The sequence below is a fragment of the Arvicola amphibius genome, chromosome 3 (genome assembly GCF_903992535.2).
Source record: "Arvicola amphibius chromosome 3, mArvAmp1.2, whole genome shotgun sequence".
Lineage (NCBI taxonomy): Eukaryota > Metazoa > Chordata > Mammalia > Rodentia > Cricetidae > Arvicola > Arvicola amphibius.
Genome location: NC_052049.1, coordinates 121,954,776 through 122,026,864, shown reverse-complemented (window position 1 = coordinate 122,026,864; position 72,089 = coordinate 121,954,776). Strand labels below are relative to the sequence as shown.

The following is a 72,089-nucleotide window of genomic DNA, read 5'->3' as shown; positions in this document are numbered from 1 at the left end:
CACAAATCACAAGACAATAAAGTGCAATGGCCAAAGAACACATGGAAATGATCATTGTCAATTGATATACACAACAGAGTAATGAGCTAACCTTTCACCTAGCCAGATTAATAGACGTTTAAAAGTCTGAACAGTTCAAGTACTGATAGGCCAACAAAGACCTTGATTTTGGGAAGGAATAGGACAATATGTAGTAAAGCTAAAAAATGCTCTATGCTCTGGCAAAGATTCCACTCCCATGTACATAATATATACATAAAGAACATATGTGTAGAGCCGGGTGGTGGTGGCGCACGCCTTTAATCCCAGCACTCGGGAGGCAGAGGCAGGCGGATCTCTGAGTTCGAGGCCAGCCTGGTCTACAAGAGCTAGTTCCAGGACAGGCTCTAGAAACTACAGGGAAACCCTGTCTCGAAAAACAAAACAAAAAAAAAGAACATATGTGTAGAACGGGGTGTACCCTGACAGTCACTGAAGTACTGTCTGTCATCAAAACAAAAAGCACAAGAGCTCATGTTTGGAATATTATTACCCCATGCTACCATTCCTATAAGTTAAAAATAATTACAGCCCAGCCTGGTGACACATGCCTGTAATCCTGGCACTTGAGAGGAAGAGGCAAGAGTATTGCAATGAGTTAAAAGCCAGCCAGGGCTACATAACAATACTCCATTTTTAAAAAAAATTCAAATAACTACTTGATGTTAATACTCCTATGAAGCAAATGTTAAAAAGAATGGGCCAAATATAAAATCATGATAATGGCTACCACAAGGAAAGAAACAGAAACATAAAGGACTTCAAAATTGTAAGGCTCTTTTTTTCTTAATTTTCCCCAAAAAATATAAATTAAATGCTCTAAAATATTTTATTTCTTGTTTATGAAGTAAATAATACTAAAAGCAAAACAAACAAACATAAATAAATTAAATAAATAAACAAACATTGAATTGGCAAATACATTAAGGAATGAAGAAGGTAGCCCCTCTGGCTGGGATAATAGTTGCTCAGACAAAAGTTATTCAGTCATATTCAAATGACTAATGGAATCTTGCTAAGAGTCAGATAGAGGACTGGACAGAATGACTGTTTAATACACTCCTCCTAAAAATAGCACTTGCTGAGTCAAAAGGACACTGTTTCCCTGGACACCTTTGTTTAGAGCACAGTGTCAGAGCTCAGTGTTTGAGGGAAATGGAGTAAGCCCATTGGAACGCAGCCCTATTTAGAGCTGTGCATGCTTAAACACCACCCCAAGGGGAACCCCCTTATGATTTCACCATGAGGAGAGGGTGTTCGAGTAGAATACTGTAGCAGGCAGAAGTATTCTAACTGTGAACCTTTGTGGCTTAAGGTCCCTCACTGTTGCTTCCCACCTCAAATCCTGTGAGCGACACTTACCTCCTGATAATGGAAAACTATTATTTTGCTAACCAGGTCCCATGTAAGAAAACTGTGAATTTTCTTAGGACCAGGTCTCAGAAGAAGGCAAGATGTTCCAAACACCACATCTGCCATTTCAGCTAAGGGCTGGGGGCCTGGAGTTTACAAATTCTTGAGCTCATTTCAACGAAGTGCTTACAAGCTTGGGAAAGTTGTCACACGGCTTCTCAGCATGCCATGCAACGTTTAATGATCCGTTTATATAACCTCTGCCTGTGACTGTAAAAGAAGCCCAGGCCCTGGATTTGCAGGATGTTTTATGAGGCTTTGTTCTGCTTCATTCTAATTTAGATGAGGAGTTACATTAAGCATAATCTCAATTCTTAACACATCATGAGCGCTCCATGAGCCTCTCTCTCATTTATATCTCCTCATTGTCCCTTATTCCTCCAAAGTCACCATATAGGACATATTTCCTAACATTACATATATCTTTAGAAATTCAGTGTTGTTACAACTTTAGTGTAATTTTGATCCATTCCTTACGTTTATCGCTTCAACACCACTCACAGCTTGTATCTATCCTCTCAGGATTACCTCCGTCAAACTTCCATTGCACTCTTCCTCTGCCATGTGATGTGGGAGGTCCTTCTGCATATGTGTTGCTTTTATTGGTTAATGAATAAAGAAGCTGCTTTGGCCTGTGATAGGGCAGAGTAGAGCTAGGCAGCGGGGGTGGGGACTAAACTGAATGCTGGGAAAAAGAAGGCAGAGTCAAGGAGAAGCTATGTAGCCTCCATCAGAGACAGAAGCACCTGAACTTTACCCAATAAGCCACAGCCACATGGCAATACACAGATTGATAGAAATGAGTTAGTTTAGGATATAAGAGCTAGCTAGCAATATGCTTAAGATATTGGCCAAACAGTATTGCAAATAATACAGTTTCTGCGTGATTATTTCAGAGCTGAGCAGCCGGGAACAAACTAACAGCCTCCTCCAACAATTCATGTGTTAATTACCATTCTCTTATGCAATTGTTATTGCTGTTATTTATGGAAAATTATTTTTCCATATTCTTTTCAAGTTTGTTCTTACTAACTGAGGGAGGAGCAGTGTGTGTTCTTGGAAGCTGACCTTGAGTCTAGACATCTTGCCAAATGCAGACAGATTTTTGGAGGGCCACCAACTCACAAATAATGGCATGGAGATTTATTAATTATGAAAACTCAGCCTATAGCTTAGGTTTGTTCCTAACTAGCTCTTATAGTTTAATTAACCCATTTCTATTAATCTAGTTATGCCATGTGGCTTTTTGCCTTTCATTCATTTTGTATGTCTGACTCCCTCCATGTCTTGTTGGTACCTCTCTGCCTCTCAATTATCTCCTTCTACTTCCTCTCTGTGCCTGGAAGCCCCACCTATACCTCCTGCCTAGCTATTGGCTGTTCAGCTCGTTATTAAAACAATCACAGCAGTATCCCTTCACACACTGTATATAGATAATCTCACAACAACCAAACATTTTAATTTGTTCTAATAGGTAAGCACGCTGAGAAGTCTGGGTGCTATGTCATGTCTTTATATCTTTATTTTATGTCATTTATGCCTGTTTGTTTTAGCACTGGCCAAGACCTACCTACATCATGCTGGATGTAATACTCAACAAGGGTATTTACCACCCTGAAGACTGGTAGGAATCCTGACATTTACCCTTGAAGGAACCACTTGTTACATTTTGAAAAATGTATGATGTGTGTGTGTGTGCATACATACATATACACATGCATGCACGCACATGCACACATGCATGCGCACACGCATGTGTACATGCCATAGCATGTGTGGAGATCGGAGGACAACTTACAGGAATCAATTTTCTCCTTCTAAAACATGGATCCTTGGTATTGAATTCAAGTTGTTAATCTTGGTAACAAGTATTTTTAGCCGCTGAACCATCTCATAAGCCCCATGAGGGACTTCTTGAATAGACTGTGACAGAGCCACACAATGGTGTGATGCACAGCTATACAAGGAAATGATGAAAACCTCCATTTTATTTTGCTGTGGAATACTCCTGGGACATAGTGTTGAATTTTAAAATAGGCTAAATCATAAAATAATTATTTCTTTTTGTTTGTTTTGTGAGAAAGGGACCCTCTGTGTAGCCCTGGCTCCCTGGCTGGCTTGGGACCAGTCTGGCCTCAAACTCAGTCATCTACCTGCTTCTGCCTCCCCAGTGCTGAGATTAAAGGATGCACTACTATGCCTGAAGACTGAATATCTAACAACTCAGAAGATCCCAAACCGCCACAGCTGTTTTTTTTTAAAATATAAATTACTAAATTACTAAATTCCCTTTTTTTAAATGTAATAAGAGGTGGGGGAAATCTCAGCACACATGTGCTAACCTAGAGTGGGACCAGGTGCCTTGGTTTGTTTCATTTGACTGTTAAGATTCCACAATTGTCCAATTAAAGCAAGCTGTATTTTGGGGTGCACCTGGAACTGGCCGGCCAGCTGTCTCACGCTAAGTTGGGACTTGAGAGAGCAGCCCTTGCCGGTCTCTTGAGGTCCCTTTTACAAGAGAGATAAGGTGTTCACAGTGGCAAGAAGGTGACTGTCATATGTTGTTAGAAAAATACAACGAAAGGGAGCAAGGGTAAGGACATATATCACATGAATGGGGTCGCAAGTTTAGTGTAGGTTAAAAAAAAAAACGTGCTTTCCAGTTTACATCAGGTCTAAGAAACAGAAACTTATTTACAAGTAGAAATCTTAACTTTCAAAGACTTAACACAGGACAAACAGGAACTTAACCTGCAAGGTATATTGTCCCTGTTTGGGTCTCACACGAAGAGAGAGGGAGAAATACCCAGTCTGTGGGGTGTGACCAAGATGACAAGGTCAGTTAGCGACTGAGAGGAAGGGCTGCCAGATTTGCCTCCTGCTTTCTCCCCAGCAGATGACACCGCACAAACACCAAGTTGTGCATATGGGGTGTGAGGTACTTGCAGCCAAGCCTGGGAGAATATGGCACCTCTAAAAAAATACAATTTTAAGATAAATGCTCTCCCTCCAGTTATTAAAATTCCAGGGCCCACTGTCCTGTGTGGTAATGCAGGATTAGAATGGAAAGTCTTCAATAAAAACGAGTGATTAAATCTGACCCTAGGAAGGATGGGCTTCTGATGGCCCTGGTTAAACCAGTTGCCTCTCAGAACTCAACTTTACTGTGTAGAGAACACTCCCAGGAGTCTCCCCTGAGGGCTCTGAGATTTGAGGTCTCACTGGATGCACCACCCACAGAGTGCCTGCACCAAAGGGAGCCAGGTCTCCCCGACATTCTGCAGAGCAGGAATAGGCAGGGGACAAGAATCAGACCCCATTGTCTGAGTGAAAAGGCAGCAAAAATGTCAGACCATCTTCTGTGCCTAATGTCAGTTTCGGGAGAGAGGCAGAAGGAGGCGGCAAGCGTCTTCCTTCTTCCTAAGATCGCAAAGTCACAGTTTCACGACCGGATATGGAAGCGAACGTTGATTGTGATCTTAACAAATCCTTCCGTCTTGAGTTGGTGGTAGTGCCCTGTTTGGGAAATCTTGAGCGGTTAGAGAAATGCGGCCCTAGTGATCCACATGTCCTTTCAGCGGTTACACTAATTATCACAATGGTGGTGCGGATACGATTCCGCTGGACAAAGTCCCCGGAGGCTTCCCGTTATTTTCCAAAATTTTCATCTCAATGCTGCCACCAAGTGTTCAGTGCCCTCTCTTCTCAAACCTCAGCTTCGAAGTTGAAAGAAAAGCTATTTAACCCTTGAGTGGCAGAGGTCAAACTTCTCTGCCTTGGGAAAATATCTATGGTGTATTTTTGAGTGGGGAGAAAAAGATACAAAGAGGTATGTACCCTCACATCCATACACACGGATTATGTGTGTGTATATATGCAAACTTTTTCATAGTGTGCATGTTAAAAAAATGACATAGGGCTGGAAATATGGCTCAGGAATAAAGCTTGCCAAGCATGGCTTGAACTCCGGCATCTCAATTCCCAGGACCATATACTGAAGAAGATAGATAGATAGATAGATAGATAGATAGATAGATAGATAGATAGATAGATAGATAGATAGACTGATAGATTCTCCAAATAATTGGTGATTGCTATCTCTGGTTGATGGGATTTAGGGATAGTTTGTTATTTCCTTGCTTCACCCACTGGCTTTCAAGAGCATATATTGGTCACAGATGGTTAGTGTATTCATTTCCTAATTAAAAAAAAAAACTACCCTAAACCTGGTGTCCTAAAACACACCCCAACTGGATTAACCCACAGTTTGGGCAATCACAAGTGGAAACCCGTTTTCACTGAGCTTCTGTGGCCTCTTCATCTTCTGAGCCAGCAAGAGGCAGCTGAGCCTTTCCCACTGGGGTTGTGCCTGTTCAAAATGATAATTTCAGAGAACCATGCCTGCTGACATTAGGTCGATTCCATAAGTCAACTAAGAGTATTTAGAAGGGGGGTTGCTAGTCAGAGTACCCGGTTCTCCTCCTACACGGAGGAGATTCCAATTTCCTCATTGTCCTCTAAGGGCAAGATTAAGGGTAGATCCCATATAGCTCTGCATCGTGTGCTGTTTACCATCAGGCTGGGTCCACATGGAGCTGGCCCCATAGCCCATTTTGTTCAGCTCCTCTTCCAGTTTACAGTAGCTTTCCATTGTGGGACATCTCAAAGGAAGTCATGCTGGGCAGCAGAAGATGGAAGGTGAAGGGCTGTGTGGGACAGAGAAGATGAAGGGAGTGCAGGTTCGCATAGAAGGAGGCTATAGCAGCCGGAAAAACCCCAGAGGCCTGGGGTACCGTCCAATGGAAGAGCACCTTGCCAGTACATGTGTGTCCCTCAGAATGAAGGCAAAAAAGCTACCGGGCAAACATGTAACCAACTCCTCAGGCAAGACACAATCTGCTTCCTCACCCAGAGCTTTGTGTATGCTACCAGAGTTCTCTACCCCTGGGCTCCATCCCCAGTAGACTCTTCAAGCAATAGAAAAAATTGGGTAGGTGGGAAACCTTTCCATCAGTTTCAAAATCCTTGCTGTGGGCTGGACAATAGCTAGGAGGCAGAAATTGGTCATGCTGAGAGAGACAACATAAAACTAACATGAAACAGGAAGGCAATAAAACATAATGTCGCTGGTATTAGAAAGATGTATTTTTTCACTGCAGAAAAAAAGAGGCTAATATTTCCATTGGGCCAAAAAATGAAATTACACTCTTGGCAGGAAAAGTTATTGCTATGGCAATAAAGCACAAATAATTATTAATCTGCACCAGAGAAGAGATTCTTGGCATCGTGCTTTTAGAGAGAAGTGATCATATTTTTCAGATTTGATAGTTTGCTCTTAAGTGTAAGTCAGTCTGATGATGTGGTAGAATAACCTTATAGCTAACAAGTTTCTAAGGTTTTCTTTTTTTCTCCTTTTTAGTATGGAAGGCACCAGACAGCTGCCCTACATAAACTGAGAACATATCCCCTTTGGAATAGGTTAGCTTAAAGTCATTAAAAATAATCTCCACTCCAGATCTTGCTGTGGACACACTTACACCCCTTGGAAATATCGCTTGTGAAAATATGGGTTATCTCTACAATACTCAAAGTATAAGGTTGTATCCCTGGGGCAGACTAGAGAGCTTGGCACGGATGGGGGTGTGGGTTGCTCTGTTTGAGAACTGAGTATTTTATATTGCTTGGCTGGACCCTCAAGTCATTCCTTGCTGTCAGACCCTAGCTGACACCTTAAGAGAGAAGGTCGAAATTATGTGCACATTAAAAGGTTAAGCTGGAAACAGCGGTGCAGAACTAAAATCCCAGAATTCCAAAGGATGAAATAGGAAGGTCACAAGATCAAGGTCAGCCTGGGCTACATAACAAGACCCTATCTGGGACCAGGGGGTGCGTGCACTAAACATTAGGGTCTCAAAGTGCCCAGGCAAGTCAGCAGGGTTAGATCATTCATTCTCTAACAAAGGACCAGTGGAAATCTGAGCAAATGTGCAATTGCATGGGTCTTAGCCCGGAAAGCAACGGTGTCTTCTGGGAGATGCTAGAAGACTTTTCTATGTAAAAGGACATCCTGCAGAGTGACATGCCTTGCCAATCACACAGAACAGAAGTTAGACAAAACAAACAAGCCTCTTGGATTTTTTGAGGGCTCATAAAGACCACAAGTTCTGAACTAATTCGATAGTAACGTTAGTAAAATAAACATAGTAGAAACATGCCCCTGATTTATGCCATGGCTTATTTTTAATACCACATCCCTCTGAGCTTCCTTTATTTTTGGATATTCTCCTGTGCTCTTGACACTGAAACAACTGGTTATCTCAAGATGACAAGGGAGGTGACAAGCCTGTGGAACTTGAAATAACCAAGGTGTTAGGAAGCGACGTGCTGCCAGATCAGGGCTGAGCCGCCACACGCAGAGCACAATAGCCCAGATAGCCCCAAAGGAGCCCTGGCCAGGAACACTCAGCTCCTGATGGACATTTACTTAGTCCTCATTTTCTTTCAGGCCAGGAAATGGACTAGGACAATTTCTCTCTTACCCAGACTCACTAGCAGGAGGCAGAGCCAGGACTCTACATGCTGGTGCTCATGGTGTCTAGCCTGGGCTCTGTGCTCATAGTGTCTAGCCTGGGCTCTGCGCTCACAGGACCAGCCAGTGAACTCCATCCCTCTTCCTTTAAACCTTTCAGTGAAAAAGTCTCAGGATTTAATACAGTAGGTCCATAGTGCTTATGACTGGAACCTTCAAAACTGCCGAGGTTTGGGAGAAATAGCCCAAATCCAAAGCTCAGAGCACTTTGTATGTGTGGTGTGCATGTATGTAATCGTATGTGCAAGTGTGGGGGCAAATGCCCATGCACGTGTAGGCATAAGCCAAAGGGTGATGCCTGGTGTCTTCCTCCATTGCTGTCCACTTTATTTACTTAGGCAGGGTCTCTCACTGAGTCTGGATCTCACACATTACTGGTCTAGCTAACCAGCTTGTCTTGGGGAGTCCCTGTCCCCACTTCTCTGCTTCCCTGAGTTACAAGTGGGCCACCATTCTCACCCAGGTTTCACTTGGGTTTTGAGGATCCAAACTTACACCTCATGGCTAGCATTTTACCCACTCTGAGCCATCTCCCAAGTCTCAAACGCAGAGCTTCTTTTCCAGGTTCCTGGGGATTAAGATTATTCTTTAGTAGGCTGGGCACTACCAAGTCTAGCACTCTCAAATGGTTGTATGTGGACACTGCTTAACTAAGATGCAATGAGACTTAGTATTCAAGTTCAAATTCCTTTCTAAAAACCCTCTGAGTATCTAAACATGAATGTTTTTCTGGCAGCACTGAGTATGGAACCCAGGGACTTACACATGCTAGGTAAGTGTTCTACCACTAAGCTATGCATCCAGCCCCAAGACTTCGGGGTATTTTGTTTGCTTATTTGGAGAAACAAACTGTGTTCCAGTCTGGCCTTGAGCTCAGATCCTCTTGCCTCAGACTCCCAAGTGCTGGGAGCATGTCTTAGTTAGGGTGTCTATTGCTGTGAAAAGACACCATGACCACAGCAACTCTTATAAAGGAAAACATTTACCTGGGGCTGGCTTCCAGTTTCAGAGGTTTAGTCCATTATCATCCTGGTTCCCACTGTGGACATAGCAGCACGCAAGCAGACAAGGTGCTGGAGTGGACTGTGAGGTCTACATCTGCCGGCACCAGCAGGAGGCTAAAACACACTAGCAAGACTGGAGTTTATAGGACCTCAGAGCCCACCTCCACAGTGACACACTTCCTCCACCAAGGTCACACCTACTCCCTCAAGGCCACACCTCCTGTAATACCACTCCCTATAGACCAAATATTCAAACACATGAGTCTATGGGAGCCATACCTATTCAAATCACCATAGATTATAAGTGTGCGGCATCAAGCTTGGATAATGATTTTGTTTTGTTTTTGTTTTTTGTTTTTATGTTACAAAAGAAAACCAAAGAAAGAAGGAAAGAAAGAAAGAAAGAAAGAAAGAAAGAAAGAAAAAAAAAAAGAAAGAAAGAGAAAGGAAGGAAGGAAGGAAGGAAGGAAGAAAGAAAGAAAGAAAGAAAGAAAGAAAGAAAGAAAGAAAGAAAGAAAGAAAGGGGAAAAAAGAAAGCATCCTAGTCTGATCATTTTTACTTTCTGCCCACATTGCTGGTTTTACTATTTCAACAATGGTAGAAAACACAGTGTTATAATTTTGCCATGTCAATACATCATGATAGATTAAAAAAATACAGGTCCAGGACTAAGGAAAAGAGGGCCTAAACTTGATAGGGTTGTTTTAGTTCTGTAAGTCTTTTGACCAAAAGATACATAGAAACACCTTTTACTGCCCCTAATCCAAGCACATAGTGGAACTTACATCCTATACCCTATTAAATTTGGACTGCACATTTGATTTGCTTTAGCCAGTGAAAGATAAAATGAAACTTGTCAGTCCTGGGTGGTAGGGAAGAACCAGGATGGGTTTTCATGGTCCCTTTTCTTATCCCATGGCAACTGCATTGGCCTGTGTTCCAGATGAACAACTTGAAGCAGACTCACCATGGGATGACAGCATGGCCTAAAATTAAATCTGTAGTATTTTAAACAATAAGGTATTTAGTATTGTTTGTTATGGCGGCAGAACCTAATCCAGATGACTGATACAGCCTCACCTCTTCATGTGTTAGTGGGGGTGCAATTTAATATCCTTAAGATATTGTAAAGCTTAAATAAGACATGTTTGAAAAGACACAGTCCACTGCCAGCACATCTGTCTTCAACAATAAAGAAAACTGCAGGAGGGTTGGGGTGCTGCTCAGTAGAGGGCCAGGGTGAAATTCCCAACACCCCATAAACCAGGTATGGTGGCCCACAGCGCCCATAGTGATAATCCTAGCCCCTGGAAAGTGGAGACAGGAGAATCAAGGTGATTTTCAGGAACGCAGCAAGTCCACGGTCAGCCTGAGATGCAGGACACTCTATTACATTTTTTAATTTGAAGAAAAACAATCTCTCAGATCATCCAACTTTTTTTATTTTTAAGATAAGGTCTGTGTTGTCAACTCAACAGAATCTAGGATTGTCTGGGAGCCTCTGGGCATGTCTGTGGGGATTAGCTTAACTGCGTTAATTGAGATGGGAAAGTCCACCCACTGTGGTGGGACCTTGGACTGTAGAGCTGGAGACGGGGCTGAGGAGCAGCAGGCATTCGTCCCCCTCTGCTTCTTGACCGGATGTGATGGGACAGCTGCTTCAAGCTCTGACCACCTTGACTGCTCCACCATGACAGGCTGTCCCCGGGAGCCATGAGTGAGAACAGGCCCTTTCTCCTGGAAGCTGCTTTCGTCAGAGTATTTTCACAGCAACATGAAAAGAAGACAAGATCTTACTATCCATCCAGCCCAGGCTGTCCCCAAACTCACACTCCTTGTGTCTTGGCCTCTCTAGCACACGCATGCACCACCACACTCAGCTTCCCTCGGATCTGTAATGAAAGAACAAACCTCCCACCCCTCAAGCAGCAGGGAAAATGGTTTTCCTCCACTTAGATCCACAGGTTCTCACATCCAAATACAGTCATTTTCACCAACGTATGTCAACACCAGGGGTCATAATTTCCCTTCTATTTGATTTATCATCTCTCAAAAGCATATGTTCATTCCAATCATAAGAAATAGAACCTACTAATCCGGGCTTTGCTTTTTCCCAACAGTAGCAAGTGTGTCCTGAGTAGCTACCAGAATACTTTATTCTGCCCCATTTAACTGAGGCTGAGACTGAGCCTTCTCGGGAGAGATTAATGTGTGTTTAATCATCAGACATTGTCCTGAATAATGAATCACCCTTTGGTTTCCTAAGCCATAGCACCATTACCATGTAGCCAAATGAAAACTGGTCTCTCACCAGTCGAGGACCCGCCAGAACAGAGGAAAGACACGCCCAATAGATACACTGTTTATTGTTGTCTGTTTATTAGCTTGCTGAAGATGGAATGGCGGGCTGTGTCCTGCCACCCGGCTAGCTTTACCCAAAATAATTACACGGAAACTGTATTCTTTTAAACACTGCCTGGCCCATTAGTTTCAGCCTCTTACTCACATCTTGATTAACCCATATGGAATAATCTGTGTAACACCACAAAGTGGTGTCTTACCAGGAAAGATTCAGCATGTCTGACCTGGTGGCTGGCTTCATGGCGACTGTCTCCCTGAGGAGAGGCACAGCAGTCTGGCTCAGAGAGCAGAGACATGGCTATTTATTAACTTCCCTTCCCAGCATTCTGTTCTATCTACTCCGCCCACCTAAGGGCTGGCCAATCAAATGGGCCAGGCAGTTTCTTCATTAACCAATGAAATCAACTCAAACAGAAGACCCTCCCACATCAGTTTGCTGTTAGGTTGAATATTAAAAGAGTTTGTTCTAAGTGTCCTCACCACACTGGGTGTAGCCCAAGGCATGTCTCAGCCCATCTTGGCTGTCCTAACAAAAAATATCTAGAAGACGGTGGTTTAAAAACAACAGAAGTTGATTGTTCACAGTTGTGGAGACTGAGCGTCTATAGATTGGGTACCCAACGAGAACCAGCTTCCTGGTGTTTAAATGGCCAGTTTCTCACTATTTCCCAACAGGCATGAGGAGGAAGGTAACTCCCTAAGCCTCTTTTATAAAGGTACCAATCCCACTCAGGACTCTGCCATGGGGACCTACAGGCCTCCCAAGACTTGTTAACACCTCCAAACACTATCACATCAGGGATCGGCTTTCAAACATTCCATCTCTGCCTGCAAAGTCTTGTAATTAAGAGGCTAACACATTCACCTGAATTGCTAATTAGGCAATTTACAACGCAAGGCAGAAGGTAGACCTCCAATTCCGCGTTTTCACACTGTGTCCATTTTTTTAATGTATAATAAATGCATCATGCGGGGCTGGAGAGATGGTTCAGTTGTTAAGAGCACTGGCTGCTCTTCCAAAGGTCATGAGTTCAATCCCCAGCTACCACATGGTGGCTCACAACCATCTGTAATGAGATCTACCGCCTTCTTCTGGCATGTGGGCATACATGGAGGCAGAATGTTGTATACATAATACATAAATAAATCTTTAAAAAGTAAATGCATCACGCTTTTGAAAGCACTGGGGAGCCATACTAAAATAGTGCTTCTATTTAACTGCTCCAGGTTCATGCCTCATTGCTGAAAAACAGTTTAAATGTGTGTGGATATCACAATACATATGTATGCAAAGTAGCCATGGAAAAACACACACCCAGCAAGCAAAATTAACACCGAAGATCAGAGAAGGTGGGACTCCACAAGGAAACTCGCCACACCAGCTCTGCACATCTGCAAGTTGTGTCCTGTATGAACTCTGGCCTTTTCACCTGGCAAATCCTGAGCGGCGTCAGGTGACAAACTGGCAAGCGCTTGGAACATCCACACGTGTGTTGACAGTCACTTGGAGGCAATAAGCGTTCAAACAGCCTTTTCTATTAGCTCCATTCTCACTACCCTTTTCATCTAAATTTCCATCCCCGTAATTATCTGTGCTTTGAATTGATTGTTGGAAGACAGCACTGTTTAAAACAAGGAATAAATTACATGGTGAAGATTTTCACATTTGGAGATAGAGCCTTATGCTATTAAAGCACTCAGGTCAAGACGCCGGAGCGCAGGTGATGGTCAGCCGCTCTGATGAGCTTCATCCTCTAAAGCGCCATTTATGTGTGCTGTCAGACTTTGGAATGCTCCCTCCATGTGACTTCTGGAGGGCTGTGTGCTCAGCATTACCTAATTTCCTCAAACCTCTTGCTTTTTAATCAGCTAAGTGGCTCTCTGCTGAATTTCTCTCATTTATTGATATATCGTGAGGGCTGATGCTATGCCCAGAAACTAAGTAATTCGACGTGGATGAAATGGCACATCACCATAATTATGATGGAAAAGAGAATCGTGCCCAGGCATACAGAAGGACTTGCCGAGACAAATGTTTACATTAAAGCTTCCTTAAATGGCAGGCGCAGTGTGCAGAGCAAATGTCACTCCCAAGATGGGCTTTTCCACAGAGACCTTCCCAGCAGCTCTCCTGTGGCTGGCTCAGCATCTCCTCAGAACAAGATCCCCCTCAGTGCTCACTGCCTGGGGCCTTGATGCTGGCCATGGGTTACAAAACTGGATTCCATCTGCTCCTTACCATCAATGGTGAGTTCACTCACTTCCATGTGAGTAAAATGTGCATTCACAACATTAACTGGGGGCATTCCCTGCTGAGGGCAGTCCTGACAATACACTCTTTAAAACGAGCACCAGACAGTTAAGGCAGACACTTAAGGTGGCATACATCTTTAATCCCAGCACATGGGCATGCAGAAGCTACTGGATCTCTGGGAGTTAAAAGTCAGTCATGACTACACAGTGAGACCCTGTCTAAAACAAAACCAAAACCCACCAGGCTAGTGAGATGGCTCAGCGGGTGAAGTATAAGCATGAGGACCTGTGCTCAGATCTGAAACTCCCACATAAAGGCTGGGTGTGGCCACAATCGTCTGCAATCTCCAGTCTGGGAGGCAGAGAAAGGCAGATTTGTGGGCTTGAGTGGCCAGAAAATCTATCTGAAATAAGGAGTTCCAGGTTCAGAGAGAGAACCTGTTTCCAAAAACAAGGTGAAGAGCAATAGATGGCTGACGTCAAGGGGGGACACACAGGCAAACAGCTCTTCTCTCTCTCTTTCTTCCTCTCTCTCTCTCTCTCTCTCTCTCTCTCTCTCTCTCTCTCTTTCTCTCTCTCTCTCTCTCCTCCCCTCTCTCCCTCTCTCTCCTCTTGCCTCCCTCCCCAAATACTTTATCTTAAAAATCCTTTAACAACACTGAAGCAATATAAAATGAGATTGCGGTTACTAGTCCTGGGGCTACTACAATTGTTAAAGTGCCACTGGCTGGAAACCCCCCTGATTAAATAGATATTAATTGGATGTCAGATGCCCTGGTATCAGGGGAGAAATGGTACCTGCCCATCCAAATACAGAATAACAATGGCATCAGCAAAGTCCCTTCTCTGTATAGCGTCACCACAATCTAGCTGCGTATTTCATCCACACAGGGGAGCCAACGAGCAACTCCATACTGTCCAGTAGGTGTTGGGGTTGGAACGAGTCCATAGCTGATGTTGATCTTTTAGGGAGCTCCAGATTCTAGAGTCTAGAACCTAGCTGCCATTGATGGGGATAAAAAGAACAACAGCCATTGAAAACACATTTTAAAGAGACTGTGGAGAATGAGAGACTTTCATTAGAACAATTAACACTGTGGTTATTCAAAAGTATAAAACTGAAGTCAGAAGATCTCCTGAGTAAATTGGGAGCATAGGGAACTTGGGAGAGGGTTGAAGTGGAGGGGAGAGGTAGGGAGGGGAGCAGATAAAAATGTAGAACTCAAAGAAAACCAAGAAAAAAGCCCTGAAGTCAGGTAGTGGTGGCAAATATATATGAGTGTGTGTGTGTGTGTGTGTGTGTGTGTGTAAATAAAATTAAGAAGTCAGGCAGAGTTTGAGACCAGTCTTGTCCAGGATGGCCAGGCTACAAAGAGAAACCTTGTCTCAAAAACAAAAAACAAACAAACAAACAAAAACCCTACAAACTATTGATTGCTACAAAGAACTCGTGGCCACTCAGTCCCAGTGCAGCCCCCAAGCAAGTATGTTTGCCTTGCCTCACAGGACATCTGGTTCTGAAAAGAAAATTGTGTCTGTACCAAGCTATTTAATATCTACAAGGGACAGTCAGCATGATCCTGCGCAGCTGTAATCCCTGCACTCAGGAGGCTGAAGCAGGAGGATTGGGAGTTCAAGGTCAGCCTGGACCACACAGTAAGACAGTCTCACAAGAACAAGACCTGAGAAGATTGCTCAATTGGTACAGCACTTGCTACATGGATGTGACTATCTGAGTTCAAATCCCCAGAACCCACGGAAAGCCAAGCATTGTGATGAGATGTATTCCCGGTGTTCCTGCGGTGAAATGGGAAGAAGGAGACTAAAAACCCTCAAACAGCTTGTGTGTCAGAAAGTCTGGTGTAGGCATCAGGGCAGCCAAGAGATGCCTCAGACAAGGTAGATGGCAAGAACTAACACCTGAGACTGACCTCTGACCTCCATCTGAGAGCTGTGGCATGTGCATGCTCACACCCACACATACGTGAGTACATACATACACACACCATACTCACACACACAGATGCACACAAAGCTAAAACTAAGATACATACACACAGATCAAGTTCTGAATAGGTTAATCATAAACAAAAATACACAGTGTGACTTTATTTCCATGAGTTTAAAGTCTTTTAATAATATGAACACTTGCCCCAAATTTCTTTATTATACTTATACAAAAAGATTTACATAGTTTTCAGAAGGTGGCATTCTAGGGCTGACATGATGCTGAGGCTACATGTTGGCACCACATTGAGGAATTGTCAGAAACCTGGGCACGTTGTGGCCCTGTGGGAGGGAGAAGGACACTCGTCTCCTGACAGTCGGGGTTCCAGGACTCCAGCACGCGCTCTTCCTGGAGGATGATTAGCATGGTATTTTTGTTGTAATGATTTTACATTTTTTCAATCAGGGACAGTAACCAGGTTCTCATCTTGCCGTGTGAACTGTAACACAGGTTAATTTTCTAAACTGTGGCTCAGTGAGGCGAGATCAATGGGAATAGTTCCGGGCATCTGAGACATTTCTAAAATGTCTGGGTTTTAGACCTGGGCCGGATTTACTTGGAGAACTCTCAGAGTGTGGTATGGGACTGAACATGAGGGATGCCCAGTGTACGAGGCTATGGGGGCAGTTTGCTCTGGAACTTGGAACACAGCAGCAACTGTGGCTGGAGGGGACCAAGAGATGATGGAGGAGAGGGATTTGTTGTAAAAGATGAAAACCCAGCTGGGAGAAGATTCCCGGATTCTTGCACTCATTAGCTGCTTTCAAAGTAGACCATGTTGGGAGTTCTCAAATGCTGCCCCACCCATCTTCCCTTCCACGTGCCATAAGGGATCAGGCATCACAGGTGTCTAAATTCCTTATGCAGTCGCCCCCGAAGAACAAAAGCCTGAAGCTTCCAACAGAGGAATCTTATCACGCAACAGTCCCATACTGTCTCAACGCCTAACTACCTGAACAGCCCTAGGCAAGGTCCCTCATCCTTTCCCTTCCTACATGTGTCCCTGAGACCCCAGCAAGGGGCCTGCACATGTCTCTCTGACTCTGACAAGGACTGGTACTCACTACACAGTGCTCTATTTTGGTATTTCTAGTTTGGAACCACTGGTCAGTGTTCCTTTCTAAAATCTAACCCCGGATGCAATCCGAGGCAGAGGGTGTTCACTCTGGGGCTGATGTCTCCTCAGATTTATCCATGGCAGTGGCAGGCTCTGCTCTCTCCTGGTGACAACTGGGAGTCTGTGGCTTGTCCAACTACAAGACTGCCGAGTGGGTCTCTGAGAGACCGCTCTCCTCGAGCTTCAGTCCCAAGTTGTCGATCCCGATGCTAGTGACAGGGGGCACGCTGCTCTCCGCTGGCTCTGCCGTGCGTGTCGGGGTGGAACAGTACAAGACGAAGCCCACCATGATGACTGTGAAGGACAGGATGTAGAGCCCTGAAAACTGGGAGGAGAAGACAGACAGTTACATTCCCTCACACAGCATGGTGCTGTGGCCTGTTGCCCACTGTTCTATGAGATCCACCTCCACAGTCTCTTTCTGGATGTTGTCAAAGGAGATGCCAACACCCCCATACCTCCCCCATATGCTGGTGAATACTGGGCTGGGACTACAGCACCTGGCTCGACAGTTAGCTGGATCCTTGGGTCTTTTCTGTTTGTTTGTGACGGGTCTCGTGTAGCCCAGGCAGATCTCAAACTCACAAGGTGGCCAAGGCTGACCATGAATGTCTCATCCTCCCCCTTTGGGCTACCACATATGGTTTATACAGTGCTAGGCATTTGATCTAAAGCTTCATACAGGCTAGATCAATACTCTACCAACTGAGCAACATCCCTGACCAGATCCCTGGGTCTTTGGGAGGAACCTCTTTGCCTTTCTCCATGATGATCCATGGATCAGATTCCATCTGAAAAGCAACCTCAAAATGGGATAATTCTTGACCAGCATGCACATCACAAGAAAGTCCAGCTAATGGTACTGTTAGCCAGCACAGGACCATCTCCTCAGGCTACACCAGTCCAGTGAATTCCATCTGAGCAAATTCAGACATCCAGAACTAAAGAGAGTCAAGACATTCTTTCTTTCTTTTCTTCCTTCCTTCCTTCCTTCCTTCCTTCCTTCCTTCCTTCCTTCCTTCCTTCCTTCCTTCCTTTTTGGTTTTCCAAGTTAGGGTTTCTCTGTAGTTTTGGAGCATGTCCTGGAACTAGCTCTTGTAGACCAGGCTGGCCTCGAACTCACAGAGATCCACCTGCCTCTGCCTTCCGAGTGCTGGGATTAAAGGCGTGCGCCACCACTACCCGGCAGGACATTATTTCTTAGGCAAGTCTGAAGTTCAGTGGAGTAACCAGGGCAAGGACAGCTCAGGGAATGGTTCCCCCAGGTAGCATCTGCTTCCTGTCTCCACAAAGACCAAAACAGAAGGAACCCATGCTGATTGGCACCACAGGATGGAAAGAGTTTTGGGTCCCTAACCTGTTCTCTCTTTTTCCTTCATTTTTACATCTCTTATTTAGCGTGCTGCCCAGCACATCAGTGGCGTTTACTGTTTGCGGGGAGGGATGACTCAGAGACCATTCGAGGGAGTTAAACTTATCTAATGTACCCTCAACTTTTTCTCCCTTTGAGACTGAATCTCATTATGTTACTCAAGTTGGTCTGAACTTCTTAGACTCAGGGAATCCTCCTGCCTCAGTCTCCCAAGTAGCTGAGACTGCACGCTTAGGGCACGGTGCTATTGCACCCTGCTTAGTAAACTTTTAAAATCAGAGCTATGAAAGTTATTCCTGCTTTCTAGGAAGTGTGCATGTGACCACGGGAAAAACCTATAGAGCTTGCTCAGAGTACGTCCTGCTTGCTTTCGCGGGGTTTCCAGTGTCCTGAGAAGCTGTCACTTCTTTGAAACAGACTGAGTGAAGGAGGTTGGTCTCCTGAAGCCTTTCCCCACTTTTAATTTGATCCTTTTCATCGGGATCTGCATGCGAAGTTTCTAGAGACTATTCTATTCAACAGGCACTCCATCAGGATCAAGACGAGAGATGCCAAAGTGTTTAAGAGCTGAAACAGGTTAAGTTTTAAGGAGAATTTAAGCCTCTTTTAAATATTTGTTTGGAGGAAAATATGAGTCAAAGTTATTTTTGGGATTATAATTTTTTAAACCAGTGGCTTACAAGAAACTACACTTAGGGGACAAGGAGGATGGCTCAGGGGTGAGAGGGCTGGCTGTTTAAACATGGGGCTTAAATTCAGATTCCCAGTACATGCAAAACAAAAAACAACAACAACAAAAAAAAAAAAAAAACCAACCTAGGTGTGACCAGGCAGTGGTGGCTCACGTCTTTACTCCCAGCAGTCGGGAGGCAGAGGCAAGCAGATCTCTGTGAGTTCACAGCCAGCCTGGTCTACAGAGCTAGTTCCAGGACAGCCTGGACTACTATACAGAGAAACCCTGTCTCAAAAAAACCAAAAAAATTAAAAAAATAAAAATCTAGGTGTAACCTATAAGTCTGTCATCCCCGCACTGTGGGAACGATGCAGATCCCAGGGGCCCCATGTTCTGTGAGAGACCGTGTCTCAAGGAAATAAGGCACATAGTGTGTGTCCTCCTCTGGCCTCTGCATACACACATGTGCGTACACACACACACACACACACACACACACACACACACACACACACTGCATCTAGAGCTCTGAAGATCATGGTAGAGCTGTCCTTTGCTCTCTGATCTTCAAATGGCCTTTGACCAAAACCAATAAAGCCTGACATCAACATTAGCTGCTAGACATGAAGGGACACGGTGGTCACCCAGTGGCGTTCTCCCATGTTTGCTGTCATATGCCCAACAACAGGACACTAAAAACACCTCTTCATTTTAATGTTAGGAGCAATTAACAAGAAAGTATTTAGGATCTTAGGCTGAAATATTCACGGTTTATAAAACAAAGTATTTGTTATGATTCAAGATATAATGGGTTATGGCAAGTGTACCTTGAACTGGAAGGTTTTATTGTTTTACCTTTATCTCCTCCTGAACAGAAAATAAAAAAGCTAAATTACTAACAATAATACAGTTGGTTAAAAAATAAAAAAAAAGTGGGGCCTGAAAGAAGGTTCAGCAAGTAAAGGTACCTGCAACCCCGGGTCCTAGAAAGCTGAATTCAACCCCGAGACCCACATGATGGAGAGAGAGAACTCCCAAAAGTTGTTTCCTGCCTGACATCTTCAGGTATGCATGTCACATGAGTGTGCACACACAATACATATATGAAATGTAATAATGGTATTTTTGTAATAATGGTTTTTGTTTGTTTGTTTTGTTTCTTTTTGTTTTGTTTCGTTTTTTTTGGGACAGGGTTTCTCTGTAGCTTTGGAGCCTGTTCTGGCACTTGCTCTGTAGACCAGGCTGGCCTCGAACTCACAGAGATCCACCTGCCTCTGCCTCCCGACTGTTGGGATTAAAGGTATGTGCCACCACCACCCAGCTGTAATAATGTCTTTTAAATATAGAGAAAAAAAATGAACAGGTGAGGGAGGTCACAGACAGCCACTCCCCTAGGTTGGAATCCCCTTACAGAGCATCCTTGTCCCGAGAGGGCCATGTGCAGACTCAGCACCAGAGAGCAACACCTTCCCTTAGGAGAAAGGTGGCTGCCTTTAATAACTCCCATAGACATAGACATACATATATGCATACAAAAACAATTCATGAAAGAAGTGGCCGTGGATTTGAGGGAGAGTGGGAAGAGGTATATGGGAGGGCTTGAGGGGAGGAAAGGGAAGAAGGATATATTACAATTATAATCTCAAAAAGTATAATCCAAAACTGGGCCTATTGTAAAAGCCGCTTCTCTGGCCAGATGGTGGTGGCGCATGCCTTTAAGCCCAGCACTTGGGAGGCAGAGGCAGGAGGTTCTCTGTGAATTTGAGGCCAACCTGGTCTATAGAGTGAATTCCAGGTCAGGCTCCAAAGCTACAGAGAAACCCTGACTTGAAAAACAAACAAACAATCAAACAAACAAACAAAAAAAAACCCACTTCTCTGATTCACTTATTCACTTTAACAATTTTGTGTGATGCTATCAATACTCTATAAACACTTCACCAGTGTTAACTGAGAAAGTCCTTCACCAGCAAGTATTCAGAGACAACAGCTGGCTTCCATCCCAGGTCACGATGCAGGGTTAAAGGTTTATACTTGATTCACAGGCGCTTCTGAGAACCCAGTGAGCTTTGCCTATCAATAATTCAGCCAAGCACTGTGAGCTCCTGGCTGCTTGCTCCTGGGGAGAGAATAAATCAGCCCCAAGGATTCCTGTTTGGATATCTGGAAGGAAACCAGGTGGGGTAACACACGTCTGTAATTCTACCACACAGAATGTGGAAACAAGGGGGTCCTGAGTTCAAGGTCATCCTCTTCCACACAGTGAGCTTGAAGCTAGCCTAGACTACGTGAAACCTTATCTCAGAAAACAAAGGAAAACACTACCGCCGAAGATGGAACCATTCCAGCCACACATGCAAGGCGATGTGCCCGTCTCCCCTGCCCTTCCACCAGCTACTCCACACCTTTTGTTCGCGAAAAGAGTGAACAGAAACTCTGAGCAGGCAGCCTAAACTGGGTTGTTTTTCAAGGTCAACAGCAGTTCCTGGGACGCGCATTAGCATTTCTTACAGCTGGGGTTCTCAACCACATGTCAAAGACGGACCCTGCGGTATTACTTCACCAGAAGGGCAATTCTTCTTCCCACCAACTTCTAAGACGCGCACAGTAACCAAATGCGTGACGCCTGTCCAATGAGATTATTGTTAAGAGAAAAAGAAAGTTCTACTTTGAAATCCAGGATCTTCAAGAAACTTGTTTTTGAGCTGGGGATGTTTCTCGGTTGGGAGAGTGCTTGCTCGGTACCCATGAAGCCCTAGGACTCATCCCCAGCGTGCATGATGGAACAGAAGTTGAAGGTCGCCCATCCTCAGCTACCTAGCGAATCTCGGGCCAACCTAAGACACCTGAGACTCTATCTCAAATAAATAAGTAAACTTGTTTTAAGTCCAAAATGTTTTCTTATCTGAACACACTCTATTTCCTTACCTTATACTCAAACAGAAAAAGGCCAAAGAAAAGGCTGTAGAGGTCAGCCGTCAGGATGCCCAGGTTGACGGATGTGGCGCTGGTCACCTTAATCACCAGCGGCATGAAGCTGTACAGGCAAAACATGCAGAGGGCAAACGCCACAAACAGCAGGGCTGGGAAGAAATGGAATAACTCAGGTTAGGAAGAGACAGCAGAAGGCAATGTGCTTAGAGTCTGAACGCCACCCAAAACTCTCTGAGCCTTTGCCAAGCTCTCCACAATGCTTCCCGTTAACAGCCAGCATTCTAAAAAGACTGCAAAGCTTTCCTTAAAAATAATAGTCGTAAAACAACAAGCTGTGAAGATTCAACAGGGAGTCAGATGATCAAGGCCATCAAATCTTCCTTCTGGTGTGACAGAGTCAATAGCCTAAGCTCTCCACAATGCTTCTCTTTAACAGCCAGCATGCTAAAAAGACGGCAAAGCTTTCTCTAAAAATAATAGTCGTAAAATAACAAGCTGTGAAGATCCAACAGAGTCAGACAAGGCCATCAAATCGTCCTTCTGGTGTGACAGAGTCAATAGCCTGTATTACCCTGCAGCACCCACCCTCCCAAGACAAAAAGTTGGCTGTGACATAAAAGCGGGACAAAAGTCAGGTCAACATCACATGTCAAAAAAGAAATCCCTCGCTGGCCTCGTTTGCTTTCATTTGGTTGGTTGTTTGGTTGAATGTGGTATGTTTGACTGATTCACAATATAGTATTTTTAGGACATCAAAGATAGACATTAGATCCACTATATTTTATTCAACCCATTGAATTACATGTTCCAAGACAGAACAATATTATTCTCCACTTTAGGACAGTGCTGACCATGCAGATGACTGCAGGAGCCATATGTCTTGTAAGAAACTTTAACCACATCCTACGCTCAACACAGATGCATACACACTCGCAAACACACAGTCACTCACACACAAACACACACTTATACACACACACACACACACACACATGCACTTTTGGGACATCTAAGATATTTAATTTCCCTGCATTGTCTAAACATGGCATACAATCTTCAGCAATGTTTGTGGACTATTTAACCACTTCCTTACATCATTATGGTTCATATCCTGCTCCCCTAACACTTCCTGCTTTATTTCCACAAATGTCCAAAGACATCAGGAGTGGAGCAGCAAGAGGTAGCCGATGATTACATCCATCCATTGTTCGAGGTTTACGCTCCACACATTGTGTGAAGCCCATGATAAACTTTACAAGTTCAAGGACCTAAGATGTAGATATATTTCCTTAATAGCTAGTGTGACAAAGGTTCTATTCAGAATTCCTAGGAAAGAAAAGCTATTTCTTACACCGATTAAGAATGAATTCTAGAGGCTTATCTACCTACTCTCAGAGCAAGCCATGATCACTAGTGTCTGTTCCCAAAGTTACAAAAATAAGATTAAAATGAAGTGTTCATGTCTTGGTGTACATTTTTGTCAGCTAAAGGACAGAATACTGATTGGATTTTAAAAGTCATCATACATACCGATTTTCCAGTCCCAGGGAATCCTGGCAATGTCCTTATATTCCACAATCAATCTAAGATCAAAACAAGAGGCTATGTAAAGATCCACATGTTAATTTTTCTTATTGTATAGGATGTTTAGCTGTTGTAATTCAGCTAAGTAAAGAGTTATGTTGTTTTACTTTTTCCTTGGAATATAAAATTATCTAGACAGGCATGTGGCTCATACTTGTAATCCCAGAACTCAGGAGGCTGGGGCAGAAGGAATGCCATGAAGCTGGGCAACATAGTGACTAGCCTGAGCTACATTTTAAGATCTTGTCTCAATAACCAAACAAATGTAGTAATAAAAATAAATAATAGAATCCTCTATTAGACTTTTCTCAAGTGACTGATTTCAAATGTGCTCTTGGGTTAAACAAATATTAGTAGTTAGAGAAAGTAATTATCTCTCAAATATTTTCTCATTAAAAGTCATTTTTAGAAAAAATCATTTTTAGATTCATTGTATGTGTATGAGTGTTTAGCCTGCATGTATGTCTGTACACCATGTGTTTGCTAGTGCCCGTGGAGGTCAGAAGAGGGAGTCAAGCCCCTGGGACTGGAGTTGTGAGCCATAACATGGGTGCTGGGAACTGATCCTCTGGGGGCCTCTGGCAAAACGGCAAGAGACTGCTGAGCCATTTCTCTAGGCCCTATTTTCTAAATTTCAAAAAAATTCAAGTTTGCATGTTAAGTAATGGGTTTCATTTTGCTATTTTATTTTTATTATATTTTATTTCAAGTCAGGTCATCAGACTTGGCAGCAAGCATCCTTACCTATCAAAGCATTTTGCTGGCCCTTCGTTTCGACATATTTCACATGTATCATTATACTTTGCTGTAATTCATACCCCCAACTGTCCTGCCCCTACTCCTATACGCGTTCATTTTGTTTTAATGAAAAACTTCAGATTCTCACAGCTGTATGCCACTGATAATTGTTCCAAACAGGCCCACCATTCCTAAAAACTCCTGTCTGCTCAGCTTCTTCACAATGTACTCTTCACACGCGTTAGACACAGCATACAAGGAAGCCCCAAGCAGGACCAAGATGTCACCAATCAGAACATCATTCCCTACAGGGCAGTGAGACACAAAAAGAAAAGTGTTGTCAACAGGTCAGTCACCAAACTCTGTTCATTTGAATAAAACTTTATTTAATCCTACTTTCTATAAGTTTAAAGGCTCTTGTCCTTACTGTCTGGCAGAAAACTGCTATGATTTTCACATTCTGACTACCTGGGAAACCAACAGACTGGAGGAGGGTGCAATATACCATCATGAAAGAAAGCCATTCAAAAACATGACAAATTCATGGACTGTATTGAATGCTTTTTTTTTCTTTTTTTCTTTTCTTTTTAGAACTCTAGGAAAGAATGCTTGGTAAGGGGAGTGACTTTATCTTGATTTAAGGAGACACTGAAGTTGCCTCGGAGACTGGATAAATTCATACCTGGTTTAGCATCAATGTTTTCTATTGAAATATACCAAAGAATTCAGAACAGCAGAGTAATTTTAAAAAGTTTGCAGCCAAGTCTCTTTTTTATAATAACAAAGCACCACTGAGTGTGGTGGCGCAGGTAATGTTGTCCCACAGTGATTGGGGTTGAAGAAGAATCTTGTGTTCAAGGAAAGGAGGAAGGGATAAAGAAAGAGAGTATGGGAGGAAGGAAAGGATGGAAAAGAAGGAAGGAAGGGGAAGGGAAGGAAAAAGAGAAGAAACGAAGAAAAAAAGGAAGAAAAACAAACAGAAAGAATGACATAAAAAGGAGAGAAAAAGAGCTGGCTCAAGAACACAGGGTTTTGGAGTAACTAATCCAAAATGTCTGATGCAAAAGATGATTTCTACAATATATTTAAAATGACATTTTAGTTAATGCTTAAATGGGAAAATGCAATTAAATGGAAAAAGTAATCACCAAACAAAATACTCAGCAGCAAGTGAGCAGCACTCTCCAGGAAGAGCAGTGTGCTCTGAGGAAGTGTGTCAGCAAACCCCACTGATGAGAAGCCAGCCCGGCACGTGGGATCGCGCTTGCCCACAGCACGGACCCTTGCTCGCCTTCAGAAGAGTTCTCCCACCACCCACTTTCTGTCAGTGTAACTTTGCCAGACTGAAAACATGAACGGATGCACTCCCGTGGCTGAGCAAGTGACACACCTCACCTGAGTTATCTTCTCTCCCTGCTAATATATCAGCACCGACCATGGTCCCTACACCCAGCAGACAGACAAACACGGCAACGAAGTGGATCACTTTGTATCTTGCACGGAGAATAAACCAGGAGAGAGCCATCAACACAGGAATCCCAAAGCAATCCAAGAGCTGCAGGGAAGGAAAGCAAGCGGCTTCAAACATCTCGGCAGCTTGAAACAAAGAGGCATAATTGAGTAGTGTAACGTGAGGACCTGCTTGTTGGGGTTTCTGTCCTGCCCAGTTCCCACAGCCAGTAAATCCCAAAGAAAATACACAGAAGTCTATAGTAATAATAAAACTGATTGGCCCATTAGCTCAGGCTTTGTATTAGTTCTTATGTTAACCCATTATTCTTATCTGTTAGCCACATAGCTCAGTACCTTTTTCAGCAGGGTAGGTCACATCCTGTTTCTTTGGTGTCTAGACAGGACTAATGATAGAATGGGCTTCCTCCTTCCCAGAATACTCCTCTTCTCATTGCCCCGCTGCTATTTCCTGTCTGGTTGTCCCGCCTATACTTCCTGCCTGGCTACTGGCCAATAAGCATTTATTTAAAACATAACTGACAGAATACAGAATTGACCCACACCAGAGTAGTATCAGGAGGAAGTACTTATGGGATTACAGCTGACCCTGTCGTACAAGTGCTTTACCTGAGCTAACTTGTCGATCCTCATAGTAACTCTCAGATTGGAATTGCAAACCTATTTTGGATACACACACAAAACCCCAAAGGCTAAAGAGAGATTAATTGTCCCAAATCATACAGTTAAAAGTCAGGCTGGGGGTGTAGCTCAGTTGGGAGGGTGCTTACCGAGCAGGAAAAAAAGCCCTGAGTTTGATCTCTAGTATCACCTAAAACCAGTACCTTGGAGGTAGAGGCGGGAGGATTAGAAGTTCAAGGTTATTGTTGGCTAGCTAGTGAATTCTAGACCAGCCTTGGTTACATGAGACCTGTCTCGAGACTCAAGGGCTGTCTATTCATTTTGTCCAGGAGCCTCTACATTCCCGCCTGTGTTTATTCTTAAATTCAGGAGAGAGGGTCTCCTTCCAGTACCTCCATTTACACAGTCAACAGGCATCATTTACTAAGCATGCTCAGTGTCCTAGACTCTCTAAGAGGGTTTGTGTATTCATCTCAGTGATACAGCACTTGCCCAGCAGGCACAGGGCCGTGTGTGTGTGCGTGTGTGTGTGTGTGTGTGTGAGAGAGAGAGAGAGTTTATGTCTATATGTTTGTCTGCGTGTGTTTGTGTCTGTGTGTACATATCTGTGTGTATGAGTGAGTGTGAACATGAGTGTGTCTATGTGTGTGAATGTGTCTGTGTGTCTGTATCTGTGTGTGTACATCAAAAAAAGGAGCTGGGAATACGGCGTTGAACAAGACAGATGTAAGTTCCAGCCTGAGAAGCACACAATAAACTGGACTGATATAAAATTAGAAGTCACAAAGTCCAACATTTAATTGAAAGTGAGCAAAGTGCTACCAAGTGCAGGCTACTCTGAGGGAACAAACAGGCACCATCTCCCTGACAGAGTTCAGTTCTTCCGTGTGAGATGAATGCTTGCTCCCAGCATAGATCCCTATTCATCAATTTAGCACATGTTCCTCCATCATTTGGGTCCATAAGATACTTGCTATGCTCCTCATTCTGCCCATTTGATCAAATGGGGACTAAGGGTGCTTAAACTATAGTGAATCCAAAATCAATGGTAAGATAAGAAAGAATAGAGAATTCACTTACTCAGTTCTTAATTTGACGTGTGTGTGTGTGAATTCAAAGATTAAAATATATTGAAATTTTTTAAATTTGTGTGGGGGGGAGTAGGTGGGCATGAAGGCCAGAAGAGGGTGGTGAGTCTCCTGGAGCTGAGTTGCAAGTGATTGTGAACCACCTAATGTGCACACTGGAAACAATGCCAGTTAGTTGCAAGGGCAGCAAGCGCTCCTAACCACAGAGTGCTCCAACTGGTCTCTCCAACTCCTGAAGGATAATTCTTGATGTCTTAAAGTATATTCAGGAATAAAGCGTAAATGTACGCCATACACTAATTATAGTCCTAAAACTGCTACTCTATCGCTCACTCTGCAGGGTTTGAAGTTTGTCCCTGGTTCTCTTCACACTTGTCAAGTCATGGGCAAGTCAGTCAGCGCCTTAAACCTCAAGAAGTCCGTGGGTTCCTGACTAAAGCAATTTATTGCCTGTTTTCACAGGTATGCCAGCATACCTCCATTATGGGCCCTGGCCATGCTTCTGTGGGCCTGTCTGAACAAACCACCAAGCAATGTCCTGGAAAATACCAGGGGAAGCCAGCCAGGATGGCTTAACACGGTCTAAACTGTATTTCTTAGAGAGAGAGAGAGAGAGAGAGAGAGAGAGAGAGAGAGAGAGAGAGAGAGAGAGAGAGAGAGAGAGAGAGAGAGAGAGGGAGGGCAGGCCCACTCTAAAAACCATCACGGGAGACTTCCTACCCACAAAGTGTATCTTCATATCACACCTAAATTCAGTCTATCTCTAAGAATCCTTGGTGGGACATGACTATGAGGGGGTTGCTTATGTCATGGAAAGAACCACAGAGGCTTCAGCCCCAACCCTGTCACTGAGTGATCTCCAGCCAGCCAGACCCTGAGCCAAAATACAAATACCTGGAGCAGATCCTATGATCTCAGGTCCCACCCATTCTGAAATGCCACCGTGTCTTGTCTGACACCTGTCACCTTGGGCCATGTATCTACAGACCCTTGCCTAGCATGCATACTGCCTTGGCTTCAATCCCTAGCTAGTGCTGCAGAAAAGGAATGTGGCAGTATATACCTGTAATCACAGCACTTGGGAGGTGGAGGCAAGAAGACCAGAAGTTCTGGATCATCCTTAGCTACAACAGAGACCAACCTGCAATACACAAGACCCTGTCTTAAAAAGATTTTTTTTGAAGCTATAGAAACAGTAACTCCCCCCTGTAATCCTAGCACTCGGTGCCAAGAGGCTAACACAGGAGTGTGCACTCGGTACATGGTGAGTACCAGGCTATCCAGAACTACACAGAGAAACAAAAGAGATGCAAAATCACTGAACTCTGAAGTCTAACTCTGGCAGTGGTATATCTCACTTTCACCTTCATTTATAGAACATTTGGCTGTCAAGGCAGGACAGTGACATGTCCCATCCTTTGCTAACACTAAGACAGCTGAACTCGGTCTTCTCAACCCTACTGCTACGAAGGATCATTTCCTTTCGACACAGCAAGACTAAACCCAACAATGAGCTGGCGAGATGGCCCAGTGGGTGGAGGTATTTGCTGAGCAAGCTTGGAGGCCCAAGTTCAATCCCCAGAACCCATGGAAAGGTGGATGGAAAGAACTGACTCCACGGAGTGGGCACCTGACCTCCACACACACTAATAATAACATAATTTTTAAATTAAATCTATGAAGAAATAGGGACAAGCGCTTCACCGTTGTTGCCACCTCTCCCTGATGTGTCCAGTAGAGGCTCCTTCAGTGGCTCCTACGTCCTGATTGGCTTCCAAACCTCCAGCTCTGCAGTACGGAAACCATACTTACGTCTGTGTTTGAGCCAAACACACAACAGAACTGTCAGCATCACAACAACAAGTGCCAGCTAAATATTTACCCTCATTTTTGCTCGGCACTGTTCTAATCTGCTACAGTGTGAGCAGCCTGGGAAGTGATTAACGTGTATACGCTGTCAGCAGTTTCAGGAAACGTGGCTCAGCAGCACATATGCTGTGCTGGAAAACACCTATCATCCACCTGTGTTTCGGGCTTCTTCAAATGCACAGGCTTCCAATAAAACCAGATGAACATATAGGAGTACACGTTCTCCTCTAGGAAGCATAAAACCCGAAACGTTCAAACTCCCTCTTACCTGGACGCTGGTCAGAGTTGTGTACTGGTATGCTCTGACAATCAGATAATTGGCTTCCACGTCGGCAAGCCCCAGGAGAATGTATTTCCACCATTTTCTTCTCAAAATCTCTAAAAGGTTATCACTGCCTGGTTGAAAGAAAGCTGGGTGAGGACACAGTACACATGACACGACACATTTCAATCCGCAGAGCGGAAAATCAAAGCAAGGGACTGCGGTGTTTTTCAAGTGTGGCTTGTCCTAACCCCAACCACCCAGAGCCAGACATCGGAACCATCACCATCAGGTTTGTCTCGTATGAAGCTGGAAACTATGCAGCTATGCGAGGAGAACAGTAGGAAGGGAGCTGGAGACAAACAGAAACATGCATACGATATTCAGAGCTGGGGTGTAGCTCAGCTGGTAGAGTGCTTGCCTAGCATGTATACATGCCCAGCACCACGTAAACCCAGCATGACACACATATGTAATCAGGAGGTGGAAATGAGAGGACCAGCAGGTCTAGGTCACCCTTGGCTACACAGGGAATTTAAGGCCAGCATGAGATACATAAGGCCCTGACTCAGACAATAATAACAAATAACTTATTTATGAACATGCCTGAAGCCATTTATGACAAGCCACAGAGTGTTCTGGAAAAGTGTCATGTTTTGACAAACTAATTGGTTACTGAACCCCCTAGCATGGGTTTCTTTGAAGGAAACACAGCAAGGTCATTCTTTAGAAAGAGATGTACCTTTCAAGTGCAGCTGAAGCTGGTGATAAGCTTAGGGAATGTTTTTAGGGGCACCATTGACAAATGCTTTCTAACCACCCCCACACCGCACAATTCTACCACTTTAAATTAACTAGAATTTACCCGTCTCTGGATAAACAGGAGGCAAAGAGTTCACACATATGTTGGGGAGGCTTTGTGGTAAAATAATCTATAAAGAAATATTGGGTGTGGTGGTAAAAGCCTTTAATCCCAGCACTCGGTAGGTAGAGGAGGGTGAGTTCAAAGCCAACTTGGTCTACATGAGGGAGCTCCAAATCAGCCAGGGCTGTATAGTTGAAGCCCTATCTCAAAAAAAAAAAAAACCCACAAAAAACAGCAACAGAAAGAGAGACTGAGGGAGGGATGGAGGGAAGGATGGAGGGAGGGAGGGATGGAGGGAGGGAGGGAAGGAGGGAGGGAGGGAGGGATGGAGGGAGGGAGGGAAGGAGGGAGGGAGGGAGGGAAGGAGGAAAGGAAGGAGAGAGAGAAAGAAGGGAGGAAAGAAAGAGAGGGAGGGAGGGAGGGAGAGAGGGAGAGAGGGAGGGGAGGAAGGAAAGCACTGAGAATCACAATTATGGTAGTTAGTACAGTCAGCCTGACAAGAACTAGAATCACCTAAGAGACAGACCTCCAGGCTCCACGCCTACCCACCATGATAGGCTGTCCCCTTGAACTGTGAGCCAGAGTAAACCTTTCTCCCTTAAGCTGCATTTGGCAGACATTTAATCACAGACATGAAATCCATACCATAGCCGAATAGCTATCGCTTCTTGGCATCTTGGCTAAGATCAAGTATAGTAACTAACTTACGAAGAATAAGGTTTTAAAAATGCCAATTATTAGATATTGGTGGTTTTATTTATTTAGTGATTCACTTAAAGCGCTGTTATACTGCCTATTGTCAAGCATGACTTCACTTGGTACCTGGAACAGAGTAATCAGGACAAATCGCTAAACAAAGGTCGTTGCCCCTAACAACCTGCTGACGGACCACATACGTTTCTGTAAAACTGTGTTTGCTTCTAAAACCTTGTGGTTTTAGAGTATAAAATGAGAATACAAACCGGACCCAGCATTGAAGCCTTTCAGGAACCGTCCTGGCTTCGGTCCACTGGGGACATCTCCTCTCCTCCCGAGTGTTTATTCCAGAAAGATTCCCGCAACATAACTACCACTGAAACCCAGTTACCAAGAACGTTCTGAAAACTCAGAGCTGGTATTCTCAACACATGACAGAAAAGCACGTGACAGCCATGGCTTCGAGGGACCACACTGATGTATTTGTGAATGACACTGACTTCCTGAAGGCAAGGAGCCTCCCAGAAAGCAGAGCCCAGAGCTACCATTCATTTGCTAGTTCTGCTCACCCCACTGCCCTAGAGATCTTGCCAACTGTCATACTTTAACAAGTTCCTCTAATCTCACAACTGGCTCTTATCTCCTACAGTGGTGATAATAATTAACAGTAATGAGGTTAATAGGCAGGTCTGGTGGCTATAATCCCAGCTCCTCAGGAGCTGAAAAGAACAACCTGCCAAGATCTTGCCTCAAGATTAAGATTTACAAAGGGCTGGAGAGATGGCCCAGTGGTTAAAGCACATGCTGTACAATCATGAGGATCAGAGTTCAGATCTCAGAATCTGTGGAAGAAACTGGCATCCGGCACACACCTATAACCGCAGGTCCAAAGTAAGTGGGGATCTCTGGGGCTTGCTGACTTCCAACCTAGCTGAAGAAAACATAGTTCTAAGTTTCGGGAGACCCTGCCTCGAAGAAACAAGGGAGTATTGGAAGAGGACACCCAATGCCTTCCTCTGGCCTCTATGCATACCCCAACACACATGCATACATAGACTCACATGGATACATAAACATATGTAATAAATAAATAAATAAAATTTAAAATATGCAAAGAGAGGATTGAAGACAATACCATAGGTTCAACCCCCTAGTACCACAAAACAAAGTTATTAATCTTGCCACATAGAAACAACACTGATTCCTTTAGGGAGTAGCAAGATAGTAGTGGTTTTAAATGATGGAAATAGAAGTCCTGCACCCGCCAGGTCAGTTTAGGTCACGCACACACTTAAACATATCACATGCAAACATGTATACACACACGCATCACACATACACATGCAACAAAGGTTTTAAGGAAAATCACGAACATTTGTGGAGCAGATGGCTCCCACTTTTGACATACCAGATCGAAACGCCAGCATCACCGTGTAGACCAGGAACAGCAGGCAGTAGTTGATGAAGCTCTGAAGCATGGGCGTGTTCACTCGGTACTTTTCTGCCAAATACTGGCTGGTGATGGCTGTGCCACAAATACATAAGGACAGCATCTGACCCAGAGCTATGGTCTTCAGAATATCCCTGGAAAATAGAGGGGTAGCTCAGGTCGACTTGCAAGAATTTGGAGCTCACACATACGCATACTTTTTGCTATAAACACAATATGAATTATTCTAAATTTTATTCTCACAACTGTTCTAAATAGTTATTCTTTATATCTTTGTGCATATGTGTACAATGTGTAACCATTCTTTATTTCTTTGTGCATATGTGCACAATGTGTGTGACGTATCTGTATGTGTATATGTGTACAATGTGTAATTATTCATTTCTTTGTGTTATGTGTGCACTATGTGTATTGTGATGTGTCTATATGTATATGTGTATATAATGTGTAATTAATCTTTATCTATTTGTCCATAGGTATACAATGTGTATGTGTGATGTGTCTATATGCACATATGTGTATATTGTGTAATCTTTATTTATTCGTCCATATGTGTACAGTGTGTATGTGTGATGTGTCTGTATGTATATGTGTGTTTGCAGTCTCATATGTGGCAGTCAGAGGACAGCCTTGGGTATGCATCTTCCTGTTTCAACTTTGTGAGAGGGGTTTATCGCTTCACCACCGTGTGTCCCAGTGAACGGCCCTCCAAGCTTCAAAGATTCTCCTGTCTCCAGCTCCTATCTCCCCGCAGAATCACTGGGGTTGCACGGGTCTACTACTGTGCCCAGCTTTACGGGGTTCAGGTCTTCACATTTGCATAGCCAGCACTTGGCCCACGGAGCCCATTTACTCACTCAATTTAGAGACACAGTCTCCCGTGGCCCAGGCTGGGCTCACACTTGCCACGGAGTGGAGAATGACTTGGACTCACGGCCTTCTCGCCGCCACCTTCCTAGGGTTACAGTCATGTCCCACCATATCCAGTTTACAATACCAGAAATGGAACCCAGAGCTGCATCCATGGTGGGTAGGCATTCTACCAACCGCAACTATCCCAAGCCTCTTGAACTCATCTCACTGATTACTTCATGAGCACAAAAGCTCAATTACTAGAGTTTGAAAGATTATATCTTTATTCTCTTTTATTTTTTCTCACACTCCACCCCCCATTTCCACGGACAGCTACTCTTCCACTCTCTGGCCATCCACTTAAAGATCATTTTGTTTATTTAGCTCTTCATGTCCCACTGGTGTTGGGTGGGGTGTATCATGCATGTGCTCCTATACACACACTAAATAAATAAGAAGTAAAAGAGAGGAGACGACAGGAAAGTGACTCAACATGGAAATGTACTTGCTACCAAGTGATAACCTGAGTTCAAGTCCCAGGACCCACGTGTTGGGAGGAGAGAACCAACCCCTGCAAGTTGTCCTGTGATCTACACACACACGCACACGCACACACACACACACACCCTGTGGCTATCATGCTACACACATACATGCGCGCGCACGCGCGCACACACACACATTGTGGGGGTGGTGAGTAGCCCAATGATAGAATGCTTACCTAACAACAAATCCTGGGTATAACCCATAGTACCTCAGAAATAATCAATATCACACTAAGATTAAAGACTCAATGCAGCCACAGACATTCTATAAAAATACGGAAGAATTTTTAAATATTTTATTACATTTCTTTATTGTGTTGGCGGCCAGAGAACAACTCGCAGGAACCCATTCTCTCCTACCCTGTGGGTTCTAGAGGTGGAATTCAAGTCGCCGGCTTTGGCAGCAGCTTCACCACTGAGCCCTCTCACCAGCACCCCCAGTTCTCTTTTGCTACTGGCTGTTGGGTCCTGGGGACATGGCCCAGTTGTGCGGTGTTCCTGCAGAGGCTCTGTGGTTTGGGAAGCAGTAGCCTTCCCTAACTGCTCCTCTGAGGCACCTCCTCTCCCCAAACCCAGTCTCCACACTGCTGGAGTCCCTTTCTAAAGTCTGACCTAATGGGATCGTTCCTGTCTAAAGCCTTAAGTGGCTCCCCTCTGCCCTCACTTGAGCGCACAACTTTAAAATGGCTGATAAGGTCACCCAGTGTCTGACCTCTGTGCCTGGCTCCAGTTAAATCTGGAAATGTTCTTCTTTGTGGCTTATTTAATTATCAAATTTTCTTCTTTGTTTTCCATCTCTTTAATTTTTTTTTTCTCTGAGAAAGGGCTGATGCAGCCCAGGCTGACCTCAAACTTACTATACTACAGGATGCCCTTGAGCTTCCCATCCTCCTGCCTCTGCTCCTCCAGCATGGGGTTACAGGCAAGCAGCATTGTATGTAGTCCTGTGGCTAGAACTCAGGGCTTCATGAATGCTAAGCAAGCCCTCTAGCAACTGAGCCACATGTGCCCCCAGCCGCAACTACTAAAATTTCTTACAGGACATCTAGCATACAACAAAGTTATCCCCAGGGCCTCAGTTCCAGGACCTGCTGCAGAAGTCAAGTTCAATGAAGGCTGAGCACCTACCGTAAAACAGTGTCATGGTTTCATATGACCTGCGCACACCCTCTCATGTGCTACATCACATCCAGGTCTATAATGCCAAGTACAACGTCGGCGCCGTGTGAGTAGCCGCTGGTATGTGCTTCTCAGGGTCTGATGCCAGATCTGCACATGTTCAGTGCAAGTGCCATATTGTTTCTCAATTGGTTGGCTCCATAGGGTAAAAGGTACAGCTACGGAGAACCAAGTTTCTACTGTATAACCGGTATGGACTGCCTACCGGGGGCCTGGAGAAAATATTAGCAACACCAACACTCTTGGTTCTCCCCAGTTATTTTTGGAACTTCCCTAGGGCTGAATACTTTTGAAAACTTGCTATTTATTATTTGCATACATTTCAACCAACATTCATGTAAGGATTACTAGCCGTAAATGTTAATTTTCTACCTTTCTGCACACTGGGAAAATTCTCCCTACTAACCCTTCACTTCTGGCTGTTTCCTTTTCACCTCTGGACAGTATCGTGCTGTGTGACTCTACAGTACCGTGCTGTGTGACTCTACAGTACCGTGTTGTGTGACTCCACAGTACCGTGCTGTGTGACTCTACAGTACCGTGCTGTGTGACTCTACAGTATCCTGCTGTGTGACTCTACAGTACCGTGCTGTGTGACTCTACAGTACCGTGTTGTGTGACTCCACAGTACCGTGCTGTGTGACTCTACAGTACCGTGCTGTGTGACTCTACAGTATCCTGCTGTGTGACTCTACAGTACCGTGCTGTGTGACTCTACAGTATCCTGCTGTGTGACTCTAATCACACTTTATTCCTTTGCTGATGGATATTTCGGTTAAATTACAGCTGTCTGTTGTTTTTATAAATAATGCCCCTACAAACATTCTTGCTTAAGTTCCCTAATCGCGTATCTTGTTTTGGTACAAATGGGTCACAAATAAGTATGCAAAGAGAGCCCTCCTGGGCGCTCCGGGGTATCTGATGAGAGCCACCTGGAGGCTTCTTGAAAGAGGCCAGCTTTTGCTGCAGCTTCAGTGTCCCAGGGTGACTTACTGCTTGCGTCATAGTTTAAAGCAGTAACGGTGAAGGAGAGCCTGGTGTTAGGACAGAAGAATACCCCGCTTCACTGGTTTGCTAGACTCCTCTTCAAAAAGCTGTTCTTCCCTGTGGCTCAGTCTGTTACAGCCCCAAAGAAGGCACCAAAGGGATCTGCACCCACGGAGAAGGAGAATGACGTCACGGACTAGCCAGTCCCCCAGCAGACCGTTGAAAGGAGTTTTCACCAAGAAGAACATAGGCTCAAAACTGGCTCCCAGCAGGTATGATTGTTTTCCAGACATTTCACCTCTACGGGCCAAGGCCTGAGCAAGACCTGAGGGAGGCTGCCTCTCCACCTGGAGCTCGCCTCACTGAGGGAGCGTGGTTTACACTGGGTGCGGCTGAGGAGGCCCTACCCAGACAACAGCAACTATGGCAGCAATGGGTGAAACTCAAATCCCCTCGGGTCTTACTGTCCCTCCTTGGTAACCCCAACAAGTGAGGCCATCCCACCGGTTAATGTCTTCCCAGATTTACATCTTCTCCTCACTCTTCCTGGCCCCTCCCTACCACTGTGCACGATCTTTCTGTCCACCAGGGTTCTACTAGAAGACCTCTTCTTCAAAATCCCACCCTCACCCTGCCATTAGGAAGAAACCCCACCCTGGCCTCTCCCATCCCACCCCAGCCTTTCCCACCCCACCCCTACCTCTCCCATCACATCCCTTCCTCAAGCAAAACCAGCAACTTGGGTATTCACAGGAGAAAGCACGGAAAATCCAATCAAGCCCTGAGAAGCTGATCAAACCCAGACTGTGGTTCACAGCCCATCATGGAGTTGAAAGCAACAGTAAGTGTGAAATGAGTGAGAACAGGAAATGAGGAGGCACTGAGCCCTGATCACGAACTGGCAGAACCCCTCCAGCCGGCTCATTTTTGGAGCCTACAAGAACCCAATTAAGCACACAGTCCTCCAAGAGTTAAGTGTAACTGCCTCCTCAAAGCGGGGAGGGGATGCGTGTGTGTTCCAAGTTGAATGTGGAGATTTAAAGTGACAGAAATGTACTTCTCCTGGCTCCAAACCCTGATGACCTCATCTATAATGGGAGCGGGGAGCGGGGAGGGAGGGAGGGAGCAATAGAGAGAAGCTGGAGTGGGTGGAGGTTTAAGGAAGAAGAGAAATCACAGAAGACTTCAGAACAACCTCAGGCCCCACATGCACGCCTGCATTTTACCAGAAGGGGGCTAGTGTGGATGGATTCTGAGCACTCCCTGGCTAAAGGAGGCTTCAGGAAACAACACGCAGCCCACTGCGGACCATATCCTGACACAGTCTTTCCAAATAGAACCTCCACTGAAGTGAACCTCAAAGGGCAGGATATGCTCTCTGCCTGCTCGCTGTGGGAGCAGGGTCTCCAGGAACACAGGCACTGCCCCACCCAGAGTGCAAAGGCAGAAAACGGGCTGAGTACTCTCTGCTACGTTTTCTGTTTGCACAAAGCCTATGAATTTGAGAACCTATAAAAATTAAAGACAAAAGGGCATTTTATTACCCCTTCTTCTTTCTTCCAGGAAAGTCTAAGGTACATAGCTTAATATCTTTCACTTCGAAACACCAAAACACAGCTGTGCACTGCTTTTAAGTAGAGTTATACCCTCTTTTATTAATGTGGTAAATTAATTCTTTTAAACTGTTTTATTAATATGTACCAATCACACATGACACTGGGTTTTATAATGTATTCTGATCATATTTATCCCCACTACCCTCTCTTTAGCCCTTCCTCCTCTTAACTGGTCACCTCCTTCTTTCACGCTCATGTGGGCTGCGTGTGTGTGTGTGTGTGTGTGTGTGTGTGTGTGTGTGTGTGTGTCTGTATGAAATAGCTTAATTAGGGTTAATTACAGGAGTATGGGCAACTTGCCAGTGGCTACACCGCTGATGAAAATATTTCTCCCTTCCCATTAACTGCCTACAGATCCCAGAAAAGAGCAGGGGGCCTTGGGAGTCCCTTCCCACTTCCATGATGGAATGTCGATAGGCCCAATCATGTTCAGGTCTTGTGCAGTCAATCATGGCTGCTAAGAAAGAGTTCGAGAGTACAAGGGCCACATCATGCCTGAAAGACAGCATTCCACAACACTTAGCCCCCTCCTCCAGTTTTTAACATTCTTTCTGCCTCACTCAGTAAATTTGTCAGTGAGCTCTGGATGTCGGTATGCACCAAACCCAAGGAATCTAGAATTTTTTTCAATATACCTATTCCCCAGTCCAGACTCTTTCCACAAGCCCCACAGACTCCTTATGGCTCACACTCCAAAACCCTAGGTTCCAAGAACAGGGAACTGCAGCCTTTGTGACCAACACAATTGTCTACATGGAAGGGGCCTAAGGCATGTTTACTCATGCTGTCTCCGTGAGGATCTAGACCCAACCAGGCAGAGAGGATACAATGGGAAGGCGATAACAAGAGCTGTGCTGGCAGCCAAGGGCCAGGACTTCCTGCAAGAGGTCCCAAAGGAAGAGAGGATGGGATACTTCCTGAAAAACTTCAAGGGAAATTAAAGGAAGGCTACCATTTGGTTTTGTGCCTAATTCAAATGCAAACTTTACACAGTATACATAAGAGACAGACACAATGACCCTCAGCCCTGTCTCCAGCACTTCTCACAATGACCATCACCCCTATTCCTGGTATTCAAAATGACCATCTTTGATCCCTGTCCACAAATCTTCTTCACAACAGCCATCAGCCCTGTCTCTAGCACTTCTTTAATGCAGCTTCAAGATGGGCCAGATGTCCTTTACTTAAATATATATTTCAAAATCATCAGAGGCTAGAAAACAAATAAGGGTAATAGCCACAACCTCTGCTTAGACCAACTTGATCAGATTCTCAAGAAGTACAGTCTAAATAAACATCAGTGGGTTTACTTAAGCGTCTCCTTGGAAGTGTAAGACATGATTAGAAAGGTAGCTACTCAATTATTCTCTCCTTTTCATTTGGTTTTTTTGAAGAGGTCCAAACTACTGATAAAACAGGTCACTTGACTGATCCCTGGCTCCCCTCTACTGTATGTCTCAATAAATCTGTGCTGCCAGGTTCCATGTTGTCAGCTGAAGACAATTTTAGGATTAAATCTGAAAGACATCTATAAAGTATATCTACTTTGAGCAGATTGAAAACTCCATCTTGTCTGCCACCTCATGGGGAATAATAATTTTTCACACATTTATTAAAAAAAACTGAGGAGAAATACTCATTGAGGCTAAGTCCTCACACTTAACACATAAGCTACCCAGCTCTGTTTCTAGAGCATTTTAATTACATGTATACAAACTCAATTAATTCAAGTAGGTTTTCTCTACACAGCGTGATGGTTGATCTTCATTGCCAACAAGAATGAATTTAGATTCATCATGAAAGCATACCTTTGGGTGTTGTGGTGGTTTGAAAGAAAATGGCCCCCATTAGCCCACAGGAAGTGATGCTATTAGAAGGTGTGGCCATGTTGGAGCAGGTGTGGCTTTGCTAGAGGAAGTGTGTCACTATGGGGGTGGGCTTTGAAGTCTCAGATGCTCAAACCAGGCCAGTGGCTCACACAGTCTCTTCCTGCTGCCCTCAGATCTGAATGTAGAACTCTCAGCTACCTCTCCAGCACCATGCATGCCTGTGTGCCACCATGCTTCCCACCATGATGACAATGGACTAAACCTCTGAACTGTAAGCCAGCCCCAATTAAAGGTTTTCCTTTATAAAAGTTACATGGTCATGGTGTCTCTTCGCAGCCATAGAAACCGTAACTAAGACAGTTGTGTTCATGAGGGTTTTTCCAGAAGGAAGAGCCACTTTGAATGCAGACAGCACCATCTCAAGGACCAAATAAAAGGGAGAAAGTGAGCATAAAGCCGCTATTCATGGCTCTGCTCCCTGACCCTAGATGCCACGTGAGCAGCCTCCTGCTCTTGCCACCATGCCTTCCCTGCCACGACATCCTCAACCTGGGCTTTTCCTTCAGGGGCTTTTGCCAGGCAGTTGTCACAGCCTGGTGACTAATGCACACAGTGAGTGGCAGCTGACAGAACAGGCACTCTTGGTACGGTAAGGATGGTGCAGTGTGCCAAAATGCATGCAGGTATGGTAAGGATGCTGCAGTGGACTGAGATGCATACAGGTACGATAAGGATGGTGCAGTGGGCTGAAAATGCATACAGGTATGGTAAGGATGGTGCAGTGGGCCAAAATGCATGCAGGTATGGTACGGATGCTGCAATGGACTGAGATGCATACAGGTACGGTAAGGATGGTACAGTGGGCTGAAATGCATGCAGGTACGATAAGGATGGTGCAGTGGGCTGAAAATGCATACAGGTATGGTAAGGATGCTGCAGTGGGCCAAAATGCATACAAATACAATAAAGATGGTGCAGTGGGCTGAAATGCATACAGGTATGGTAAGGATGATGTAGTGGACAGAGACATAAAATGTTTGTTTCTGGGACTTAACAGCAGCACCAACTTGAGAAGGTGATGTGGGAGAGTCTTCTGTTTGTGTTGATTTCATTCATTAATAAAGAAACTGCCTTGGCCCATTTAATAGGCCCGCCCTTAGGTGGGTGGAGTAGACAGAACAGGAAGAAGAAAGTGAGGTAGACGGCTCAGTCAGATGCCACGCCTCTCCTAAGTGAGACAGATGCCATGCCTCTGCTCAGTGGGACAGTCACCATGAAGCCAGCCACCAGGTCAGACACGCTAAATCTTTCCCGGTAAGACACCACTCGTGGTGTTACATACATTATTAGATATGGGTTAGTCAAGATGTGAGTAAGAGGCTGAAACTAACAGGCCAGACAGTGTTTAAATGAATACAGTTTGTGTGTTGTTATTTCGGGGCATAAGCTAGCCAGGCGTCCAAAAGCCGGGCGGTGGGAACACAGCCCACAGCCCCTACTACAGAATGGCGCCTAACGTGGGGCTCAAACCCATGACCCTGAGATTAAGAGTCTCATGCTCTACCAAATGAAGTAGCCGGGCAGCCAAAAGCTGGGTGGCAGGAACACAGCCCACAGTCCCTCACTACAAGAAGGGGCACTCCTTGGCCTTAGAAAGACTCATTACTTAAGAACAAATAAATGAGAGGAAGCATAAACATTACCCTGCTTTTTCTTGTTTTTTTTTTTTAAGGTTTATTCATTTATTTTATGTGTATTGGTGTTTTGTCTGCATGTCTTTGTGAGGGTATCAGATCCCATGGTACTTGAGTTACATGTGTGGTGCGGGAGTATTGTCTGTAACCTGTCAATCATGTTTTAAATAAAATGCTGATTGGCCAAGCAGAAAGTATAAGCGGGAAAGCCAGACAGGACGTGGAAATGATGTAATGAGAACAGGAGAACTCTGGGAAGGAGGAAGTTGATTCCTCCCATTCCTGCCCAGATCACCAAAGAAGCAGGGTGTGATCTGCCCCACTGAAAAAAGGTACTGAGCCACATGGCTAACAAAGATCAAAAATATGGGTTAATTAAGATGTGAGAGTTAGCCAATGAGGGGTTAGAGCTAATGGGCCAATCAGTTTTATAACTTTAGAGACCTATGTATGATTTTCTTTGGGGCTAAACAGTTGTGGGGTATCAGGCGGGACAGAAAACCCCAACAAACAAGCAGGCCTGGCCCCCTTCATGTTACAATGTGTGTGCTGTGAACTGAACCCAGGTCCTCTGGAAGAACAGCCAATGTTCTTAAACTGCTGAGCCATCTTTCCAGCTTCACCCCTGCCTTTTCTGTCCAAATTATGTACCATGAGGTGAAGGGGGAGAGTTTGTAGAACTCTGGAAAATTAATGATGAAATAAAAGAGACATGATCACTTTATAAGCCATAATTTTTTTTAAAAAGGGGGGGGCTATAAGTTAGGCATTGTGGGACACACCTTTAACCCCAGAACTTGAGAAGCAAAGCAAGGTGGATCTCTATGGGTCTGAATGTAGTCTGGTCTACAGAGAAAGCTCTAGGCCAGCAGAGACTACATGGTAGGACTCTGTCTTTAAATGCACACATACACACACACAACTCTGTATATATGTATGTATGTATGTATGTATCTATATATACATATGTATATATATGTATATACATACAATTTTTGGAAATAGGGTCTCATATACCCTAAACTGACTTCAAATTCATTATGAATAATCCTCCCACTTCCACCTCCGAGTGCAGGCATCACAGTGATGCATCACCATGCCCAGTGACAAGATTTTTCACACACACTAAAACATCACATATGTGTGGTCTCAGTTATAATTATACTGAGTGTGGTAACACTCATTTGCTCTTGTTAATCAGGAGTTCTAGCGTGTGATTAGTTAAAAGATAGCAATTTCTTTATTCACAAATGCAAGGATAGGAACAATGTGTAGTAATCTTTCAGAACACAGAATGCCTACATTTCTAACCAAAATAAGAAGGAAAGTCAAAAAGAATTTGCCATGGAGGAAGACCTAAAGTTAAACAGAGTATCTGTTTCTGTCCTGATTCCTGTGCAAGGTTCAGGCCCTAAAAGGCAGCTTCACACTCATCTCTGGCTGGGTGTGAGTCAGCAAGGGTAACACCACAGGGAGAGCCAGGCTTTCCGTGGACTGCAGCGGCCCATCCACAGCAAACGGATAACGGAGCTTACAATGAGTCCCGAGACAAAACCACTCTAGAGTGCAACTCAGAAACATGTTAGGAACAGAGTGATCTTAGTCTTGCACAAAGGAACACACAGCAAAAATTGAAGTAACTTAGCAAAGCAAGTGTGTGTGTGCCAGAACCCAAACTGGACGAGCAAGCACACTTGGCCAAGAAGGCTTCTTTGTTTTATCCCATTATAGGCGGTGACTGCATCTCATCTCATTGGTGGGAGCTCAACTTCACAATCTGAAGGCAGTTGGTTAATCTGTACAAATGGGGAAGGCTTGAGAAATAAGAGCCCTTACAAGGCTAAATATCTCTGATGGAGGGGAAAAAGGTTCCTAAAGATAAATGCCAGCAAGCATGTGTTTAAATATGGTGGCACCAGGCATAGAAGCACGTATTTATAATACAGCACTGGGGAGGCGAGGCAGGAGGCTAAGGAGTTCAAAGCCATCTGCAAGAATAGCGTGGTACAGGTCAGTCTGAGCTGTATGAGACTCTGTCTCAAAACCCAGGACCAAGAGAGACAGTGGCTTGGTAGCTAAGAGCATGTGCATTGTTGAAAGCTCTTGCAGAGGATTAAGTTCGATTCCCAGCACCCTTGTCAGCTCAGTCACCAACTCCAGCCTTCTTGACAGATACATATATATATACACATAAAATTAAACAAATAAGTAAATCTGATGATGATGATGGTTATTATTATTAATTATTATTATTATAAACAGTAATAATGTGGGGCTGGGGTGTAATTCAATGGTGGACACAAGGCCCTAGGATTGATCCCTGGCATGGCAAAAATAAAATACAAAATAAGTTACAACGCACAGTGAAATGGAGCAGAGCGGCAGTGATCAGTTTTGCTGGGCAGCATGTATTCCAGAAAAAGGAAACTTGGCAACTGGGGAGTTTCTTGATCCATTAGCAAAACTTCTCTATCTGAATGGAAGACAGAGCCCAAGGGGACAGGATAGAAGGATGGAGAAAAGTATGGGGGTACCAAAAGAAAAGAGAGTCCCTCACCACAGAGTCTGGATCGGAGCCTCTCAGGCTGAGAACCAAAAACTCCACTACAGTTAACGACATTTGTCATGAAGGTTGCCAAACACAGAAACGTTACATCAAATGTTAAAATAACAATGAGCCTTGCTAAGGTCCCAAGCCTACATGACCTTCAAGAACAGTCTTACTCCTTCCCAGATATTTTCTGGGAATCTCAAAAACAAGACCAAAGCTTTGTTTACAGTCAAAAATAAAATATTCTTAACCTCCCTACAACTCTTGTGAACGAGAGTTTTACTTTATCGACGGCAGTCCTGCCCAATGCATAGGAACCACCTAGGACGTCATTTAAATTCCTGAGATACAACTTCAAGAAGCTACCCAATCGGTAAAGACTTCATCCTTGCTCCTTTGAGATGCTCCACACCCGATGTGTCTTCCTTCCTTCCTTCCTTCCTTCCTTCCTTCCTTCCTTCCTTCCTTCCTTCCCACGCACCTGTCTTTCTCTCAACTCTTGCACTTTCCCCAGCTGGGGCGGTGGTGGCACATGCCTTTTAATCCCAGCACTCGGGAGGCAGAGGCAGGCGGATCTTTGTGAGTTCCAGGCCAGCCTGGTCTACAAGAGCTAGTTCCACGACAGGCTCCAAAGCTACAGCAAACCCTGTCTCGGGGGTGGGGGGTGGGGGCGCCTTTCCCTAAACTCTTAACTCGGAGTCTTACTGGCTCATCCTAAAATTCTGTTCCACCCCAAGAGTCCAAGTCCTTAAAAGATAAGAAACCTTCAGGGGCTGCTTCAGCTGGGTGGTGTTTTGCCCCAAGGCCTCTGAACTGCAAGAGAAGAAGGAAAAGGTCCCTGGAGTAGAGCTCCGTAACTGGATTCCCCAAGAAACTCCGGCTCTCCTCTTCCTCGCAGTGGTGTTACAGGCTAGCTACCATGCTCATCCAGCATCTGCAGGGCTTCTGGGGATCTGAACTTGGGTCCTCCTACTTGCACAGCAAGCAATTTAACTGCTGAGCCACCTCTTGGGTGATGTCAGTTAGCAATAGTTTTAGGACCCTGGGGGAGTTTAACAATCTGCCACTCTGAAAACAAAGAAAAGTAGAAACACAGCCCCTCACCTCAGGGAACTCACAACACATCAGGGAAGAGCAGAAAAGAAATGATGGAAAGGGTGCTGGGTGCGTTCAAAGGGTGGGCAGCTGGGATGAGGTTTCACGGGAGACTTTGGTCGTGGCGTTTCGTAGACTTGAAGAATAAGCAGAGGTTATTCAGGTCAAGAGAAGAGCTGTGGGGAATGGGGAGGTATCTCAGACTGTGTGCAAGCATGAAGACCGAAGCCAATTCCCCAGAAGATGTAAAAAGTTGAGCACGGGTCAGGCACTTCTAACCCCAGCAGTAGGAAGGCAAAGGTGGGCAGATCCCTGGGGTTGGCCTAGCCAAATCAGTTAGCTTCAGGCCAGAGTGAGAGAAAGTCATTCGAAAAAGATGGACATGGGCCAGAGATGGCTCAGTGTTTAAGAGTACTTGTAGCACAGAGCGGTGGTGGTTCATGCCTTTAATCCCAGCACTTGGTTGGCAGAGGCAAGCAGATCTCAGAGTCTGAGGTCAGCCTGGTCTGCAGAGTGAGTTCTGGGATAGCCAGGGTTACACAGAGAAACCCTATAACAAAAAACTAATAAATAAATAAATAATAGTTATTTGTTCTTGCAGAGGACATGGATTGAGTTCTAGGACAGCCAGCGTTACACAGAGAAACCTTGTCTCCAAATTAATAAGTAAATAAATGAGTACTTGTTCTTACAGAGGACATGGGTTTGGTTCCCAGCACCTACAGGGTGGCTCACCACCAGAAGAGCCATCCTGAGGAACAATATTCAAACTTGTTCTTTGGTCTCCACACCACACACGCATATGCATAAACTTATACATGAACATACGGGTACATGGTACACAAGCACACATACAAGGGATGGGTATGGAAAGATATCATGGGAACCATCATCCCATCAGATACAAGAGCGCGCTCCAGGGCCAATGTGGAGGAGTAACTCATCCAAGGGTATCAGTCAGCATCTACAAAACCTCTCTCAAGCCTGTAGTACCACTAGAGACCAGTCGTAGCAGCCCTGGACTGGAAATTGCAAAGAATGAGTATGTGTGGAGAGCTACATAAGTGAAAAGAACTGAGGAAGATTCCCTGACATAAGTTATTGCAGACTGCACAAGCTGTCCCAGAGATCACTACTGACCATACATTGCTTCAGCTCCCCAAATGGTATGATTATAGGTGTGTACATCCACCCTTAAAGCTATGTGTTTTGTTGTAACCGTTTTAGATCCTGCGAGTAAACGTGGGTGGGAAGTAAAGGCCACTCCACAAACAGCCACACTCTTCCCCCAAACTTGTAAAGAGGACACGGGGTAAGATCCTTGAGCTAGGGACACTGCCATTGATTATTACCCAGGAGGTCTGGTAAGGAAGAACTTTTCCCAGCTTATCAGAGAAAGATACAACTACAGACAGATTAGAGATGCCGGCTGGGAGATGAGAAAGGGCCAGGAGACAAGACATGGTTTTAGAAGCAGGGAAAAAAAGGACCGGATTCCCAACTAGAGCTTCTATAAAAGGCTACAGCTCTACCAATACTAATTTTGGCCCAATGAGGCTTCTGTTGGTTGGCCTTCGGAGCCACGAAGGATAACAAAGTCATGTTGCTTTGGCCATTAAACTTAATGCAGACGAAATAACAGAGACATGATCACTTTATAAGCCATAATTTTAAAAACATGGCTATAGGCTAGGCATTGTGGGGCATGCTTTCGGTTCCAGCCCTCGAGGGGCAGAGGCAAGTAGTTTGTTATGGTAGCTGCAGATAACTAACAGACAAAACTAATTATGCATGAGCTACTTAAAAACAGTACGAGTCACACTGTTAGAACTACTTACATTCTTAGTAAATTTGCTTAGAAGAACGATAATCACATCAAATAGAGAGTCTATTAAATAGCAGCGGGCAAAGTCAATCAGGAGCCACTTTGGATTAAAACACCACTTGTATGGGGGATAAAAACCAGACCTTCAAGCCAGAAACTAATAAAATAGTTTTACACAAATGGACAAAAATTAAACTTGTAAATCTGGTGGTTTCTTCTTGCATCTTAAATTCTGTGTAAGCCTTGGAGAGTCAAGAATATAGAGGATGTGTTAATATTCTCTCTCCCCTGTACAGTAAAAGGGACATACCGGCCACCATACTGAGTTCCCACATCTATTATCTTGCTGGGTTTCCACACAACAGTAAAGGTAGATATTACCTCCTCAAAGTTTATGTCACCTAACCAAGTTCATATGTTAAATCAATATAGGAACACTAAAGTCCAAAGACAATGTTAGAGGCTGCCGGTGTTCCCTCCATTCTGCCAGACCTGGAAGATGAAATAAGGGAGAAGAGAGAAAGTAAGAAAAGAGATGGGGGCTGGCAAGCTGGCTCTGTGGGTAAAGGCGTTTGCTGCTAAGCCTAACTATCTGAGTGCCATGCCTGGGACCTGCCTCGAAGGAGAGGAGAACTGACTGCAGTGTCTTGCCATTTTGCTTTCACACATGCACCATGGCACACAAGCATGCACACACACAGACACACACACACACACACACACTACACACACACACACGTACACACACACACAAAGGAAAAGGACCCAGTACCAGAATGTCAACCTATAAATTCCCATTTTGTTTTGATTCTAATCTTCCTAATCCCATTTTCTACATTGACATATACATTGCATTTGTTTTACTGGTCTATAAATGCAGACACTATCATTGATATTCTGACGGCTTCCCCCGTATCTACAGTCACATAAACCATCTAGTGGTAACAGTAATGGTAGGGACTGTGCCTGGGTGCACACTCAGAGCCCTGATCTAAGAATTTCACATCCCTACTTCATTTTTAACCCAGCGGCCTATGAGGGAGGCGCTATTATTGCTCCTATTTTCCTATCAATAGATAAAGACGCAGAGATGTGAAGTTGTACTGAAAAAGAACTACCCCTGTCTCTGAGAACCCCCAAAAAGATTAATAACAACCTTCATATCCTAACAGACGTAAGGCAGTGTAATAAAATACCTGTGGGCCAGATAGCACATTAAACAGCCTTGTGCGTCACTAAAATCTGAGCAAAACTCTTGCAAGACAGGGACTACGGGAACAGTTACACAGGCAAGAGACTGCGCTTCAGCCACTCAGAAATAACTTGCTTAAGTCAGGGAATTATTAAGTCTTGTCTTTTTTTTCTGCTTTGCACACTATCCCTTATAATCATAATCAAATACGATATTGAGGATTACGATGCCACACAGAGACCAGCTGACATGAATTACCCCACATCTCTAACAACGGGCACTGATGCACAGCCCACTGAGGACATGTTTCACAAATATTTTAATGCATGGTGTTTGGGTGAAAATAAGGGAGAAGGCTTAAAATCTATCCTGAAAGGGGCTGAGGGAAGGATGAAGAGGCACAGGATTGACCTGGGGTGACATCGACGTGGCTGTTTGACCTGCAAGAGTTTCTGCCCCTGAAACAATCCGCAAGGCAGGCTCTGCCCAGCATCTGGCAGAAGAACTGAGGGCAAACCCTGTGCTCAACAGGAAGCCAGGAAGCCACAGCCCATAAAACACGTAGCCCTTAATGCTGCCTGCCGGGCGAGACTTCATAGGAAGTTCTCAAAGACTAGTTTTATCAACATCTGGGTTTACCTGTTTGTGGATTAGCAAAACAAAAGTCATTTTCCCTCTGGTCGTTGGTGTGGCTTACACTGTAGAATGCCCACAGTGAAGGCGGGGCGCAGAGCCGGAGCCCTGGTGTGGTTTGGGATCCTGGCTCCTGCTGCCTCCAGGCTGTGGTTTGGCAGTTCCGCACTCGACTCTCATACCGGTGATGAGCTGGATTTCCCTAAGAACCCATCCACCACACGCATCAATTGCCAGCCAGTCGTATGAGGACAGAAGCGAGAAACAGCTCTCAGAGTTCCTGGGGACGGGGCCCAGTGAGAGACCAGGGAGGGGAGGTGTTTGGGGAGACTTCCTGTGAGTCACTGGGTCCTTTGCTGTCTTCCCACACCCACCAGCTTCAAACCAGAAAGACTGTCTGTCACACCCCTCCTTGAGTCAGGCCCCCTTAAGTGGGCTGGCGTTGATTTCAGCCGGTCCACTCGCCCTCGGTGCTCTCAAACTTTTTAAGAGAACTTCTACTACCAGAGGAGAGGAAAACAGCATCAATGGAAAGCTGGTGCCACTAAGAATGTTTCCTGTACAACCCTGAAGACCAGAGCTGGGACTCCAGCACACACAACATAACAAGCTGGGCATCTTGCAAGTGTCTGTAACTGCAGCTCCAAGGCATCTACCCCTTCCTTGGTTCTCTGCGTGTGCACAGGCACACACCACACAGGGATGTGCACATACACTCACAGACACCATGCATATGCTACAGCACTCCGTTTAGTGCAAGAATGACGTTATTAGAAGCTAAATAAGAATAATATTGTGCAAAAAAAAAAAAAAGAAAGAAAGAAAACCACCACATTCTACAGAAGTAGAAAAACAGGCAGCAAATAACCACACCCAGGGTCCAATTCATGAGTCAGGCGCGGTCCCTTGCTCCTGGAATCCCAATCTTTGTGAAGATAGGACAGAAGAACTTCAGGCTAGCTTGGTCCTCATATCAAATCCCAGGCTAGCCTGGGTTAAAAAGTGAGACCCTTTGTATTTTATTCTCAGATTAAAAACAATTAGTCTGGGGAAATGGTTCGGGTAGCGTGATTAAGTTTTTACCTTGCAAACACAAAGACATGAGTTCAATCCTCAAAAATCCATACCACCACCCCCCCAAAAAAATAAACAAAAAACACCAAAAGCCAAATGTGGTGGCTCGTGCTTCTAATCCTTGTGCTGGGAAGGTGGGAAACAGGCAGCTCCCTGGGGCTCCAGGCCCAGCCAGCCTAGCCTACTGACTAAGTTCCAAGCCTGTGAGAGGAATGATACCCAAGGTGATCCTCTGGTCTCCAGATGCACTCTTGTGTGTATGAATACACAACAGACACACACAGAGACGCACACACACTAGTAACCAAATCTGTGAATTAAGAGACTCTTACACTGGTGTGGCTGTTGAAAATGCCAAGTCTCACAACAGCGAGTGTGAGAAAGGACCTGGCTCCACAAGCTTTCTCACGTGTGTAAGAGTGTACCTGGCAGGGTGTAAATCAGTACAACTTTGGGAACCAGTTTGATACCGTCTTATAAAGCTCAAATCTCACAGCCCACAAACCAGCAATTCCTTTCCTAGGCGAATGCATATTTAAACATGTAAATCTACTAGCTAAAGTGTAAACACAAGAAAAAAATAAAGATGCTAAGAGGCGAAGGGAAGGCTTCAGTTCACCGAGACTGAGCCCCCTGCAGCCTCAGAGGCTAAGTTCACTCTCATGTGTCTGAGTCTTCATATCACGGACCCGCAAAAACACACACATCCATGCCAAATCACTCGCAACAATAATCTTTTAGGAATACCTTTTAGGCCAGGTACAGCTGTGTGCATCTTTAATCCCAGCATTCTGGAGGCAGAGACAGGAAGACCTCTGTGAGTTGGAGGCCAAGGTTACATAGTGAGAATCTTTTCACAAAAAGAGTAGAGGGGGAAGGGTGGAAGGAAGAGAAAGTCATACAGATACAGATAAAAACCATATTTAAAATACACACACATAGGGCTGGAGAGATGGCTCAGCGGTTAAGAGCATTGCCTGCTCTTCTAAAGGTCCTGAGTTCAATTCCCAGCAACCACATGGTGGCTCACAACCATCTGTAATGAGGTCTGGTGCCCTCTTCTGGCCTTCAGGCATACACACAGACAGAATATTGTATACATAATAAATAAATAAATAAATATTAAAAAAAAGAAGTGTTCCTTCATAAAAAAATACACACACATATATATTATATGTTTTATATATGTGAAAGCAAGCGAATGGTGACAGGAAGATTCAGGTGGTGCCTATCTATAATTATCTGTAGTCAGAGAAGGGAATGACTCCTGGGTGCATAGAAATTCTAGTTTAGGAATAGCAGTGGTTTTATGGGAATGTATTACATTAAAAAATTAATAGAGCCATTCATGTGCCCACACTGAGAGTATATCATGAGCCAGGAATTAAGATTAATCTGCTTAGTGCAACTGGAGTCTACAGAAATAAGTTCAACGATGTTTCAAGAAGATATTTATCTTGAGGTTTATGTACTGTCAGGCATGCCAAGATACAAATGGCTCAGCGGGAGGTTGCCAAAAGTCTGTTTGGGGTGAGTGGGTTGTTTGCTTGCTTGCTTGCTTTTACCATCCATCTCAAAAGATGCAAGAAAATACCCAAGACTTGCAGCATAGAAGGCTGGGCCACATTGCCTGAATGAGAGGGAGCTCAGTGGGTTCCAGGTACAACTCAGGAGGTGGAAACAGAAGGTTGATGAATTGAAGTGAACACAGGAGACTCTGTTTCTTAAAATCAAAACAAAAACAAACAAGACATTCTTTAAAGTGGAGGTAGTGGCTCACACCTTTAATCCCCAACAAGCAGGAGGTTAAGACCAACTGATTCAAAATGAGTTCCAGGCCATCCCACATCACGGAGGAAAAAGTTAGCAGAAGGATGACATGAACTAACTAATATACCCTGAAGCCCTGGAATACTGTGGTCGCTCAGGAGTCCACAGTGAGCCATGCTCAGCAAAGCTCGGCTCTTCCTGTTTATATCTCTCACCCAACAATCTACGTGAAAACCAGGAGCGCTGGTAACAATGTTGCACACCTCTAATCCTAGCCACAGGGAGACAAAAGCAGCACCACAGCCAAAAGTTCAAGGCTAGCCTGGTCTATGAGGAAAGACCTTATCTCGATGCACCCCACCCCTCCACAGAAGTTTAAGAATTACTCTTTCCAAATATATTCTAAATTCTTCTAAAGCAGGAATGTCTCCAGAGTGCACCATGCACGAACCCAACCTCAAGCTCTCAGTGGGGACACAGACTGGGGAAAACTGAGTCAAATTCTCTCTTAAATATTCTGGTTTTAAAGAAATAACTAGCCAGGAGGTGATGATGCATGTCTTTAATCCCAGCACTCAGGAGGTAGAGGCAGGAGGATCTCTGTGTGTTCGAGGCCAGCCTGATCTACAAAACAAGTTCCAGGATAGCCAGAGCTAAACAGTGAAACCCTGTCTCGAAAAACAAAAAAAAACTAGCTAAATGGTGGTGGCACACAGCTTTAATCCCAGCACTCAGGAAGTAGAGACAGGAGAGTCTACAAGTTCAAGGCCAGCCAAGCTCTGTAGAGTGAGATCCAGAGCAGCCAGGAGAAGAGAAACCCAAAAACCAAAAATGAAAGAGAGAGAGAGAACAAACGAGCTAAAAAGGAGTTTTAGACTTCACTGTGATCTTCCATGGAAGCTGGTTTACAGCATTTGCATAATAGCTAACTTATCCAATTGTTTTAATTACTGTAGACTCATAATCAATCAAAAAAATCCCCAAATCTGTGAATCAAGTCCTTTCATAAACCAGGCAGGGTGGTACGTGCTTTCTTGCAATCTCAGCATTCAGGCGGAGGAAAGAGAATTAGAAGTTCAAGGTCATCCTTGGCTACACAGTGAGTTCAAGGCCAGCCTGGACTACAAGAGATAATCTTTTATAACTTATTAAAAATCAAAACCATTGCAGTCTTCACGCACGCCTATTCCTACTTTGCCTGCAAATAGTTCTGAGGCACTAAGTCGTTTGGTTCCTGGACGGTTTAATAGATAGAAACGATAATTTTAAAGGAACACAGGTTTCCAGAGATCTGCTTGATAACTCAGAAAAAAAGCCACGTGTGACCACGTGGGAGTGGAAGTTAGAAGAAAGAAGACAAATAATTCACTTAGATGCCCCAGAGCACATTCTTGTTGCTCAGCAGAATAAGCTGAGCCCACACGGATGGAAGTGGTGCCAGGGCGAAGGCACTGGGTTATGGAAAGGAGCGTGTTCTCGGGTTGCAAACGTGCAGTAAAGAATTTAACTGTACTTCTTGGGGCTAGAAGGATGGCTCGGTGGTTACGAGAACTTGCTGTACAACCAGAAGGACCAGAGTTCAAATTCTAGCACCCATGCGGCAAGCTAGGGATCCTGAGTGTTCCTGTAACCCCAGCTCCAAAGGGAATGGAGACAGGGATTTGGGGGGTTTTCTGGGTTCCAACCAATTCAAGAAAACCTTGAGTCCTGGCCTCAGGGAGAGATTCTGTCTCAAAGGAATGGGCAGAGAGTGACAGAGGACACACCCAACACTCCTGACCTCTGTGTGCATGAAGGCACACACAAGCACAGATATACAAATACATAATGAACTTTTTTGAATAAAAGAATTTTATTTCTTTTTCTTTTTTTTTTTTTTTGGTTTGGTATGAGACGGGGTCCTGCTAACTATCTCCAGCTGTCATGAAACTCACTATGTAGCCCAAGCTGGCCTTGAACTCACAGCAATCCTCCTGCCTCAGTCTCTCATTAGTGGAACTCCAAAAGTGTATCATGATGCCCAATTAAGAATTTCAAATAAAGGTTTTTTTCTTCTTGCCAAAATCTCTAGGTTTAGCAGCAAATGGGCCTCCTGAGTAATTAAATGGATTGACGTACCCTAGAGAGTTGTCCAGTACCAGCCAACTCTATTGGAGAATAGCTGCCAAAAATTCTGCATAGATAAATTAGCCGAAGTGAGAGATCATTACACAAGAAGTGCCATTCGGTTCGATTTTTAAGTAAAGTTCATGTTTAGAAGAGAGGGCTTAAAGCTTTCTGCAAAGCCAACCTGTTTGAAGTAAGTAAGTAATAGAAGGAAATCTCTCTAGCTTTTTGTGTGAGGGGCGGGGGAAAAGGAGTATTTGTTGTAAAGATATAATTGTTCAGTTGTGGTTGTTTTGAGACAGGGTCTCCTGTAGCCCTGATGGGCCAAGAGATGGTCAAGGCTGGATTGACCTTGAACTCCTGATCCTTCTCCTCAGTTGAAAGAGCTGTGCACCACCATCCCAGTTTAAGAAGTGTTGTGGAATTGAACCCAGGTCCTTTGGTGTGCTGGGCCAGTACTTTACACACTGAGCTACGGCCTCAAAGTCTAACTTTTAAATGAGCTTACCAAAACACTCATCAAAATAGTTTCCAGGCTTGGCGACTCACACTGTCTGCCCACAGAGCCACCTTCTAAACATCTCTGAGAGCTGCCCTTCAGAAAGCACCCACTTTTACTCCAGTCCTAGCTCTTACATCTTATTTACCACATCAAATAAAAGGAGGGGACCACACACGGACCACCATGATTCTCCCAGAATATGGGTTATTAAATGAAAATCTCAGTACCAGGTATGGGATAGCTCCCTTTGAGCTACTGGCCAGGGAGGTCCCACAGGCCCCCAAAACAACCCAGGCTACTGCCACTGCTCTTGGTTAGCTGCTAGAACCAGATGGTAAGACTCTAGCACTGAAGAGACAATATGCTTTAGGTGCAAGACAGAGAAACCAAGCTGTAAGTGACCTGAAACGTCCTCTGATAACTAGTTTTCAAAGTGCCAGAAGATGCTATGTGTGCACCAATGGTACCCATGCAGCCAACCCTCTATGCTACAATACCACCCTGAATGGTAAGACGTGTCCGGTGATGTAATAGTGGCATGAATGGCATGGGGGCAAGCAACTGCTTTTAGATTGAATTTGAGGCCGGTTCACGGGAAGGAATTCATGTCTGGTACTATATATAAGCTTGGTCAAAAGCCCATGGCTCTGGGGAGCTCACAAGGCCCAAGAGGAACCTACTCCTGACATTCTGCTAAACACTGCTTTCTAAATATTCATGCTTACACTTATAGATGAGCGTTTTCCTCAACTTTGGCCAGAAAAACTTCTCTCTGCAGTGGCCAGCAGTTAATACAGAGACTCATCACTAGCCAAGTGCTAAGAATAAGTGTCTATTGAGGGCTTGGCCCTAAATGGGACATCTCTAGCAACCCCTCCTCATCCTTCAGGCTCAGGAAATGTAGGGAATGGAGGATGGAGAAGAGTGTGTGAAATCCTCTCTTTGGGTCATGATATGGCCATTGCTGCGCAGGTCCTGAGTTATATAAGAAAGCCAGCTGAATGGGTGTCATAGGGAGTAAGCCAATAAGCAATGTTCCTCCCTGATCTCTGTTTCAGTTCCTGACTTGAGTTCCTTCCTTGGTTTCCCTGCATAACAGATGAAAATCACGATGAAAGAAAATCCGTTCCTCCCCAGGTTGCTTTGGAGTGCAGGGTTTTTCACAACAGAGACAATAACTGGGACAGGGTTCATCTCTATGCCTGGGGTTGAAACAGAGAAGAGAGTGCTCTCTCTCTAACCCGTCTGCCATGTAAAGGCACTGTAAGATGAAGGCTATCCGTGAGGCAGTAAATACGCCTACACCAGACACCATGTCTGCAAGAGCCTCAGCCTCAGACACCCCACTCTCCAGCAACAAGAAATGACTTCCTGCCGTCTCCAAGCCACCCAGCCTGGACGACTGCTATTAATAATCTGGACATCTTGCATAAAATCCCAATTACACAATGTGTCTGTGGATGCCAGAGACCAGCTGAGAAACTCACCAAGTCCCATTCTTCACTTGCTCCCCAGGGTAACCTCTGAGGGATCTCCAGGGACCCCCAAGATACGTCTTAGTTCGTACACCGTCGGTGCAGGTGAAGGGTGGCATCCTACAGCCTCAGCTTTCAGATACGACGTGGTGAGGCTTCCAAACTAGTAAAGCAGGTTCACTTTGGAATCAACCATAACTATCTCTCTCTCTGATGCTCGCCAGCTATGTGACCCAAGCAAGTTACTCATCCGATCCGTCAAATGAGAAACCAAACTGTGTAGGTGTGTCACAGGACTGGTGAAACGCAAGCAGGGAATTCTCGTTTGGTGACAGCTGCTGCTGCCCTCTGGTTTTATCTGACACCTCTCTGACTGTGTGAAGCCCTGGATGGAAGCCACAAGAGTCCGGATGAGAGATGGTAAGGGTGGCCGCTGAAGTCAGGACTGTAAGGACTGAAGGGAGACAGGCTCTAGGAACAGTCTAGAAATGATGTCAAGATGAGGAACAAGCTCGGACAGCCATCTTCTCTACTTTCAAATTAGTCTGGGAAAGGAGCAAAGAGAAGCAGGACAAACCCAGAGGTTGTCGAGAACTATTCTGGGGAAGGCACTACATCCTGGGTCGCGTGGACAGAGGCCAGTGGAGGGCCTGTTGGAAGAGAACCTTAGATCTACTCTCTCCTCTCTCCTGTGCCACACAGAGGCAATCCCTGCATGTCCTCTGACAACTCTGTGCAGTGCCCAGGAAGTGACGACACAGGTCAGAGGGAGCACCCAGCAAAGCACTCAACTGCGTGCTGTGGCCCAGGGTCGACCGGAGAATGAACACTCAGTGCGGAGCTGTGCTCTGAGGGTGGAAATGGGAAGTCACTAGGCGCCATGAAGCCCAGATATCTGAGGCAGTTAAAAACAAACACCCCACAATGTCCGGAGACATTTTTGGTTGTCATATTGGATGTGTGTTGTGCTGGCATCTATTGGACAGAGGCCAGGATGCATAGCTGCCCACAATGAGGAATTATCCAATTCAAAGTGTGCTGGAATAAAGTATATAACAGTGGACAAAACTTGACTTTTCTCCTGCCTCCTGAGTCTAGAAGAAGCAGATAGCAGTTAATTGCGCAATAGAATGGGGCTGGGAGAATTTACTGGTAGAATAAAGAACTACCCAGGTCCTCACAGCACAAAGCATATAAAAGCTCTCATTTCATATAACTTCCTTAAACAATGCTATATAACAACACCCTTCGTAGGGCTAGAGAGATGAATCAGCAATTAAAAGACTGCTCTTCCAGAAGACATGGGTTCGGTCCCTAGCACCCACATGGGGTCACAACTGTTAACTCCAGTCCAAGGTGATCTAATGTCATCTGACCTCCTTAGGCACCAAGCAGGCATGTGGTGCATATACATCTAGACAAAACACCCTTCACCTGATGTTCCTATAGACGGTGAATGGTGACAAGGAGTGCTCCCCTCCCATGGACTGATGGGTGGTGACAAGGAGTGCTCCACTCCTGGTGACAAGGAGTGCTCCTATACACGGACAGAAATAAGGAGCTCGCTTGTAGGCTGATGGGCGACTACTGCTCAAGCTCCTCCAGTCCATGCCCTCCACACACTAAGCTCCTTCCAGTCCTTTAAGCAAAAACCCCCTCTAGCCCTTCCAATCTTGCTACCTCTCTCACCTGGTAGGAACAAAACCTCAAGCTTCTCAGCTGCCCCTCACCCTGGCAGGCCTGATCTCTGCTCTCCTTTGTGCCAACCCTGAACTTTGGAAGGCAGCTCTATTCACTACTGTAGCCCAGCACCATCACTGAACTTTGGACTTACTCCTCTGGCACTTACCATGATTCCTTTACTATAATTTGATTATAAGCCTTCTTGGAAACAGATATTAAATCATACCTACCATCCCAATTACAAAGATGAGCTTAGGGCCTAGACCTGGATATAGATAGCTAAGGTGTATTGAATGGAAAAAAAAAAAAAAAAGAAAGAAAGAAAGAAAACCTGACCAGCATGGCGTTACATACAATAAAAAGCTATGTCTCAACACTTTATCCTTTATTGGTTAAGGAAAAAGATAAGCACATGAAATAATTAAGTTTTCTGCTAGAGACAGAAAGTTGACAATCATAAGGAATATACGTTTTGAAATACATGACTAAATCAAGGTCTCTGTGTCAGACTGTAAACCATCTGATAGTCTCTAGCACTGCTGGAGATCCACAGCTGTTTGTTAGAATAGATCATTTGACAAAATTCAGGCTCGAGGTGAGGGTGGTGGTGGTGCATGCCTTTAATTCCAGCACTTAGGGAGGCAGAGGCAGGTGGATCTCTGAGTTCAAGGCCAGTCGTAAATCTATAGAGCAAGTTACAGGACAGCCAGGGCTATGTAGAGAAAGCCTGTCTAGGAAAAACAAAAAAAGGCAGGTTCTGGGACAAAACCTATTGGATATTCTGGGACTGTTACCCTGAATGCTTCAGACAATTTGCGCCATTGAACTTGTGGGATGAATACTCAAGTGATTTGAGACGTTTCCCCCTCATCTGTCTTTGAGACAAGGGGTCACTACAGTTGGCCTTGAACTCCCAGCATGCCTTTGAACATTTCACCCCACTTTCTGAGTGCTGGGGACTACAGCCAGGCACCCCCATAATCAGTCCAGTCATCTAATATTCACAACCCCAAAGAAAAATGTTTGTACCTAAGCGAGAGAGATATGTCAAGAGTTGGGGGTCACCTAGAATATATGCTTCAGATAAAGAAGGCAATCCTCTTCAGGCCATTAACTTTTTCCTGTATTTAGTACCCACATGTCAAAAGTGGTGAAAAGAACAGAAAAGGAAAAATAAAACCAAATTTATCTATGAAACTATAAGCTATCTCTCTGTGTTCTGTCTTTTCTCCACACCCCACAGTTCCCTACAAAGAATGTTAGGAGTTCAAGGCCAGCTGCAGATAATGCAGCAACTTGAAAGTCAGCGTGGCCTTCTTGACACACCAGAAAACAGCAATAACAACGAAGGAAAATTGCAGGCCGTGACCCTCAGAATAAACATCAACACAGGGAGGCATTTGGAGTGTGGTTAATGAATAGGAGGCCTAATGAACTTTGTCATGGAAACCAGATACACACACCTTGTAGTTCCAGGTACTCAGGAGGTTCGGGCAAGAGGATCATTTAAACACGAGAGTCAGCGACCAGCCTGAAGACAACAGAGGAACACCACATGAAAAAAAGGGTGTGGGGTGGCTAAAAGCAGGAGATGAGCAAATGTTGTTGTTTGTGGGCTCTGCCATGACTCTAGCACCATACTGCTGAGCTAAACTTCTTTTCCTAGCATGCAATTCTGGATAAGAAAAAGAAATGGCTTATGACCAAAGAAAAGCAAGAATAAAAGAACTTTGTCACCTCTCAGCTATTCATTTATTCATTCATTCATTCATTCATTCATTCATTCTTGAGCTAAGGGCTGTGCAGAATGCACAAGGGAGAAGAGCAAGGCCTGCTGTGATGCAGGCCCATCCACCAGGAGTGTAAAACACCCACAAACCACCATCACACAAGAGAGTAAAAGGCCTCAGGGGGGTGCAAAATAAACCTCACTGAGAGAAGGAAGAAATCCCCAGGGGCTCCTAGACTCTTCTGCTCATAAAACATACTACCCAAAAACACTACGCTATGAAGAGAAAATCACACTTGCTAGTTCTTGGTACTTCTTGCTGAGTTGAGATCTGCTAGATTATCTACCCCAGCCTTAGGGTCACTGGCATCTTCCCAGTTACCACCTGTTCCCATTACCGAGGAATGGAGAGCGCTGGTGGTGACTAGCCCATGCAGGACACTGGAAAGGGCTCTCTCTCTTCCCACTGCTGTGTGGTCAACCAGTGAATCCTCTCACAGCCCTGCAGGCTAACTTAGCAGGTGGGGGGAAGTGAGGGTGAAGACTGCTAGTAATCTTTTCTTGCATTATTTATTGACTTATTTATTCACTGCCCATGTATGTGTATATGTGTGGTCATACATGCCACAGCACACATGTGAAGATCAGAGGACAGTTTTGGGAACTTGAATCTCCTTCCATCATGTATGTTCTGGGTATTGAACTCAGGTAATCAGGCTTGGTGGCAGGAGTATTTAAGCACTGAGCTGTCTTGCCTTCCCAACCCACCCCCATTATTTATTTATTTATTTATTTATTTATTTTGCTCTTGTTGAGAACTGAACCCAGTGTCTGACCCAGGCTAAGCATGAACTCTCTCCGCCACGATCCTCAAATAGCACACAAGAACCAGGGACTTGTCCAAGCAAGGCCAGCTCACTAAGATTTGAATTCGAAGTCTGACCCCTTAGTTATGTCACGGTAACATCTCCCCGCTAAGAAATCACTGCTAAAATACCAGGACATTACAAAGCTGGAAGAGAATGGTCGATTTGGGGCCAATCTACTCCTTTGAACGCGCGCAGCTATTTTAAAACTATGCTTATTTGTGACCAAAAAAAAAAAATGCATGTATACACATTTATCGACCAGCTCTGAAAGTGAGATGCCTTTGCAAGGGCGTAGCTTTCAAAATCTTTCCTGAAATTCATTGCCCAGGGTGGATAGTGACATATGCCTGTAACCCTGGCACTCTCATAATCCCCAGGTAAACCAACGACTTAGCCTTGTGTTTCCCTACCTAGAAAGTGGGTCTAACAATAGCGCCATATCCTAAAGTGAAGATGTGGTGCTATTGTCCACATAAATGGCTAAGCGCAGTGCCTGGCACGGAGTGAATGCTCGGTAAATGGATGTCATTATTTGGATGTTAGCCTCTATGTGTCTTCAGAACGCAAGTCGTCCAGTGACCACAGAAAGCTTTCCCCAGAGTCGCTGCCAAGTCTTTAAGAACATCCCTGCCTACCTATGGCCCCACAGAGCACAGTGACATCAGCCACCTGCTTCCCTGGACCGTCGCTCCAGAGGTGGTCACGTCACCTCGCTCAGGCCCCAAAACAGGGAAGACGCAGCTCCGTCCGGTTTACCACAGCACAAAACTTAACCCAGCTTGCTCACTTGAGTGAACTCCGGTTGGAGGCTGAAAGAATGCGGGCGCCGCGCCAGGAAGGGCAGCACTTCCACCTGCCAAGCGACAGGGTGGGCAGCCCTCCTCCACTGCGTCCACGGGGACACCCACCCTGCCGCGGGGACGCGGGGACCGATCTCACAGTGCCAGCTGGATGAATCCCCTGCACATCCTCTGAAAACCACTGTCACGGTTTCTAAGGGTGTGCCACGGTATGGGAGCACCCAGTTGAAAGGAGACCTCCTGGGTGCGCGTGAGGAGTGCTCCGAACCCAAGTCGCGGCGCCGCCGCCCCCGCAGACACCTGCGCGCGCGGGTCCCGCCACCCGGGCCCGCCCCACGCCGCACTCACCAGGTGAAGAGTTTGCTTCGGATCCTGCTCAGGTGGCTGCCGATCGTGGCCATGGAGCTCAGAGCCTGGGGCTCCGTGACCCCCGCGCTCGCCGGTGATTCGGCTTCCATGTGGTCCCTACGAGCCTCGTGTGCCCGGAACCCCGCAAAGTGCTCCGGCCCGGAAGACAGGAGGCGGCGCCTGTGAGGACGGCGCGGACTCGGCCCGCGCCCTGCCTTGCTCTCCTGCTGCGCTCGCTCGCTCGCGTCCCCGGCTCCTGCGACAAATCATTAACTGTCAAGCCCTTAGGGCCAGAGGATGCTTTTACAGACCATCACCTGGCACCTCAGGGAAGCTGGGAAGCTGGGGGGGGGGGGGGGGGAGGGGAGGGGAGAAGAAAAGGCAGGTTTGTTTTCTCAGCTTGCGTCCTTTCTGGGTAGGACACAGTAAATTTAAGAGATTGGGGGTTGGGCTTCTCCCCCCCCCCCCCCCCCCCCCCCCCGCCAACCCATACCCTGGTGGGTGGAGTTGATTTGGTTAGCTTGTTTGACCTCACTCTGTAGCCCAGACTATCCTGGAACTCACCACGTAGCCGAGGCTAACCTCGAACTCGCAACACTCTTCCTGCCTCTGCTTCCAGAGGGCTGGGATTCACAGGCCAGCGCTACCACACCCGGCACATTTCAAGATTTTATGGTTCCTTGTTTGAAATAAGCATACTAGGTGACGAGTTAAGAGGTTATTTTGGCTGGCTCCCAGCGTGTCCTACGGGACGCGGCGAATAGGTGCCAGCCTAAACTTTGTTAACTGAAAGGACCCACTGACCCCGCGCCTGTGTCCTGATCTCCCTCCCACTCGAAGAAAAGCTACAGTTCTTTTCCTCGCAAAACAAAGATCTGGGAAGTGCATCTTTGTGGCTTGGGCGAAGCCTATCTGTCTGGAGGGTGTGTTGTGTTGCCTTGTCACACTCAGCGCCGTCCAGGCCTTGGTCCGGGCTCACCTTCTGATGCTTGGATGGACCCAGAAGGGACAAGAGGGAATAAAATAAAAAGCGGGGTGGGGAATTTCCTGGTTCTCGCTAACAGAAAGAAGTCTGTAGTGCTGATCAAGCACTTTTTTCCTGAAAGAGACCAAGAAGATGAAAGAAAAGGTGTTGAGACCCATCCCCCACCTCATCAGTTCCGCCCCAAACTCCTTTCGTGAATAAAGGAACACAGTCAACAGTAAATTCCAGAAGACTGCGGATGCAGAAGAGCAGGCAGTTCTGTAAGAGACACTAAGAAGAACCGGGTTTTAAACCATCTGGTAACTCATGTCTTCAGACGCAGTCCCTAGGACCTAGGCGGTTGAAGTAGGAGTCTCCCTTAAGCTGGAGGCTAGCCTAGACCAGTGTAGTTCTAGATCAGCCTAAGCTAGAGAGAGACCCTGCCTCAAATAAATAAACACGGAGGTGAGCTGAGCGTGGGAGTGTGGCTCAGCTGGGAAAGCAGGCTTCAGTCTGTGTTTCATTCCTGGAACCCACATGGTGGGTGGAGAGAATGGACTCCGGCAAGTTGAACTCCACATCCAGGCAGCAGTACACAAAAACACATAAATCAGTGCAAAAAATTGTTTATGTACAAAAGGTAATATATTTTGAAAACTGTAGCTAAAAGAGCGTCTGCTTTACCAACTACAAATGCTGCAAAGTTTAAATATGATATTTTGTTTGTTTTTGTATTTTTGAAACAAAAATCTCACTCCATAGACCAAGCTGATTTGAAACTCAACTATGTAGTCCAGGCTGGCCTCCAATTTAAGGCAGTGCTCCCAAGGGCTGGGGCATGTACCATCATGTCAAGCTGAAATGATTGCTGAAATATTTTTCTAATTTTATTTATTCATTTTGTTGTTTTGTGTATTTTATTTTGATACGGGGTCTCCCTAAACCATTCTGGTTGCCCTGGAACTCACCCTCGAACCCACAGCAATTCACTTGCTTCTGCCTCCCAAGTGCTGGGACTAAAGGCATGGGCCATCACACGTGGCTATTTTTCCTAACGTCAAAAGGACTTAATCAAAATTTCCTTACAAGCACTTGAAAAAAACAGTTTGATGAGCCTTCTGAGAACATCAGAAGCACATGTGGGGGCTTGGGATGTGGCTCAGTTGGCAGAGAGGGCCTGGGTTCAATCTCCTGTATTGAAGAAAACCAGGAGTGGCGACACTTGCCTGTAATCCCAGCACTTGGGAAGTAGAGGCAAAATAAGAACTTTAAAGTCATGTTCAACTCAGGACACAGGAGACCCTGTCTCGGGTGGGGTGGGGTTGGGGAAGGACTAAAGAACAGCATCCCACTAGACTCTGCACACTGACAATGTGGAATGCTTGGACGTTGTGGCATAGGCCTTTAACCTTAGAACCTGGGAGGCAGAAGCAGGTGAATCTCTCTGAGCTGCTATTAGCCTGGTCAACAGAGCAAGCCCTAAGACAGCCAGAGAAACTCTGAAAGAAAAGAAAAAACACTAATTTCACCAGAACCCTGTACTCATCTACGTTCTCGTAAATGACAGTACAAAGAAGTAGCTCCCCTGTGTGATTGTACAAGACCTAATCACCTTTCAGATTCCCATCCTTCCTTCATAAATGACAGACTGAACCACCGATGCCCACTGAGTAACCAGAACAAAGTACTTGTTAACAAAATTTTAATTAATTGGTGAGACTGTTTTTGTTTGGTTGGCTGACTGGTTTGATTTGTGTGTGTCTGTGTGTGTGTGTGTGTGTGTGTGTGTGTGTGTGTTTTGTTGTTTTTGTTTTTGAGACAAGGTTTCTCTGTGTATCCCTGGCTGTCCTGGAACTCTCTCTACCAGGCTGGCCTCGAACTCAGATATCCACCTTTCTCTGCCTCCTGAGTGCTGGATTTACTGCCTGACTGCTGTCTATTTATTTAGAAATAGAGTATCCCTACGTCATGGAGGCTGGCCTAGGAATCATAATCCTCCTGCCTCAGCCTTCCACGTGCTGTAATTATACAATTATCACCACACCTAGCTTTAACCCCAGTTGAATTTTGTCTCCTAGCCCCAGGCCTCTGAACTTTCACCACCTTGAGCCAGCTTGTCAGCCTTCCAGAAGAGCCCCTGCTAAGAGCAGGCCACTTCAAGGTAAAACCTTCTCTGTCCACTGTCAATCAAGCTGCCCTTCTCAGACAGCTCCCTCAAGGCCTGGGACTGCCTCCCCACCCAGTAGCTCTTGTAAAGATTCTCCCCTCCCCAAAGTCTGTCGAGATATTAGACTTCTTTGTTTTATGTGTGACCGCAGAGAAAGGTGTGGGCGGTATCAGTACACAGAACTTTAAAATGAGGCAGATACTTAAATGAGCTAACCGTGCCTAGGACTTCTAGAGTCTATCTGCAGCACCAACCCCGGGCCCCTAAAAAACACCTAAAAACAGTGTAGGGGAAGGAGTAGTGAGCAGAGGAGAAATTTTTAAAAATTTAAAGAAAAATACCCAAAAATCAAATAATGTACAGAGAGAGAAAATATGAATTAATTAAGCTGGACATGGTAGCTTACATCTGTAATCCCAGAATTTGGTGATGAGAACAGAGGAGCAAAAATTCAAGGTCATCCAAACCGTGTAGAAAGTTTAAGGTCATCCTTACCACATAGAAAGTTTGAGGTCAGCCTGGACTACGTGAAATGTGTTAGAAACAAGCAAAATGTAAGACAGGCTTGGTGGTTCAGGCCTATAACTCCAGGATTTAAGAGACCAAGGCAGAAGCTGGGCAGTGGTGGCATACACCTTTAAACCCAGCACTGGGGAGGCAGAGGCAAGAGGATCTACAAACTCAAGGCTAGCCTGGTCTACAAAACAAGTTCCAGGAGAGCCAGGGCTACACAGAGAAACCCTGTCTCAAAAAACAAACAAAACAAACCAAAACAAACAAACAAAAAACCCACAAGATTTTAGGCTGGGGAGATGAATTCAGTGGTTGAATTCAGAGGACCTGAGTTTGATTTCCAGCACCCACAAGTCAGTTCACAACCATCTGTAACTGCAGTCCCAGGAGATCCAAGGCAGATAGCACACAGACACACATGCCAAAATAAATAAATAAATAAATAAATAAATAAATGATCTTTTTAAAAGAAGTTCTAATGCGTCAGACTGGATGATGCCCCCACCTCCAAAGAGGGACTGGATCTGTAGAACTGACAATGGTCTGAAGCAGCAAAAGGGACTTTGTTGTTCTGATTAAGGTCTATGGCCTGAGATGGGGAAGCAATCCTAGATTATCTAGTGGGCCATAAAGGAAGTGTCCTCACAGAGGGAAGTTGTGGGGGGGGGGGAGGTTGGAGACGTGTCCCTCACAGAGGGAAACCGGGAGATTCTCTTCAGGAGAAATTACATAAGGGGACCAACGGTGACATACTTTAAAGAGGAAGGGAAGTGTACACACAAGTCATACACGCAGGTAGCTGTCACAAGCTTGGAGCCTCCAGAAGAAACAGCCTTGACATGTTGAAACTCTGGCCTCCAGAAAACGGAAGGAATAAATAAATTTACCCTACTTTAAGCCACAAATTGATGACAGCTTGTGACAGCGGCCAGAGAAGGCATAGGCTACTTTATAAAGATCACAATCTGCTGTCAAGTGAAACAGCCTGCTGGGCACGTGTGCAGTGCGATTCCATTAAGGACAGTCACCAGCAAAGTAACTACACGTCTTTGTGTATACATATGCACCATACACATATTTACGCTTGTTTACGTGACCAGGAGAGGAAGGCAGCTGGGGATGCCTGTGAATCTTTGTGACCAACACTTGGAAGACTGTGCTGGAGGTTGCCTCTCACCAGGAGTTGGAGTCCAGCCTGTGCACTATAGTGAGCCTCCAGCTCAAAAAGGGAAACAAAACAGCAAAAAACAAAGGAAAACCAAAAACTGAAGCCACTCTGGGTACAGCAAGCCCGTAATCCCAGCACTTGGGAATTGAGGTAGAGTCTAAGTATAACCTGGCCTACTAGTGAGTTCCAGGCCAGCAAGAGCTGCAGAGCTAGACCCTGCTGTAAAGGAAGGAGAGATCATGGAAGAGCCTGGCCAGGTTATTGAGAGTGGTTAAGTCAGGGGCGCAGTCAAGAGCGGGCTGGGTTAACGAAAGAAGAGAGATTCCTATCTATCTTCATCTTGTGTTCTTCTGGGCATATGACTAATTTTGGAATTTGAAAACATTCCACTAAAGCATTTTCAGTTGGTCAGACGTTACCAGGAAATACAGGCGACCTGGACATGTGGCCGTAAAGTTACAGTGTATAAATTCTCTATGCAGAGTCCTCCCCAGAAACTAGCCCTTCCGAGCTCGCTCCACAATGCGCTCATCCCTGACTGAGGAGTATTGATCAGCCTGCGTTATTTTGGTATCAGGATTAAAACATATTGAGCTGATCTGTGGGCACCAATCCACAAGTTTTTGTCAAAGGAAATTTACTGAGGGAAAAAAATCGTAGTTGGGGATTTTTTTTTTCATATAATAACCTCACTTCTTAGAAGTTCAAATAACAAACAAAAAAAACTACCACTTACTAAACACCTTCCATGTACCTAATATTATCTGCTATATATATTAAATCAGCCTAAATCCCTGTGGTCTCAAACAATCATTTTTTTATGTCTTGTGGTTTCTGTGGGTCAGGTGTTTGGGGACGGTATGGGCTAGAACTGTCTCCAGCCTCCACAGAGAGAAGGTAGCTGGAGGCAGGAGGAGTAGAAGGTAAGGACAGAACATCTAGTACGTACCCTGCAACTCTGCCATCTGTCTAGTTTAGGGGCTCGGCATGACACCTCTCTGTGGATTGATCTGGATCGCCTCACAGCCTGGTCTGCTTGTCCTTCAAGGCCTTCGGTCAGCTTGCTTGGCAGCCGTTCCCCTCAGCCCCAGGCAAGTATCAGCGAAGTCAACGCACATAGCCAGCGCCCCCTAACAAAAGACCACCAGAAAGTCCTTTCTCTAAATCATAATGTTTATTGTGCTGGGCAATGAGCCAGGACCTCAGGCAGCGTTCTTCCACTAGAGATGGACCCCCCCCCTTTACAGTGTAAAGCACAGTGAGATCCTTTACAACGGGATCTCCCTGTACCATGGTCACAGAGCAGTTTCCACCCAGTTGAAGAGTTCTCTCCAGGAGGGAAAAGGAACTCGGGACATAAACAAAATGTCACCTTTCTGAGAAAGAGGGATTTGAAAAGATTCTTTCCTGAAGGTTCATCCCAGGCTTTGTAAAATGTGTAAAACCTGCTGGAGAAGGAGCTTAACTGAGCTTGCCCAGGATCTCCTGGACCTTTTGAGCCACCCAGAGGTGGTGCAGAGGGTTCTGTAATGTCACCCCTGGGAATGAACTGCATCTGCAAAGGCTCATGGACTGATTAGCACATCAGCGATGTGGAGAGGGTAGAGTGTTGCAGCTCCACAGCCTAATTATGATTTATCTTGGGCTAGCTTTAGCTCCCTACGTAACCATTCTTTCCTTACCAATCCCTGTGTCAGACTTAGCATCCTGTGAGTAACATATAAAAATCCCTTGGAACGCATGGACAGACCCCATAGTGTCCACCAATCAAAGAGCTAAGTGTGCTGTCTGACTGCATCTAAAGCCTACAGCAGTTTTCTCTGCTTTGCTGTCACCCACCTACCAGATGTACCCACCAACGTGTTAGGAAAAGTGACTTGACGCGTGGCTTTCTTTGTTCTGTTACTATGAATAGGTCATGAAATCGCTACCCTATTGGAACACTGTTTGGGGAGACCTAAGTCTGTGTTCCCAGGCCACTGGTCGCTCATAGTTGGGTTCAGAATAAACCATCTTTTCATTCCTTTGGGGTGAGATCAGTTTCTTTCATCAACAAGTTCTTGGTGCCCAATGTGGGGCCCAGGAACAATCCGCTTTTCACCGAAGGAATTAACTGGCTTGGCACCAGGCATCAGGACAGGGCTCCTTTGTGTCCTACCATCCGTCACTGCTTCACCAGCACTTGGGAGGCAGAGGCAGGTGGACGGCTGTGACTTCAAGGCCAGCCTGGTCTACACAGAGAGTACAGCCAGGGCTATGTAGGAGAGACCGTCTCAAAAAGGAAAAGGAAACCAGTGAGCTTTTCCTTGGGGCTTAGGCCTTCTTGCTATATTCTGACCTGCGGTTTTCAGGATATGTATTTGGATACTTTGCGTATTTTTTGTTTTGTTTTGTTTTCAAGGTATTTGCTTCAGAAGTATTTTGGTTTCTGATTGGTTTGTTTTCAGCTTTGTTTTCTTAAGACCTCTGGAGGTATTTTGGGTTCTGGTCTGGTTTGTCTTGATGTTGTTTGCCTTGGGAACCTGTGGTTTATTACCTAGTTGGCCTTGGTCTCTTGGTACTTGTTCAATACCCAGTTCCAGAAACTTTCCTGGGGCTCCTCCTGCGTATTGCAACCTTGCTACTTTTAAGCATTTCCTGAGTGGGACTGGAGAGATGAACCAGGTGCAGTTCTCAGCCCCTACATGGAGATTCCCAGCCATCATCTGTAAATCTTCCAGACTCTGCAGGCACAAGGCACACGTGTGGTACAGAGACATGCAAGCAAAGCGTTCATACGTGTAAAATAAAAATAAAACTTTAAAATAATTTTCTTGAGTGCTTGATCATTAAAAAACTTAAGCTAAGAGGCATTGTTCCCTCCAACACGAAGGGAGGAAGTATGCAGAAGAACTCCCCACACATGCAATGACGTCATAGGGAAACCAAACAAATATGCCCTGTTCCTGGGTCAGAAGGAACATTAGCATGCCTGGAGAAGACAGACATAAAGGTTTGATCACCCATTGTCTTGAGGACCCTCACATTTCTGTAAACTCTCAGGATAACTGTGAGACCCAGTGGGGGACAGGGGTGAAAGCTGAGAAAGTCCATCCCAAAAGCAGTGTATAACCCTGCTCCAAGACACAAGTCCCCTAGGGAGGCTTGCAACTTTTCAGGAGCAAGAAAAAGAGTAACAAGGCCTCCAAAAGGGAGGAACTGTTAGGAGATAAATGACCATCAGTGCTCCAGGTGGCTTCAGATATAATAATTACAGACATTCAACTTGTAAATATTTGGGAAAATGGGGAGATCTAACCAACGATAACTTAGCTTTACAGTTTCTTCATCATGGAACATTTGCTGTTCCAAAACTGATAGATTTTTTTTTTTACGTACAAAACTGGCAATAAGGCAAAAGTCATGAATGGGCAACATACTTTAATTGGAATTTAGAAGCATTTTAAGAGAAGAAATGATAAGATTGATAACTTACAGAAAATGAACGAAGGGACTCTAGCCAACCTGAACATGGCAAACACGGCTCTGGCAGGCCTTGCCCTTCTCCCTCAATTCCCTCTGCCTTGCTAAAAACCTAGGATTACATTCCTAAAGCTAGCCATTGTTGCCTTATTTGGCCACTTCTGCCTCCTGAGGCTGACTACCAAGGTACAGCTATCAAAGAATTGAAGTTCAACAATCAAAAACCCCCCTTTAGGCTACCCTAAACATGCCCAGTTAAAATTAAACTCACGGGTTTCCCCGTTTCCTTTTATAAAGTGTCATTTGCTTATGGGTGGAGACTGTCTCCTCTCAATCTAGAGGCAGCTGTGACCCTCCTCCCCAAGGACAAAAAAAAACCACTTCCCCTCTCCCTTGTTCCCTTCCCTTTCTCCCTCATCCTCTATCTCCTATTTTTGTCTCTTACTCCCTGTCCTCTGTCTCTCTGGGGCAAATAAATCATCTTTGTGCTGAGAACTTGGTCTTGGGTATTTTGAGCCAATGCCAAGTAGACAACGTAGGGACGATGAATAAGGGACTTTAAGAAACTCTCAGCATCAAAGACAGATACTGAAGGAAAGGAGGTTAATAAAAATGTTATAAATTGTAGTGCATTTCATTTGCCTTTTTAATAAATAAAGCTTGCCTGAGAATCAGAAAAGTAAGACAACCACACTGGCCAACCTTACAGACCAGGCAGCAATGACACACACCTTTAATTCCAGTAGCCACACTAGCTTGCTATAGAAACCAGGTAGTGTGTGACACACACCCTTAATCCCAGAACTAGAGAGGATTATAAAATTGGAGGAGACAGCTCTCAGTCACAATTTCATTCTGAGATTCCTGGAGGCAGGATCGGCATTTGGGACTAAGAGACAGTTGGAGGTAAGAGACAGTGGCTGGGTGTTTTGCTTTTCTGACCTTCAGGTTGAACCCCAATTTCTGTCTCTGATTTTTATTAATCATGCTTCAATAAATTGTATTCAAACTAAAGACAGGTGTTGAAGAACTTAACTCTCCCAACCTTCTGTTCCCACCTGTCCCTTCCTCTCTTGCCTCTTCTCTCTGAAGAAATCCAGCTTCCTTCCCCTTTACGACTTTTCCCTTCCCTTTTTCCTTTTCCCAAGGGGAACAAAATCCTTTACTTAAAAAAAATTGCAGGCAAAAATGTTTTATTCTTTCATAATTTCACATACATTACACACTTTGATTATATTATTCAGATTTCTAAGTTTCAGTGTGTAATAAAGCAAATATTGGTTGAAAGAAAAAATTTATGGCTCCTTTTAGATATAACTCAGGGGGAAGGAGGACCCATATACTGTTTAAACTCCCTGAACAAAATGTGAGTTAAAGTCTTTGATTATGGGGGTCTCTGACCCATATTAGGACCCTCTAGGTTCTGCTAAAGAATTTCAGATCACCCTGTGGACATATGAACCTGAGGTTTTCTGACCAACTGATTCAATTATTGGCTTCGGAAAGCAAGGCAAGGAGTGGTTTCACTTGGCAGAATGGAGAAGCTGCCTTCAAGACTTTAATAAAATAGATGCTGATGATAAAAATGCCTTCCGGGAATTAGGGAGGCGCCTCCGCTGTGTGATATCAAAATGATCTCCACAAATTCTTGACTGGGCTAAACTACACCAATGCAAGATAAGGCCAGGGGCACCTGTACCTGACTTTTGGGTCAGATTTAAAACAAAAACAAAATAAAACTGAAAACAAACATTTAAATAGCACTGAGGAACTCCCCCAAGGACTTGGAGGTTCACAAGTGATACCTTGTTAAATTCTACATTTCTGTAAGGGCAAGAAGATGTGGCCACTTTAGTCAAATGGAACAGTCCAGCATGTTCCTCATTTCCCACAAAGGTCCTTTTTAGCCTGAGCAAACCAAATATATATATATGTGTGTGTGTGTGTATGTATATATGTATATGTGTATATGTGTATACATATATATCCATAGATAGATAGATAGATGATAGGTAGATGGATAGATAGATAGATAGATGATAGGTAGATAGATAGATAGATGATAGATAAATGATAGGTAGATGGATAGATAGATAGATAGATAGATAGACAGATAGATAGACAGACAGACAGATGATAGGTAGATGGATAGATAGATGATAGATATGGAAAAAGACATCCATAGCCACATCATGCACTTACAGCTAAAGCAGTTATGCTAACAGACAGAGAGACACTAATTCCTTCCTTCGTGAAAACAGCGACTCTACAGCTATTGGAAAAGCTGGGCCAATTCAAAAGGGATTCTATGAAGCTGAAGTGGATGCCCTCCCAGAAGGGACCACTGGCTTCCAAGAGAGCTCTTGAGAGAAGGACCAGGCTAGAATCGGGCTGCTCTGAGAGAATCCAAAGGTTTTCTTTTCTCCTTACTAAACTTTAAGGGGGGAAAAAAAACCAAAGGGGAAAAGGGCAGTCAGGCAATGGTGGCACACATCTTTAGTACCAGAACTCAGGAGGCAGAGGCAAGTGTATCTCTGTGATTTCTAGGCTAGCCTAGTCTACAAAGCAAGTTCCAGGACAGTCAGGGAGCTATGCAGACAGAGATACTCTGTCTTGAAAAACAAAAACAAACAAACAAAAAACCTTGCCATACTTAAGCACTTCCTCAAAGTAAAATAAAATTCAAACGGTGTGAGTTTCTAACTACACGTGACAACCTTTAAGACAAATTCTGTAAGATTCCTATTGGGAGAAACCATAGGGCTCCACCTCTCTCTCTCTCTCTCTCTCTCTCTCTCTCTCTCTCTCTCTCTCTCTCTCTCTCTCTCTCTCTCCCCCTCTCCCTTCCTTCCTTCCTTCCTTCCTTCCTTCCTTCCTTCCTTCCTTCCTTCCTTCCGTTTTATTTTATGCATATGGATGCTTTGCCTTCATGCACTGCCGGAATAGGCCACAAGAGGGTGTCGGATGCCCTGGAACTGGAGTTACAAAGGGTGTGAGCCTCCATGTGGATGCTGGGAATTAATTGAATATGGGTCCTCTGGAAGAGCAAGTCAC

The 72,089-nt window shown here is 44.9% G+C and overlaps 1 protein-coding gene across 1 annotated transcript; it reads right to left on the bottom strand.

Moving 5' to 3' along the window:
• Nucleotides 1-15,907: 15,907 nt before the first annotated feature.
• On the bottom strand, nt 15,908-60,876 carry Slc35f2 (solute carrier family 35 member F2). The gene is made up of 8 exons (XM_038323630.2): nt 60,762-60,876; nt 32,366-32,541; nt 29,403-29,530; nt 25,482-25,641; nt 24,235-24,391; nt 23,295-23,347; nt 21,759-21,913; nt 15,908-17,110 (listed from the first exon to the last, which is right to left on the bottom strand). Exons 1-8 carry the CDS (start codon nt 60,869-60,871, stop codon nt 16,922-16,924), a joined length of 1,128 nt encoding a protein of 375 aa, XP_038179558.1. The 5' UTR covers nt 60,872-60,876; the 3' UTR covers nt 15,908-16,921.
• Nucleotides 60,877-72,089: the final 11,213 nt, after the last annotated feature.

Coding starts and splice junctions, on each gene's coding strand:
- Slc35f2 (XM_038323630.2), bottom strand. CDS start 60,871: ATGGAAGCCGAATCACCGGCGAGCGCGGGGGTCACGGAGCCCCAGGCT. Junction 32,542..60,761: donor CGAAGCAAACTCTTCACCTG/GTGAGTGCGGCG, acceptor TCTATTTTCCAG/GGATATTCTGAAGACCATAG. Junction 17,111..21,758: donor TTTTTCTGTTTGAGTATAAG/GTAAGGAAATAG, acceptor TTCTCCTCCCAG/TTTTCAGGGCTCTACATCCT.